Source organism: Anabas testudineus, chromosome 4 (assembly GCF_900324465.2).
Source record: "Anabas testudineus chromosome 4, fAnaTes1.2, whole genome shotgun sequence".
Classification (NCBI taxonomy): domain Eukaryota; kingdom Metazoa; phylum Chordata; class Actinopteri; order Anabantiformes; family Anabantidae; genus Anabas; species Anabas testudineus.
Window position 1 is genome coordinate 9127086 of NC_046613.1, and position 69588 is coordinate 9196673.

General features: G+C 41.9%; 3 protein-coding genes across 4 annotated transcripts; 2 read left to right on the forward strand and 1 right to left on the reverse strand.

Annotated features, from left to right (window-relative positions):
* Window positions 1-16635: 16635 nt before the first annotated feature.
* Window positions 16636-22242, reverse strand: atp5f1d (ATP synthase F1 subunit delta). The gene is made up of 5 exons (XM_026343081.1): window positions 22014-22242; window positions 21149-21302; window positions 19153-19241; window positions 16937-17066; window positions 16636-16768 (listed from the first exon to the last, which is right to left on the reverse strand). The coding sequence occupies exons 1-4, from the start codon at window positions 22128-22130 to the stop codon at window positions 16944-16946; spliced, it is 483 nt and encodes a 160-aa protein (XP_026198866.1). The 5' UTR covers window positions 22131-22242; the 3' UTR covers window positions 16636-16768; window positions 16937-16943.
* A 1865-nt stretch (window positions 22243-24107) lies between these two features.
* On the forward strand, window positions 24108-40448 carry cbarpb (CACN subunit beta associated regulatory protein b). Its single transcript, XM_026344271.1, has 10 exons — window positions 24108-24282; window positions 25173-25245; window positions 27166-27314; window positions 30320-30381; window positions 31323-31485; window positions 32708-32879; window positions 33244-33396; window positions 33800-34037; window positions 34850-35039; window positions 36129-40448. Exons 2-10 carry the CDS (start codon window positions 25198-25200, stop codon window positions 37657-37659), a joined length of 2706 nt encoding a protein of 901 aa, XP_026200056.1. The 5' UTR covers window positions 24108-24282; window positions 25173-25197; the 3' UTR covers window positions 37660-40448.
* An 18741-nt stretch (window positions 40449-59189) lies between these two features.
* fstl3 (follistatin-like 3 (secreted glycoprotein)) lies at window positions 59190-63788 on the forward strand. Of its 2 annotated transcripts, none has more exons than XM_026346442.1 (5): window positions 59190-59417; window positions 59867-60052; window positions 61771-61986; window positions 62080-62307; window positions 62387-62479. In XM_026346442.1, exons 1-5 carry the CDS (start codon window positions 59348-59350, stop codon window positions 62395-62397), a joined length of 711 nt encoding a protein of 236 aa, XP_026202227.1. In that variant the 5' UTR covers window positions 59190-59347; the 3' UTR covers window positions 62398-62479. The 2 variants fall into 2 exon arrangements, with proteins under 2 accessions (XP_026202227.1, XP_026202226.1); XM_026346441.1 differs by having other exon boundaries at window positions 59191-59417; window positions 62418-63788.
* The last annotated feature ends 5800 nt before the right edge of the window (window positions 63789-69588 follow it).

Consider the following 69588-nt stretch of genomic DNA (forward strand, 5'->3'; position numbering starts at 1 on the left):
CCGTGCACTGATTGCATCCATGTAGCTCAATAAAGTTCAGTCAAAGGACAAGTGAGATGTTGTGTAATGTGTCAAACGAAACAAAAAAAAAAAAAACAAAAAAAAAAAAGAAAGAACTGACTCTGCTCTAGAAAATGCTAACATGATCCACCCAAGAACTGTCCTTCCTCCCAGCCTCAGGACCAGCACAGACTGTCTGTCTGATTACATAGTCACACTCCTCCCTGCTGGGCAGGGGACGCTGTGCCTCACCAGCCTATTATCACACTCTGTCTGTGAACTGAATCATCCCCTGTTTGTGTGTTAGTGTGTTTGCGCGCGTGCACGTGTGATGTGTGTGTGTGTGTGTGTGTGTGTGCGGCTTTCGAAAGATAGAGAAGGCAGTGTGTGTTCAAAAGAAACATTCGTGTTATCTCTCAGAGCCTCTACGGGCAGACAAAGGTGCTTGTCTTTGGCTAGCCCCAACTGCTCCCTCTCTTTATCTGTCTCCATCTCCTTAGTTCTCTCTGGGAGCTGCTGACTCAGTGGAACAAAGTGAAAGGAGCTGGTTAAAGGCTCTCCCTCTACTTGAAACACAGCCCTTTGTTCGAGTCAAACGCTGCTCTTTTGAATTAGCTCGCTCCATAGTTTGTTTTGAAGCCTGTCACGCTGGCAGGAGCGCGTTACGGCGTCTGTGTGTACAGGACTTGAGTGCAGAGAGGTATTTTACTCTGGCTACTCGGGAATCAAGTTCTGCTTTGAGCTGCGAAGGCTCCTGGCCGGGCTCGTCAGCACGTCTGGCTGTCGACATAGCTCAGGTCGTGCAGAACACGCTGATCTTCTTTGCCCCGAATTAGACCTCGAGGTGACAATCTGATATGTTTAAGATCTATGTTTACAGTAATCATGATCTTCACACTGTCCTTTAATTGCCAGGTTTACACTCTTCCATAAAGTGGAGGACGTTTTCCTATTTTGTGTCCTCCTTTCAGTCCGTCATTTGTTTTAATCTCCAGAAGCTGGTACAGTGCGTCCCCTGATCCTAATGTGACAAAGCACAATGTGATTAGGTAAAAGAACTGTGTTAATGCACAAATTCATCATCACACACCCTAAAAGCCAAATGCTTTTCACCGTGTGCCGCACGGGGCAGTCGGATGCGCGTGGATAAGTCTGTGATGGAGGATGCAGGAGCAACCCCCATATGCAGCCGCGTACATGATAATGCATCACACATACTTCTGGGAAGAGTTTATTGACAAGAGAGGAAGGCCGTGTGGGCGGGTCGTAAACATTTCACATTGGATATCAGATCTGGTGGGACAGAGCAGCCTGTGTGCGACTGTGTGTGCGCGTGTGTGCGTGTGTGAACCCATCTATGAGTTTGCGTATCCGTGTCTATGTGCGAGCAACAATCCGCGACTTGTTGTGTGAGAGCTTGAGTGTGTGGGACATGTGGGGGCGTGTGTGTGTGTGTGGGTGAGCAGCATTCCTATCCATCAAAGTCACCATTGGGCCGCCCTCTGCCTCGGGAGAAAAATGAACCATGCCCGACATACTCAGCCTGCTGCTGCTGTTGTTCTCCTGCCACCATTTCCTCCTGATTCACCCTGAGTGACTGTGAGCGGGGAAGACACACCTCACTGGCCATCACCGCAACACACACACACACACACACACATACACACAACATCACCACCGGAAGCTGACACATAAAAATGCTGGCATACCTAGCATGCTTCTACAAATGGCGTGAAATAACATTTGCGACGCCGATCATACAGGGAGTGTCTCGCTCTCTGACAGATGCAAGGGCGGGGACTCGTACACACATACACATACCCCAAAAATACAGTAGACAAAGGAAAAGTGTGTGAGGTGCATGTTCAGTCAACATCCCAGGTGTCTGACGCCTGGCCGGCACTGAATAAAGCACACAACTATTAAGTGAAGATGGATTCAAGGAAACAAGAGCACATTGCTGGTAAAGGGAGGTACTAGATAAGAGGACACTAGTTCAGAAGTGGCAATATAGTCAATGTGACAGAGGGGAGGATATGGGAGTCAATACACAGAGTAATACAGTATGTGAGCTCAAAGAGAGTATTCAGAACTGACAGCTAAAGCTATTTTTGTAGCAAAACCTTGTGATGCTTGTTATCTGGAGTGAAACATCGAGTGTTCTGTATTGAAAGGATAAATAAGACATTATGAAACGGATAACCCTGTTAATAAAGGCAGACAGAAACACTCTACTGAAACTGGGATTTAATTGTGATTCATATTACAATACATTTACAAGACCTGGCTGTAAACGTGGTTGTTTTATAATAACTACGTTTACTGTGAACACCTTCTTATTTAACTCTATGTGTGCATTGGTGTTTCAAAGATAGTCCACAGAACCTCTTATACTACGAATTTGCACTGATCATACACACATTTTGGTGACACATCACCATGCATAATCTATATAGGATATAGAGAATCTGTATAGGACTCTGGTGATGAAATTCACATATCCATAGTTTCATGTACAAACATGCAAAAGGCTTTGCATAGTGAGCCGGGATTTCATTCATTGCAGCAATTAAAACAAAATGTGGTCTAGAGGATTATTGTAATATATCGTCTATGAATAAAAAATCGTGTTTGTATACTTTTTTTCAAACATAAATGAGTAGTTAGCTAGTTTGCTATCAACGTATCGCCCCTGCTTGAGGAAGCCTGGTCATACTAGTGGCAAACATGAAGCACGAAAAGAGTTTAAAGAGAGTTCAAAAAGTCCTGATGTCGAGTGTTGGGGAAGTCATCCGAGAGCAGAGGAGTGAGAATTTCAGCATGGACAGGACCTCTGATCCCACACCTGCAGACAGAGCCCCGTTTGAAGTGCTTGTTTGCTCACCCTCCGGGCTCACAGCACAGATGACTGATGATACATCTCAAGCTCTGCAGCTTGACACACTAAAATAGACTACGTGCCAGAGAAAGTGTCAGCGGCCTGGCTTGAGAAAGAGAGAGAAAATGTGCAAAATGTGCAGTGACAGGGGACAAGAAAAGAAAGTGTCACATTGGAGTATGATTAAGTCACACTCACAGCTTATAATAACTTCAGAACATCCAAGCCAGATACATTTCCACCAGACCCCCGGTGGCAGTATCACAGTTCATGGCATTTCTACGATTTTTGTCCTGGAAACTTTTTATTGAAACTCATATCTCAACATCAACAAGCACACATATTTTAAGGTGTATGTATTTCAGTTGCTGCAGTTGAGTGAGTGAGTGAGTGAGTCATAACTAAACTCGGTAACCTCTCTAGACTGAACAGTGCCCAATGGCATACTGGAGACAGTCCAAACACACTGTGTTCATTCACTACACATGGCACATCCATGATATGTACATTAACAAATAATGCAACAAATATGGAATTACGTAGTCAGCAAAAGCATGTTAAATAACCCAGAATATGTATTATAATTAATTATTTCAGATTGTCCAAAGTAGCACACTAGTAGTACACTTAGCAGTCATGGGGAATGGTTTTCAATCCACAGACTGCCTTGTCAGGAGTGTGTGTATGACATTTCTTGACTTCCTTATGTGCGTTACACCCTCAGTTGTCTTGTGCACATGAAGAGTAAATAGCCCTATTAGTGCTACTGCAACGCTCTTTATGGCAAGAAAGAAAAAAGAACTGAAAGTCAGTCAATCCAACCAACCTGTCCTTTGGTTAAGTTCATATTTAATCGCCAGGTCTGCACTTTTGTGTACTGTGTGCCTTTTCTGGTATCTTAAAACATGTTAGCCATTCTATCCTTAGCCAAGTGAAGAGTTTGTGTATGAATTGTATATGAAGTGTGTAAACAAATGTAATTTCTCTTACATTATAGTGAGGATATTAGTGTGTTTTGACTGTGATTATTTCAATTTGAACAGCTGTTGGTAACAACAGTAGTAGTTGTAGTGGTAGTTTTACAATAGTATAGCTGCATTATGTGACTGGATTGTTTTATTACAGTAATAATTCAATGGCTCATGCCATGTCACAATGACATTGCCATCTGGAATGAAGAAACTGAAACTTTTGTCCGTGGTAAACAAGAGTGGTGTGAAAATGTAAGTAAGCACTGCTTTGTTTGTATTCACAATCCCTGTTCTTCCGTTTGCCCTTATAGAGGGAATGGCTAATACAGTTTAGTATGGAGCGTTATTACAAAATGTATGTGCTGGCTGGCCATTTGTGGTAGTCTGCAAAGTGCCAATTTCTGGCCAAGACACAGGCAACGCAACAGCCAGTTGCCACTACATCATTGTTACCTATATACATTATATCTTTTTTTTTTTTTTTTTTTTTTTTTTTGCACAAAAATATGAACTAAGTGTAAAATCACTGCTCAAAAAATGGCTGTAGCTCCATATTTAATGTAAAGATCCAAGAGCACTGCCTTATCAATTCAATCTTAGCAAGAATGCAATTAGGTGTATTCCCCTGTGTGGAACTATACCTTAATACAATGCATTTATGTATCTCTAATTAAAACCACTGCCGTCCAGTAGCTTAGTAATGTAAATCACGCCACCATTGTGATTTAAGCCTCCGCATGGTTCCTGTGAGAATGCGAAGTACTACTGTGAGAATACGATGTACTGTTAGGGCTTAGCCTATCACGTTTGTAACAGGATAGTTCACACAGCGTTCCATATTCTGTCCGTGCACGGCAAAACCATTTGTCTTCTTCACAGCCTGCCTTCGTGACGCTGCACGACTCACAGACCACTACGGGTGCTACACTGTGCTCCCAAACTCCACATCCAGTCCTGTCCACCACTTACTGCACAGCCTAATCCAAATGGTGTAAATTTGACACCCCCACAAAGTGGACCTGATAATTGCTGCCTTTTACAGAGCCGGTCTGCTCGCACTAAAAGGCCCACAATAGGACTCTGCCTGGAACTGGGCTGAATGTGCTAAATAAGCTAATGAAATCCACCCACAGGACACAAGCCGGGCACGATAAGAACCTTTATAGCTGTGAAACTCGGCCAAGATGGGAGGGTGTTCGCGCTATCTGTTTGTTTATTTGTCTGTTTGACAGCCCACAGCGTAGTGCCAGAGGGACTAGTGGTCCGACAAAGGTTAGGTGTCAGCGTGGAGTGTATAAAATAGACCAGAGCAGAACATGTGTGTGTGTGTGTGTGTGAGAGAGAGAGAGAGAGAGAGAGAGACTGGAGAAAACTGGAGTAAGAGAGAGTGGAGTGGAGAGACACAGGGCAGGAAGTGTGGGTGGCTGGGTAGGTGGTTTTGGCAACGCAGAATGGACTTCTTGCGTATTACTTCTGGTAAAACAAAGATATGACTTTTGCAATGGTTCTACCCATTCAGTGAGTAGTATCAGTAGTAAACATTTCTGCACTTTGAGGCGTAGAGGAGACACCAAATCAGTTAAAGAGCAACATGTTATGATGTGCACCAGTACTCTTCTCCTTCTTCTGCTTCTTTTTTTTTTTTTTTTTAGATAGTGGATAATGTGTGTGTGTGTGTGTGTGTGTGTAGTAGTAGTAGTAGTACAGTACACAGTGATGAATACCAGATGCAGGCATTTCCTTTGTTGGTGCAAGCAAGTTCAGAACTTGCCAAATCACCCTGCTCTCCTCCCACACGGTTGAATACTTCCACACACACACACCCACACACCCACTCCAGAATGCTTGCCCACTAACCCTCCTCCGTCTTAGGCTTCGGGGTAGTGTTAGCTGTGGGCTAATTCAGTCTTGGCTGTTTTATATATCTCTCCTGTTGTGTTTCAGTTCCCCACCCCTGGTCCTTGCACTCACACTTTTAATTAATTCGTTTTTTTTTTCTCTCTTTACCATCAATACCCCCCCCCCCCCCCCCCCCCCCCCCCCCCACACACACACACACACACTTCTTTTCGCAAGAGAAGAACTCTTTGGTTCTTCTGTTTTTGCTTTTACTTTCTCCAGCTGTCTGCTTTGCAGCAGCGTATCTGCTCCCTACTGTAGGCCTGTGCTCTGCAGTGGTCATGCAGTAATCTAATCACTCACAGTGAAGGTCGTTACGGGTCACATGATCAGACTGGCAGGTCGAGCCGAGAGTTGATCCTGTATGTGACGTCAGCCCAGAGGAGTGCACATCAACATTCTCCCTATCATATTCTTAAAATAACTCTCTGACCCCACAGGCGACGTCATCCATTCCCTTCCCCCTCTTTCCCTCTCTTCCAATCATGCACTTTTTCGCCCCATGTCTCTTCCCCACTATGCCCCCTTTGCTCTCTTTTGTCCACCCCCGGCTTCTCTCTAAGTTTCCAGGCTTTGCCATGTCCACCCCCTGCCGTCTTCCTCTCTGCCATCTCTCTATTTGTATTTCATGATAACAGTAACAGTAATTCCATGTAAGAGAGTTCAGTGTACTTTATGCTGCTTGCTCTCTAGCACATGGCTATCTCACAGTGGAGGCCTGAAAATTAAAACAGGTTTCCTGACAGTCTCGAAAAATGATAGCAGTAACGTGCCAATGAATGCAGCCCTTCCTTGCCGCCACTATTGTAGCATTTGAAAAATTATTCAGGCATTATTGCTGATATAACACTGTCATTTCAGAGAAGAGATGTAATTGGATGCTGACAGTGTAGTTAAATATTTACTGTGTATGGGCGGAATTCCATGAAACAAATTGAGTCACACTGGGAAGGTTGTACTGACCCTCTGTATCTACTGTATACACTATAAATAATGATCAAAGGCAGGGCTTCAGTGTAACCCTGTCCACAAGCAAGGCAGCATTTGCTCTCTAAAATGTGAATTGAAAAGCAGGAAGTGATCCCAAAAACTGCCAAGCAAAAGCTGTTGAACCTTTGATTCAGACAAATAAATTCATGTTTCAGCAATTTTAAAAAAATGACGTTTGACATCATGAGTCTCGTGATTAGATACTGATGCCAATGTTTCCACTACTCCTTCTGGAAGGAATGCCCGCAGAACAGAGACATTCATAACTGACTGCCATTAACACAATAAACAAAGAATTAGGACTTATTACCTTATTAACACACATATTTCTAATACTAATTCAATATTTGTATATATAAAGACAGAGGCAGAGTGAGAATGTTGTATACATTCAGCTCCATACACTGCTATACTTAAGCATAGCCTCAAGGAGCCCTTAGCATGTCGGAAACTCCTGATAAACATAGTCATAGTATACATTGGAGTACAATAGAGTGGGAACAAAATCATTCAATATTAATAGCTCAATATGTAGGATTACTTAAACAAAGGTGCTTGATCATCATCACACCTTTATTTGCTTTAGTCACACTCCCCTATTTGTCCTTTGACACCACAGCATGTGAGGAACCAGAGGCTTTTAAAACCAGCCTTTCACATCTCACCAGTCTTTACTCAGTAGACTGCAGCTGTTTGTTGTAATCCCAATCCTGACTTTCCTGCTGGTCCTAACATTTATCAACATGCCCAGAGCACTTAAGTACTAAGCCAGATGATCTCTAACCTCACCTTCCTCGCTCCACCAGTCTTGTCTATGTTTAGCTATTAACTATTCTTTCTGTTTGATGTCACTTGATACAACCAGTCAGTCAAGTGTGAGTTCAGGGTTTATCGATCAGTTGTATCTAATTATACCAACAGGTGTTGACTGCTTGTTAAAGGAACAATATGTAATATATTTACTGTACTGAATAATAAAATGACCATTGTAAGTCATCAGAGATTAAAGAAACGTGCCAAGTTTAAATATTAGCTTTACAGGCACGTAATGCTTTGTGTTCATTTGTGTACATGCAGTGTCTCCTGACTGGCAACCTGCATGACTTTAATGTCTGGGGAGGAGGGGGGCAGCTCGGTCCAGTATTTTGAATTTGGCCTGCAGTAATCCTTTCAAATGCTCTGCACTGGTGCTACATGTTGCTCCTTTAAGGATGTGTTTATGGCGCATTCACCGGTGTTTGTTGCACAAGACTGTGGATGAAAACATTTATATAATCAGACACATTTCTCGGTGGGTTGGCGGCGAGGTGCCAGTTCAGTGACGGTCTAAAGGGTAATTTGACACTACGAATGAAGGCGGAGGCAGCAATGCAGTAGTGCTACTGTGTCATCATAAAAATAAATGTTTGGTCAAGCAATATCAGCAGATCAGCTTAAATCAGCCTGAATGCATTAACCTGTGTACAGTTCTGTAAAAATGTTCCACTTAGGCTAATTTTCCCACGTGTGTGTATTGGGTGTTGATCAAATATAATATAAAATAATCTACGTCTAATATGATAATGGTGATCGGTGTTATCGTGGACTTAATGGAAATGGCCTTTTATGATTCATTGTTTGTTAAGAGGTTATTCACATTCCCCAAGTGTTTGACTCCTTGCCACAGAGTACAAACACGTTCCGCTTCCCTCCAACTCGCTGACACTTTTAATGTTAATGTTCAGCGTTGTGTCAACTGCAATCAATATGATTCTTGACCTCTGAATTGTTGGCAGGCAGTAGACTAATAATTAACAAGATGGTTAAGCACACACACAAACATACGGTATATGGCGTGGCGCATTTTCAGGCATACGTGTGTTTCTGTGCCGCATGTTTATCTCTATCATTATAATCTGTAAATCTTTACATGGATTAAAGAAATAAGACCATGTTAACCCCATGGTCATGCTAAGCTACCGACTGGATACAGTGGATACAGCCCTATAGTTATGAGGGAGACGGGTACAAGAAAGAAAATGTGCATATTTCCCAAAACAAATATATGAAACTTTTCTTTTAACAAGTACCAAATGTGTCTCTCAAACTAATGAAATGACATTTTTGAGTATTTTTGCAAAATCTTTGATGTCACTGATTAAACATTGTGACTATACAAAGATAATATATGCACAGTATGCTGTATAACTGATTCTTCATCTGTCTGACCTTTTCAGAGCCATTCACAAAGTACTTTGGCTTTCTATTTGGAGTCATGGAACAACCCCACCTCCCATGTCTCCACTTGTGGAGTCAGTAGCTGCATTCAGAGAAAAGAGACACTCATGCAATAAGAGCAATTTGTTACACGGACTGCACGTTACGACACAGCCGTCAAAGAATTACGCAGGTTGTTGGCGAAATGTTGAGTTTCGTTCTTTAGCAGTGCAAATGACCCGCTGTGTAATGCTATACTGTGAACTTTTGATTTGTGGTCAGTGTCATCCGTTTTCTATCCTTGATGCCGTGGAAAGTCCACGGTGGATGAGGTAGAGGCATGAAGAGGGACAGGAATCCAGAAGTCAGGCAGGGGAAAGGAATCTACTGAGAGACAGATTTGTCCATGTTTGACAAATGCGATCATTGTGACACACGAGACAATACATTTTCTTAACAGGCGCATTGCAGGCTTAAGAATTGCTCTAAATTCTTTGTTTGTACTCATCATCACTCCATTGTACTCCATCATCACTGACCGTTATAGCTCTTTTGTTGGACCCTACCCCACCCCTTGGTGCTGTGGCAGACGTATGTTAAGGACGTTATTTCTGCCTGCTTTGGGTGCCCTAGGTGGAAACTGGATGGTTAAAATATTTTCCTAGTGTTTCAGAGGAGAGGCTTGTGACTACGATGAGTTGTCAGTCAGTCTGGGGACAGAAAACAAGCGTCACGCAGCGCAGAGGGATTATCTGGACTGCTGAAGGTTAAAGTGGAACACATTAACACCACTCCACGAATTCAAAGTTGCCAGTGGCATGGATTGTTTGAAAGGCGTTTCAAGGTGCTTCCTAAATTTCCCCTTTTTTTGTGACAAGGTATGAGCCTAGAGTTTACTGTGAGGAATGAAACCGAGTGGACATTTCAGTGGAAGCACATGAATCCATTAAAGAAAGGCGATTTCCTCAGTGTGCAAGTCATAGCATTCAGCCAGTTTTGCTAAGCAGAAAGTGGATAGAAAGGTTTACGCATCCCGTGAGTTCTTTGCAACCTAATTTGTATATGACTCAACAGAGCACCAACCTTTACATAATCCCACAAACGCGTTAACGTCGGGCAAGAATGAAGTCAACTGCCTTTCATCATAATGTCATCATGATGGGCACAACTATTCTCTCATTACATCGTTGAGACCGAGATTTCGAGAAATCCTGTGTCAGTTGGAAAGTTTCAAAACAGCACAGGTGGCAGAACAGATACCATGACATGAGGGTTTCAACACAGCTCAAGAGGAAGGAAAGGCAACCCGGAGGTGCTCCTGTGGTGCTATTTACACACTGCCTCAATTCCTCTTTTGGCATGTTGTGGATAAGCACAAACACACACACACACACACACACACAGGCAGGCACATAACAGGGCCCTGGACTGTGCTAACCATGCAATTTAAAGGGCAACAAATAACCGACTCCACTTTCATGATGACTGTGTGTGTGTGTTCACGTGTTCTCAAGTGTGAATGCATCCTCACGTGCCCAGGCACATCCAGTAGTTGTTTTGGAAACACGCAGTGAAGCAGTTTAGGCCAGCTAACGACACACTACAGGAAAATGTATGTGAAGGCATCCCAGGAGGCAAAAAACAAACAAACAAAAAAAAAAAAACACGCCCAAGGCCTGAGGGACAGATCACATGGACCTGACTGATCAGAACTGAGGAGAGGGGAAAGAGTGATCGCCAGGGCAGGAAAACTGCATCCATCCAAGAGATGACTAACACTGCAAAAGGACAGTGAAGCAATCCCACGTCATCCGCAGCGAGGGATCAACGTTGGGTCCCTTGTTTGGGAAGAGTCAAGTGTCTGGATTAGTGGTATTCATCTGCTGCTACTGTTAGCTGTGGCACAGCTGTCAACTCAGATCTCTGCAGGGGCATGACTAATGTGAACTGTTTCACAGGTGGCCGCTTCAGCCGTGTATTAATCTCCTACCTATTTTACAGGATTTGAATAGCCTGTCCGTGATTTTGAAATATGCCGCAGCGTGCATGCTTTTCCGCTCTGTGAAAACTGTCGCGTTCAAGTTTAGCTGTTTTAATGCTAATGTAACTTTAAATTTAAAATTAGCTCCACAGCTCACAGTTTTCCCTACAGCCGGAGTACGCTGTGATGTAGAGCAACAGATTTACGCAGCCAAGCATCATGTGCTATTGATTCATAGTTGCCTGATCTCACTAAACCAAATATAGGGCCCCTGTCTGTGCACAGAGTTAAAAAGACATTTTTCCTATCACGCCCCCTCTTCCTTCGGAAAAACTTCCCTTGTGACATCAGGCTTTATATCCACACACACACTGCCTCCATTTTTAGTTAGTTTCAGGAAGCATTACGTGTTACAATTGTCTCAATAAATCTATTAAATTCAATTTTCATGTACATGAGCGTCCAAGCTGTGTGTCTATCCTAGGTGCTATCTGGGATAGGAGCTGGGAGGTTGCTCGGTGAACTCCAGGTTCTTCACACACTGTGTGTGCATTTATAATTGTCTAAATGCTTTGCATTGCCATCTGTCTCAAACACGGAGCCGTTCTTAGTCGCTCCTCTTGAGATTTCTTCAGTTTTTTTCCTGTTGGGTTTGTTTGGGGAATTTCTCTTTGTACATTTGCTAAATGTTTTAGGCGATATAAATAAAATTGGATGTGACTTGACCTTAAGCTATAACACGCCTTTTAAAGTCCCTTTTTCTGTCTTCCCCATCTATGCAGACAATGTTAAACTTTGTTTGCACCCTCACACACACACACACACACACCCAGTCATGTTGCACTGTACACACAGATTGGGTCCCACCCTGCTGATGCACTCAACTGAGCCATGTAGCATGTGACACCTCTAGTTGGCATGACAAACAGCCACAATTCCTACTGTCAGCAGCTCAAGGGAAAAGACAGGGATATTTTACACACCTGTCCCAGCCTAAGTCGGCCTTACATCATCTTCTCTCACACACACATGCACAGCCTTCACCCACTTTACTGTTTGTTGACCTATTGCATCCTTTAGTTTTCGTCAGAGGTGGCAGAAATACTAGACTAAAACATACCCCTCTACTAAGTTGAACTAAGTACATGATCTTTTATTCATTTATATACAGTACTCCACTAGTAGAATGTAACATACAATGGAAATACTCCAGCAACATATAAGTACCTCTGAGTTGTACTCAAACGCAGTACTTGAGCATATGAACTTAGTTACTTACCGCCTCTGGTTTTGATTTATGCACATTGCTGTAGAAATGTGCATGAAACCACTCTAATCTGCTGAGTGGGACCTTGAATTGACAATAAAGAGTGGATATTTTCCTTTGGTAATGTGTAATTGAGATCAACCAAGCACTACAAAACTGGAAACAGAGCAGGGATATGGAATTACTCTAAGCATGATTAAGCAAATCTGCAACATGTTTTTCCTCGCTTATGGAAATGTGCCCCACCTGGGCTGCTTCTAGGAAGTGGAAGAGCAGCTTTGAAAACAACACAGGCCTTTTTTTTTTTTTTTTTTTTGTGTCTTTTTTAGTGTGGTGCCTAAATCGGCTTCAGGTTTTCATGGCTACATGTGTGTATATTTATTTAGAGTTGTTTTTGTCTTATTTTTGTGTAGATAGTGCAGGTGGTGGATATGCAGTGTCCTATTGTAGGTACCTATAGTGGTATCTTTTATACCTGCATGTCTTTAAATGGTCTGCTCATTTCTATAGGAAAATGCAGACACATAAAGATGGAAAAGCACTCTTCCCCCCTCTCCCACAAAAGCACTCAGTGTAGTGATTACCTGCCTTGCCACTCAGGGGCCATTTGCAGTTACCACAAAGCTGATTATCTCATCCCTACAGCAGGTTGTGTTTGCGGCTTTGCGATTTTCTCCCAAATGCCCACACTGCTATTTGTAGAAATGTTACCTAGCTGGCACAGGCTGAAATGTGTTTGTGTTTGTGTGTGGATGTTTGTGTCTGGGTGAGTGTTTGCGGCGGTTGCCTGGCTGTGCCTCTGTGTGTGTGTGTGTGTGTGTGTGTTTTTGGTGGGTGGGTGGGTGTTTGTGTGGAATGGAAGGCTGTTAAAATGGAGGGATGGATGACACAAACAGGGCAGAGTGGTGGGAGGCTGGTGTCAGGGCCCTACTCCTACTACCAGGCTGGATGCAGTATCTGACAGCTGACTGAGAGTCTGCAGGCCCCCTCTTTACACAGTCCCACCAAAAGGTCAGCACTTCAATCAGCTCCGCTCTCTGGATGCCTCTCTCACAGCTGCAGAGCCTCCACTCGCACCCTTCATGCACACTTAGCCGTGCTTGACCATATCTCACAGGTGAAAATGTAGTTCGGACGCACAAGGAAACTCTGTATCCCCACATCCTCAGTATATTAAAGCTCCACTGCAGATGATTATGCATGCTGGATGATACGTGTAATTTTGGTGCAATTCTAATTTTGGTATGTGGAAAATTGCCATCCCCAAAGTCATAGCTCGCTCATCGCTTCAAACATTTAAATTTTCCAGACCTTTAATTTCCTCTAAGTTCCTTCTCAGGTCTCTAATTTGCCTTCACACATCAGGCAACCTAATATCCTGTCGCCTACCAATGGAAAATATTTCCTCTGCAGATGATCAAAAATTGCAATTCAGATATTATTTAGCATGCAGCAAGACTGCGGGGGTGTCTATACAGCACAAGCAAAAGTAAATAAATGAATAACAGGACAAGCAAGTCAAACAGACCAAATGTTTCAGCTCATTGCAAGAACTCGTAATCCAACACGTGACCTTTATGCCTTTTATTTCAAAAGGCATGCATATCCTCATGTGTTTGCAGAGCCACGGCACAAGTTTAAAAATCAGATTCCACTCTTGTAATGTGTCATCTGTCACTCCCCCGTTCTGCGCCAGTTTGATTTTTTTTTTTCTCTTTTTTTTTTTTTTTCAAAATCGTGCTTGATAAATTAACAGGTCTTCCAGTGCTGTCAGCTGCATGAATTATCATTAACATGAGGAGTGAAATGTCAATGGGGGTGCATGTGAAGAGCGTCCCGTGATTTCATGAGGCTAATAAGAGCACTGATGTAAAAGAGATGAAGAGGGTTTCAGTATTCACTAAGAGACTCTCGTCTGCCGAGGTTACAGTCGCTCCATATCCAAATCCATACAGCTGGTGACTAAGCCTCTGTCAAGATGCCCTAAAGGCATACAGAAAAACACCACACTGTCCTACCCAGCGTGTGCGTGTGTGTGTGTCACACTAGGACCTCTGCCAGTATGTAAAGAAATCTTATGCCTCAGTTCTTTCCATAAGCTTTATGATTCATTTTACTTCCCACTACTTGACTGTGGGTTCAAACCCTGACAGCATGAGCACAAGCATAACTATCTCCATGACTTCATTTGAATTATATTCTATAATATGTTTGCCATGCACTGCCTATCTCTGGACAGCCATGTCTATTATAAATTGATCTAATTTGTATTCAAACAAATATTGTCTGGGTGGATATGTCTTGCTATGGCTGAAAAAGTTATACAATAGCTGAGCTAATGCTTCTTAAATGTGAGGATTAGCTGCTTTTCTGTTTAGATATTGTGGGTTTGAGAGTCATGGTCGGACAGTAATGGCTATTAGAAGACTTTGCTTTTGATTCCAAGAATCTGTAAGCGGCATGTTTTCACTGATTTTCTTATGACTGTGCAAATAATTGTGAAGAGAGTCTAAAGATTCCAGTAATTCTCAGGGCCAGGGTTAATTGCAGCCCTAGTTGTGGTTAACACTATAAATCGCACCATAAAAACCAAAGACAAAAGCTAAAACTAAGTCTGAACACGTGTAGCTGTCTCCGACTAAAGACCCTCAACGATGGCAGGCGCTCATGAAGCTGACATCTCCCAGAAGAATGCACGGGTTCACTATCAATTTAGAACTGACATCACCCCAAATATGATGATTCACACGGGCAGGTCTCCTTTGCTCCTGCTGCGGTGGACTCATAAATATAGCCCACTGAGTCCTCCCAAAGCTGCGAGATAGTACCACTCAAAAGATGACACGCTGGATTGTCATGGAGTGTATCATGTTATTCTCTTGTGTGTGCGCAGACGGCACAAGCTTTTAATTACAGTCCATGGTCATCCATAGGAGATGGAGACTTATTATCTGAAACTAAACTGTGTGTTTTAAGACACACACACACACACGAACGAAACATGCTACAGACCAAAAAGCCTAAATTATCAATTACATTATCTTCTATTTCTGCAATACAGGAACATCCTGTACTCTGGTTTAGCTACACGACTGCACACACACACACACAGACACACACACACTGACAGAACAGAGCATGCACGTTAAGCACGTGGTCCTTTCAGCGGGAGCGGTGTTCAAAGCATCCAGCAGAAGGGAAAATGGAATAGACCTCGGTTTCGACATATCCTTTATCATAAATCTGGATTAAAGAAGTGGTGGTTTTGACCGTTTCATCTCGTCTGCCTGTCTGAAGTGTTACTCACGTCGCCAGGCCCCGAGGCTGACAGATGAGAGAGAATGAGTGTGTATTGTTGAGTAGTGTGTGTAGCTTGGATGAGGTGGTTTTGATGAAAGAGGGCAGACTGGAAAAGAGAACAGAGAGCAGGATGTGTGAGATGTGTTAAGAAGCTTTTTTTTTTTCTTTTCATTAATAGGATTCTGACCTTAGACAGTCTGCAAGTCTGCACAGAACATGCTTAATCAGTGGAAAAACATATTTCGACACATATTACTCCGTGTGTTCACTGGTTATACAGGTGTTATCTGCTTTCTGTAATGAAAGAAATGTTCCTGTTTTATAGAGAGACCTTAACGCCCGTGATAGTGGCTCAAGAAACTTCAAAGTAGCAGTTTCACAATGCACATTAGCACAGTCACAGGAGCATTTCTGTGAAAACTCTGCTACTCCAACTTGTTAAACGGCCCTCGAGAATTTTGACATTCAAAACAAACTGGTTGCGGTTGCAAACTTGTTGAAAGCCTCAAGTCAGCACGTGAATAAGGTCAGCGCCTCCGGGGGCAGGTCTGAGCTCAAAACGCTTGGTTATGAAACTAGAGAAAGGCCCAATTTTCCACAGGATGGGCAGTGAAGGACTTTTCCTGGCTTTGTCACAGAAGCCTGAGGTCATCACTCATAACAAATAAGCACTGCCAACACATTTAAATCAAGGCACTGACTGAGGGTTCCAAAAAAACCCACAAGTGGGCCTGCACAAGTAAAAGTGACTAAGCCCTTACCAGATACAGGAGCTGTCACACAGCAGTATAATTGAAGAAAGAGGCTCCTTATTTTTGGGAAGTCTTCTAAAAGGAAATCAAAGCCAGCAAAGTTTATGTGACTAATATTAAAACAGTTACTTCCCTGAAACTGTGGTTTATCTGAACTCCTTTGGTGTTAAATACGACCATCTGCTGCCCCCATGTGGCACAAACACTCACCACCTTGCAAACTACTTTTCCACACACCATGTCTGGTTAGTGGGAAAACTGAAACGATTTTTGTGAGCTCTAGAGGAGTTTCTTTACTGTAGACAGCGAATCGTAAAATCTGTGAGAGTCAATTCGACTGCACTGGCTTTATGAATCCCGGCAGGACGAGGTCCAGATTTACAGAAACCACTGTGACCACGTAGTTCCAAATAAATTTATTTTTTATTTCATCCACTGTACAAAGTAAGCATGGAATCCTCTGGACACTGACGTGACTGAGCTGGAGACACAGATGGACCACTGATTTCCATCCAAGACAACAGAAAAGATTACCTAGAGCAGAGGAAAAGAGGAAAAAGGAAACGCAGAGACTCAATTTAATGACACCAAATGTGACAACATACTACCTGTCAACATTCTTGTCCTCAATCATAATAAAAGTTGTGCATCATTACTCTGGGATGGATTAACAGGACTGCTGCTAAAGGCGAGGTGCTGTACCATAGATCTACTCCAGAGCCTTGACGATAGCCTCGTTCGCCTCTATGCTGATCAGAACTTCTGCTCTTGCTGCTTCGTCAGATGTGCCGGCCAAGTCAGACTGGGCCTTCTCCAGGTTGGCCTTGGCAGCCTAAAAAAATAATCAAATGAGTAGCATGTGTGAACAATGAATAACAGCACTCAAGTGAATGACAGAGCCCAGAACTCATTTTTTACTGCAATGCAAGCATTTAAAAAAATCTATTTGTTTGACCTATAACTGTGTCTTTCTGAACACCAAAAGATCCTTTTAAAATGTAATATTAATCTCACTGTGCAAGCAGTAACTCAATCAAGAAGAAAACAGTACAGGAAAGTCTAACTAAGGGATGTAAAAGTCACAATAACAAAGCTGAACAAGAACCAGTCAAAAGTGGGGAGAAAGACGAGCAGAGAAATTCCGACTGCCTCTTTGCTGTGAAAGCTCCATTTGTCACAGTAGCGATTAGAAACAAGAAATGCCAAACATAGCTGGAAGTTAAAGGTCTCCCAGTAGGGATTTGACACATCTGCTATAACTCAACAGTGACTGACCTTTCCCTCCTTATTAACAGCGTGGACCCATGTGCATTGTTACCACAAGAGTGGAAGATGACGAGGGAAAAAAGATACAACTCATTTATTGCTAGGAAGTCAACTTGACACTGACACCGGCTCTGCCCAAGGTCAAAGGCAGACACCTCCACAGTGAGTGCATAAAAATGAAGGCTGGCATTAACAAGACTGACATTTAAACAAGGAGTCGACGTTGAAGTTCAACTGCACCACTGATCAGATGGATGATCATCAGCTGGGAGGAGCTCGCCAGCACAGCAGCGCAAAATGAGAGGGGAAGAAATCTAGTGTGGGTTCAAAGAACAAGCTCTGCTGTCATAGGCTGTGTCCCCGCTGGGAGACAAACCAGGGGCAACAGTCCATAATTACGCATGCCTCGACAAACTAGATATGGACACCCATCACACAAATCTCATTAAAACCGAACCGATCCATAAAGAATTGAGTAGCCCACTGTCCACTGACATTTTGAAGACACAATTTGTCAACACTGTGTTGTCCCATTTAGATGTTAAAGAGTGAAAGTACAAGAAGACAGCAGCGGTAAAAATAAGGCAGCATTAATAAGCCATGCCTTACTTTTCAGTTAGTGGCTTAAATCTTTAGTTAATTCCACCTTTTTGCCTTTTTCCTTACTCAATTCAGAGGACCTAAAGACAAAAGAGGCTGCATATGTAAAGATGAGACACCAGAACTGCAAAGAAAACTTCACATCACTGTAGTGTCAAAAATGTAAAGAACGCCTTTGAAAGAACATTACTAGCTCTATCATTTGAAATGGATCGATAAAGCCATAAACTTAAGAAACACACTGCAGCCATTAAACGAGATGTTAATCTCTGCTCACTCAGGTTTGACCCGTTCACAGTGGTCAAGTCAAAATCCAGAGATAGCTGCAGAACAAAAGAACCGTTCAAGACTAAACACTGACGGACGTCACAGGGTCCAAACATAACTGCTGCTTCTGATCTTGGAAAGCAAAATGTTACTCTGTAAGGGTATGTCGGCGTTTATTTTTAAATAAAGAACAAGACTATCAAGAACAACCAGCTTCTCAACATCATTTTAATGCAGAGGGCCAAACAACATCAACTGTTAGAGAAAAATACAACATTTAACCATTTACCAGTGGCTAGAGTGTTGTCATTAAAATATTGTTGTACATGTTACAGTATTCTTTTACAGTTTATGTTTCTCTTTTGATGAGTATTTTAAACTTTAAACCTGCTTGTGTTTTCTCCCTCGTATTTAAAAAATGCAAATGATAATTCTGAAGGGCATTTCTTGATACTACTAGCTTTCATTAGCATTCATTACAACACTGGCTTCGATACATTTCAGGCTACTGATAAAACTCAGTAATGCAGATGGGGTGAGTGATGTGAATAAAATTTATAGTATGTGGAATTTTGCACATTTTCAACTTATAAATTTAGCTTGATAGTGAATGTCGAGACACTAAACTGAGAAATTACTTGTTGCAACAGTGTCCATTGTCTCCAAGAACTGCTCAGTTAATAGCAAACTTGAGATAGGAGCAAGTTAAATGCATACAAACTGTAAAGCTATATTTCTGATGGCTGACAAATTGCTGAATCAAATGAGGTAGATATTTTACTCACTGCAACATCCAGCTGGTCCAAGGGAACAGCCTCCTCAGCTAGCAGCTGCACTGAAGAATCAGCATTGACTGTTACTGACCCACTGCTCACTGCAAAGACAGATACACAAACAGTATAACTTAACACGTCAACATAGCTAGGGAGATCGTCTTCAGTGTCTTTTAAATATAATCCCCAATGTGCACTATAGGATCCAAAAATCCTGCCTCACTCTCTGACAGGCTTCTAGGTTGCCTGAACTAGCTTCCACTTGTATCCCTCGACAGCTGAAACATGACATCTGGGTATTCGGTGTACATTTCAAACTTTCATCTACTGCAGAACTTGGAGTTCAGTATGCTATTAAAAATAAATAGTTTGTTTGAACTGCATGGAACATTTATTCAAACAGTCACTTGGAAAGCATTCACACCACTCTGCATTTTACACTGTTGTCAATTTAATTTGTAAATTGACTTTTCATAAAAGCTGTCTATGCTCAGTAACAATGAAAATGTGTTTTTAGAAATGTTCTGTACATTTACTAAAAGCAAAAAACTAAAATCTTTTTTTCCCCTTTGGCTCCAAGCTGCATTTAGGTGCATTATGTTTCCTTTACTCAAGGAGGACACAAAGAACCAAGCAGTCACTCTAAGAGAGCTTAGAAAATCCTCTTCAAAGGCTGGGGAACGTGACAGAAAGACAACCTCTATCAGAACTTGGTGGTAGAGTGGCTACTAAGACAGCACATTGAGTAAAACGTGTGTGAAAGCCTGTCTGGATTTTGAAAAATGGAATTTGAAGGGAATGAGAAAAATGATGGTCTGATGAGACATATATTGCCTCATCCTTTGGGCAGATTCCATGAACTATGTCTGCCAAACACCAGGCGCTGGTTCTGGCTAATATCATCCTGACAGTGAAGCATAGGGGTGAAAGCATCATGCTATGAGGGTGCTTGTCAGCCACAGGGACAGGGAGACTGGGCAAAATTGAAGGACAGATGAATGCAGACAAATAATGCAAAATCTGAAAAATCCCTGGTCCAGAATGCTTGATATGGTGGCATGGCAGTCTCTGCCAAAGTTGCCAAAGTTGCCAAAGTTAAACAACAGGGTACATAAGTGGAGAGACCTGAAGAACATGGACTAGAGTTGTAAAATAAGCGTAAAATAAGTGTGTTATTTGATTGCACAAGCTGTCAATATTAACTAAAAGCAATGTACAGAGTGTTAACCTTGTCAATCCAGCTGTATTCTAACATTCGTTTGGATGTCTTTATCAGCTAGCTTGTTCTATGTTTACTAATCACTTAATTACCGACTGACTGGTTCACTGATCACTGGGGCTGATCTTTGGCATCAATCAGCATCGGCCAATGTCTTCACTCATGCCAACGAATTAATAAAAAGTGTCTGCACACTCATTTGCTACCTACACCAGGAGCATTTCATGTGCCTATGCGCCTGTAAATTACAGTACATTATGATGCAAAATTATTTGGGTGCAAGTGACTCATAAGGATGAATTTTAATAGCAATGGAAGAAATCAGAGTGAGATTAGTGGACCTGAAAATATTGTTACAGTGCGTTTGCTCTCGGTGACTGAGGGAGGAGCTCAGCTCCTTCACACAGAGCTGACAGAGGGAGCCGGGATGAGGTGAAACTTTACTAGCTTATGACTGTACATCATTATACTTGACTTGTTACTGTATGGGCAGTAAAATCAATTAAAGAGTAAATAAAAAAGTTACTCAAAATACCTGTTCAATATGCATAATCTCAATATAACACCAATACCAATAGAAGCTTCTTGACAACCCCATTATATAAAATATCCTGCATATCAAATATATCCTCTCCTCTTCTCATTAGCCGATCTATTGTATAGCATGTGATCATTCTTCACAGCAGCAGCACTAGAGACTATTGAAATTCTGTTATAAATTGATTGAATATTAAGTTAAAGTTAAAATCATTAGTTCGCCTTGCTAGATTTTGTAAAGTGTAAACTTACCAAAGTATTTATCAGAGGAGCCGTCATCATTAAAGACTGTGACAATGCCAGGCCTGAGCACCTGTAGGGTGGGTACATGAGCCGGAAGGATACCGAATGCACCAGTAAGTGTGGGCACATCAACCTGTTTCACGCTGGCATCTTTGAAAAACACCTGGTGATAGGAGACAGGGGATGGAGTCAATGATCTATGAAAAACCCTGCATAATAATAATAATAATAATTCAAAAGAACAGAGAGAGTGACTAATCATATTTTGCAGTTACCAAACAGTAACTTGCACAATTTGGAATTCAATAGAGCTTAATTGATTACAAAATAGACCAGCTCTGCAGCACAAAATGAAGTAGAAGTGCAAGACTATTAAAACTCTAGACTCTTAAATCTGCAGGGCAGTAAAGTGGATGTGCTAATACCCATTAATGGGGTGAAATAAAATCCTTAAGATGAAGGTTGGAGAGCTGTGTACGTAATAGACACTAACTCGAGGAAGACTCAGCACAACGTTTATAAAACATATGTCTAAAAATGTACATTAAAAAGAGCAATGTGTCTTGAAGTATACCCTGTCCCACTGTTGGTCAAAGACACTGAATGACAGCTAGGTTGGCTAAAGTTAGCTAGCTAGCTAAGCTAACCCGTTCACTGACAGTGTAAGCTGTAACGCTATATCTGAACTGCATGCGTGAATTAACTACAATACTGTGAATAGCAATGAAAGCAAAATAGTACAAAACGGCTAAATGTATGCAGAGGCTGACTTCCCGGGATGCGGTGACGGTGCTTTTAAATGAAAAAATAGGTTAGCAGTATAGCTAGCAGGGCCCGAGAAGCCTCGTCAATAACGTTAACATTAGCTAGCTACCTGTGTCGGGGACGCGAAAGTGAAGGACATCTGCGGGGCGCCGGAGACTGCTTCGGCGTAGCAACGAGTTTGCCTCAGGACGGGGAGAGCACGTCGGAGAAATCTTGCTGCCATCATATTTGAAAATCGGGTTTTGTTCAAGCACAAGTGAATGACAGAGATCCCCGAGCCCTTGCGTGAAGCAGTCGGTGTGCGCTTGGTAGGACAAGGACGTTGGAAACCTACCCGTGGGGCTTTACGGTGGCGCAAAGCATGCAGGGAAATGAAGTCTTGAAGGGGAAAAAAAAAAACAGACGTCAACTTATAGTAAGGTTCAGGTTATTGTGGAGTACTTTTGAATTTTGGTGGTCATTTATCACATTTTGCAATATATTTAAACGAAGTGAAAATTAAAACTATTATGATTTTAAGGTACAGTGGATGTTATAGCGGAGTAGACGTCCCCACACTTAATTACTGTACAAACTACTGCGCATATGTCGCCAGCAGATGGAGCCTGAATCTTGTGTCAAATGCGTTATAGTCTTCAACAAATGGACCCACAACTCGGCTCTGGTACCAGGTTGTGGATTTGCTTGTTTTGTACGATACTTGCATGGCAAGTGTAGACATCCTACACACATACAGACTAAGACATTTCTGAGTTTTGTACTGCTACACCATTTTTCCATACGTGCAAGAAAAAAAACAAACAAAACAAAACAAAACAACTGAGCTGATCTAAACTGGTAACATAAAATAAATGTAGAAGCACCAAAGAGAGGCCTTGCAGTATGTATTTCTATATGTGTGTGTGTGTGTGTGTGTGTGAAGGGGGAGGCTCTTCCAGTTTACAGTCACCGAGGCTTCCCCGACACCTGCATTACGTGCAGCCGTGTAGCTACAGATGTGCACAGCTGTGCACAGCTGTGCACAGCTGTGCGCCGATCCTTTGGGAGAACACCCTTCAATCACTCACCTTTACCTCGCTCCTCGCGTCACGTGGTGCGCCTGTAACCGGGTGGTGGGCGTGGCCTGAACAGTGGGGTTTCATTCATAAATACGTTTGGCTTTAAAAATCCACATTGAGGAGTTCACGGGAGAGTTTCCGCGCTATCGGCTTTGCCCCTCCACCCCTGCACGGACCACGCTAGCCGAGTAGGTGAGTGCCTCCCTTTGGCTTCACGCCTGCTTGTACGGTCGATCCAGATCGTGGTCTACCTTTCTCTGGCGGCCTCTGAAACATCAAGACGGTATATTGACTAACCGCGCTGCTCGGACTAAAGCTGGGCTCGATCGGTGTCTCTAACTTTACCCTCCGTTCAATTTGACCACGTTATGCGACGCGACTTTCCTGCAGATGATTTTCTCAGCTAAACCTCCGGAGCCGATGCTCGTTATTGTCGATCCGATCAATTGTAGCACCAAGCAACACAGGACACGATGCTTTCTCCTGTGCAACCTTTTCTTATGATAAATATGGGTTATTAGAAGCTTCTTGATGAGCCATTACACGTATTTGATGGTTCAGGGGACGCGCTGTAGTAACTTAATTGTTGTTAAGGGCATCAGAAGAAATATGAAGAAGCCACATCGATACTCTGATCGATATTGCTTTGCTGGGACATCTATTCCTTCCCATCAGCTCAATCTGCTAATCAGCACAGCAATCGTCAGGCTGAAGTAGCAGAAGTGTTATGCTAAATATGTTATATACCTTCTTTTTTTTAAAATAAATATGTTATTATCCTATCCTGGTGTTGAACTGAGCAAAGCAAAGACACAAAGAAGTGTTAGGGAGTTGTAATATACATGTCATTTCTCCCACAGTGTGTTCAGTTTCATTCAAAGCAAACACTTTGGCAAAAGTCAAAACTGCAATTGTGTTTTAATTCAAGTTTATTATGTTCAGAAGTTAGATGTTTCACCTTTAATGAATCCCTTCTAAGAAAACAGCATGCCTTGAGATTATTACTACTGTAAGCAGCTGTATAGGAAATGTGTCTCTGATGTGCATTTGTTGAACGCAGGCACTTACGTAATGTAAAACTTAACCACACAAACAACTGAATATTTAACCAGCTATTCTGCTGTGTTCTGTCAGTCATGCTGCACTGCCGTCCTGTTGCTCCCAGGCCCCTGGGCCAGCCTTGACGGGGACTGCTGCTGCTGCTCGGGCTCAGTCAGCTGTGTGGACTGAGGATGCAGCAAGGGAGCTGAGGAGGAGACTCCAGAGCCACAGCCTGACACACACATCCAGAGCTGCTGCTGCACGCAGCCCTCCATCAGGGTAAGACTACTGGGCTGCTAGAAAGCAGGATGTGGGTTCAGTGCTGCGGAGGAAAGCTTTCTGGTCGCAGCCTGATGGGTTTCCCGTAACAGTTTTCATGCCTGGACGGTAGATGCAGGGAATGAGCTGGCAACAAATAAGCAATAGCTTACAGGTTGTGGCGCTGAAGTTGAGTGCTGCAGTGGCTGGCAGGAGAGCAAGGGGTGCTGAGTGCTGCTGGCATGCTGCTTCTCCCCTGCTGGGTGAGTAGATCTATACGGGGTGTATGTGTGTGTGTGTGCGGGGGTGTTTGGCGCAGCAGCAGTATTAATGGCTATGATCTGTAAAAGGGAACGTATGACAGCAGCAGTAGTGGAACTCAGCTGATGGAGCCAGTGTTTAGAAAAAGTGGTGTTTTCCTCTGTTCCCTGTGCTTGTGTGTGTGTGTGTGTGTGAGATAGATAGAGAGACTTCGGGCTGATGGGGAATTATGGGCAATGATTTACAGCCGAGATGTTAACATTTGCATCTTCTGTGGGATTTGACACATGCACACACACACACACACACACACACACACACACACACACACACACACACACACACACACAGGCAAGCCTTATGCTCTTTCTCACAGTGTTTTATGGTTGAGATACAAAAAGATGTTTCTGCTGTAAAGGCTACCTTCTATCACGCTGCACAGTGTGACAAACGTGTTCATTTGCTGTTAGTCGGGCATCAGTAGGTGTTAGTGCGTCCTCGTGTGTTCAGAGAAGTTATTTTGTGTGTGTACATGTACAGCACAGATCTGTTAGCACAGCTTAAAATGCTGACTGACGTGATTTGATCAACTGCTTCAGTATCAGTCATTTCCTCTGTGTGTTCGTGTGTGTGCATGTGTTGTCTCTCAGGGGGACTCTCTATTTGGCCTGGACCATGAGCAATGAGTCTACCGTCTGGAACATCCTACCAGAAAACTCCACCGTAAGTCTGCCTTTCACCACCGGCTTATTCTTAAACTTCCTATCTGTGTGTGTGTGTCTGTTGTATCCAGCTCGCCACCAGAACTATACTTTCCTTCATATTCTGCTCTGGCCGATTGACTGGCTAATAGAGAACATCCTGACCTGGACCTGAAATAATTAAATCTCTGATCTAATCTCAGCTTTAATTTCCCCTTGCAGAGAAATTACAGTGTGACATCAGAGTCTGGCACTCATTACCACTTGCTGTGCATTCTCCCACCTAGAACTCAGCATAATACACTGTAAGATTATAATTGTCAGACTTAAAGTCTGTTATCTTTACATAAGCTTCTCTACTCTCCTAACTCATGTTGCCAGCTATAGTGTTATTCAAACTATTTCAGTCCTTGTTCTGGAGCCTACGTGGGAGCAAAGAAACCTGCTTGGAAAATAGTATTCTACTATAAAAACTTGATTCTATTCATCCATTATCTGTTAGGGGTCACAGTGGGTGAAGCATGATTAATGAGCACAATTCAACACATTTTAAAATGAAAAAATGAAAGCATAGAAGGAACAGAAATAAAGGAAATGTTATATATTAAAATATATGCAATAAACCAAATATGTTGTTATGTTAGTGTTATAACATTGAAGAGTCCCGCAGTGTGTTTCAGCCTTTTGGAGTTCTGTAATTAATGCTAGTATATTGTATGCAGCTTAAGCCAGGGGTTAGCATGAGACTCGAAATCAATCCACTGTGCTCTGCCCATCCCTTCAGGTAGTCATCATTATGAAATTCTAATAAATGAGGATGCATCAAAACAGTAATCAAGCAGACTTAAATGAAATTCTCTGACTGGGCTCCAAAACCTTAATATCTGTGCACTGTTGGCAATGAGTCAAAGTCGCAGATATGAAAATAAAGACAGCTTTGAATCAGCGTTTTTATATTCCAGTATCAAGTCACTGATCTGAACTGATTCAACCATTTGATTAATTGATCCGAACATTGCTAACTAACGGGCTAGCGACAACTACTGAGCTTCTCTTTGCTCTAAAAGCCTGAACTAATAGTGATGCAGACATTCATGCATAACATTACATACAGTGTAATGTCAACATACATCCTGTTATGCAAAGCTGACAGCTGTGCTGTATATTTTTATGTGGTGGAATTTTTTTTTTAAAATCATTTACGAGGGGGAGATTTTAGGATACCAGGTGAATGCTTTTTTTTTATAAAACTCACCGAACATTATTGTTTAAAGTAAATAAACAAAGTTTTTACAGAGTCTTTATTGGTGCTCCACACGTGTTTAATTCGGTTTAATAACCCTGGCATTTATTGAATAATTGCGTTGCTGTATTTATAGATCCATTCATGCAGGCCAAAGAAACCAGTGGGACTAAATCAATCATTTAAGCTGTCTGGTGTTACTGAGAAGACAATACAGCTGCAAATCTAGTCAACTGTAGAAGCATTGTGCATTTCATGTTTAAAAGCCACTTATAGTGAATAAAGTATCTGTAATATAAAAGGACTGAGACTAGTATGATTATATGAATGATCTATTTATTATTACAAATCTTCTTACCTATAGTTCTGAAGTGAAATTAAATTCTGTGCTGGGTAAGAATAGAAGTAACGGGTGAAACTTTGATTTAAAGGGTGAAGGTGGGTGTTTTTGTTATTTTTCCATTTCTATCCGCCAGCTCAGAAAGGCACCCCATTACCCATACATGAGTGGTTTCAGTGCTTTGATGTACTTGTGGGAAGCTTTTACTTGTGCTCTCTCTAACTCTTAAACCAGTATGTGTAATGTGCATACTCAACACAGGAAGACACCTACCTCTCTTCTTGTTATCTACTTTACTTCACCTTAGCGCCTGTTCACTTCTTTTAAAATATATCTTTACCCTCTTCTTTGTAAAACAGGAGATCCCGTTTGAGGCAAAGGAGCAGAAGGATGGCCATGTTTTCCTCCTGGTGATCCTCTCCATCTTCCTAGTGGGAACACTGTTCTTCATCTCTGTCCTCCTCATTACCTGCCGCCGCTGCTGTCGAGGAGGGCAGTGCTGTTCAAGGTGGGACACAGAAATGGCGCGGTTTAAACTTTTCATGTGACACCCTCCCCCAGAGCAGCATATTAAGAGTTTAGTAATATAAACTGAAACTCATAACAGCACACTATAAGGAATCAAAAGTGAGTTAATATAAGCAGCAGCCGTGCAGTTTAATAACAAGAGCAATGTAATAAATGATAACGTATAAAGCCTGAGATGTTCAGTTTTGTGATTTTGTGCCACACGCGGGTTCTCTCAGCTGTCTTGTAATTTTGAGGCTACACTGGTGGTGTTGTTGAATGGGTTTTCATTATAATATACTGTATTATATTTCCTGTTTGGCAGTGGGCACATTATTTAACACCTCCAAAATCCCTTCACACAATAACACCACAATCTACCTCCATGAAAGGTCCAACAAACCTAAATAAACTCAACTCCTGCACAGTTTCAACATAAACTGAAGACAGTTTTCTTCCTAAAGGTAGTTTAGTTTGCTGGTTCAGGTGCACAGGTGACACATGAAAACACACATGCACACACCGACACACACACACACACAGGCATTACTCTTCCTGAGCTCACATGCAACTGGTACTTAGGCACAGTGCTGTACTTATACTGAGAGTGCATACTTACACAAGAGATAAGCTAACTACTTCCTGTGGAATCATCCAGTTTGCTGCACCCATTGGACCATAAGCCCATATTCATATGCCAGTTAACAGACAATGCAGTTCAGACCACAGTGAATTCGCTCATTAAACATGGCTGCTGTTGAGTGTCAGAACCCCCTGTGGGGCTGTTATGAAAACACCTTGGTGGAAACACATTCAATATTCATGCTCATTTATTTGTGATTCATCTGTGCTCATTCAGCTGAAACATGGCCTACCCTTGATATGCTTTGTCCCCTATACAGCAACAAGCATCATCCCATACACTTGAATATATGAGGCTAGATGCAGATAAACAGAGAGCACAGAGGCGTGAAAAGGCAAGGCTTGCCGAGGGAGAGCAAAAGAAGATTCGGACAGACTGGTACAAATGATGAGTGTAATGAGATTTCATAGAAGCCATCGGCAGTGATTAATCTTGCGTCTGAACCCAGCTCTGTGTGCACACAGCGAATACACACACGCACTAGCAAAGTCGCATACACAGTATGGGGAAGCAGTAGCCACAGACGAAATAAAAGACAAGGACCTCAGATCTGGATGGACAAAAAGAAATCCTTCGAGTCGCTCCACACCCACATAAACACACTCAGTTAAGCACAGAGATAAAAATCATAGCTCTGCACAAAGAATTCAGACGGAGCGAGATAACTAGGCTTTCTGTTTCTTTATTCTGCCTCATCAAGTAAATCCTGTGCATGTGATTTGAGAAGCATTGTGAAAGATGTTAAAACCAGTAGGATTACGGGAATGAAATATGAAAAAGAATATTCACACCCAAAACAATACGAGTACTGTGTGTCAAATGCTAAGGTCAGATCACACAGTATTAAAACTAATCCTTCAGAATAAATGTTATCTCATCTCTTTAAAGTATTAGACGTCATTGTCCCTGGCCTGCTCCATACAATGTAATAAATCTGTCAATTTTCTCTGGTTGTGTATTAGGTTATATGAAGTCTGCTTGCAGAAAACTTCTATTAGATCCTTGTAAAGACTGTGGCTCTACAGCTCAATATATTTTGACTGAAAACCAAATTTTTTTAAACTTTTAGAGTACTAACTCTTAAGGACTGCTGCTTAAGATGAATAAACATAGTAGCATTTGACACTGTTGATCGCAGTATTCTGTTAGGTATACTTCATTTCCTCATCCTTGGCAAATCGAAAATACTTGTTTTTTCTGTGACCATGCATAAACTCCATGCTTTGAGATACCACAAGGAATCATCCTGGGGCCAATTTTACTCTCACTTTATATTCTACCATTCTGCCCCATCATTTGCACACAAAGTAACACGAAAAAGTATGTGGAATATTGTAGTTTAATTGTCATAAAACATGGTGAGTATTTATAAATATAATGTGCCTAAAATAATAACACAAAAAATTCTGATCTTTCAATCTTTATGAAGAAAAACTATAAAAACCTCATAGTGGAAAAAGTATGTGAACTCTTGGAAATAATTACATGGGGGGTTTGGTTGACCCTCCTTGGCAGCAATAACCTCAGCCAGGTGCTTCCTGTAGTACTTGACTCCAATTAGCTTTTCTGAGGTCATTATTTAAAAGGTTTACAGGTTTTCTCACTAAGTACATGAAAGATTAGATTTCATTATAGAATCTTATAGAATGTTTAATTAGTTACATTCAAAAAAAAAAAACCTTATAATTGCCACCAACCATCAGCATGTACAAATACATTTCTCTCCTGCCTCTTTCTACAAAAACAAGGGTACTATTCAATTTCAATCTCACTTTTAAGCTGTTAATAAATTAGTCCAATCTTGTTTATTCATCCTAAAATACTGCAAATTAAAAAACAAATCGAATTATTGTATGTGCCTACATTTTCTAACCAGTAGATAGCTGATAAACTGATAAAAAGTTTGCTACCGAACTGATTTAGGAGTTTACCTTCACACGGAAAGCACTTCACCACGTGGCCCCATACTGAATCGGTAGTTCCATACTAACATGCATGCTATGGTCTTTATGGCTAAGGTCTTTATGGAGTAGAACGTATTGCCATCTGTCATATCAAGGTGCAAAACTAAAGAGGGCAGAGCCTCTGCTGTTAGAGGTTCCCTGGCCATGAAGGTTACCAAGTTACTGGCGATGGTTTAGGCCCCCATTGATTATACAGCTTGGCAAGCAGCCATCTAGACTAGTGAACTTTGAACTTTAAACCCTTGAATGTATTTGTCTTAAAATTCATACTGAACAGAGCCTAGTTGATCACAGTAGTCACCTCTTTCCCTGTCCACATCCAAATGGTCCATATATGAAAGACAGACTTCAGGGATAATTGTGTCACATCATTGATGTGAATGTTTCTGTGTGCCCCAGGGCCAGCGATGACCCTGAGAAAACCAACACCACCTACATGGAGGAGTCTCAGCCCACCCATGGTAAGAGACAAATGGACAAAGAGAAAAAGCTGGAACGGAGGGAGAAAGAGGGGAACAGATAAATAGAGTATCTGGGAAGGGGAAGAGCAATGGAGCCATTGAGGCTGGGAGATAGAGTGATAGCATTGATGGAAGCAGGGATATTTTTATCACATCAGCACAAATGTGTAATGTCTATTCCATTAAAATATTGTGATCTTTGCCTAATTAGTTTAAGTGGCCGTGCCATTCCTGGAACACATTTAGGTATTTTAGGATCAGTGAATGTACTCTAATGTCTCTATTTAAAATAATATATTAAAAAACAGCACCAGTTTGGCACAAAACTGCTTTTATAAGGCTTTTTGTTTTATGTTTTCCAGTCAGCAGTTGGCCATATTACCACATGAAGCCTCCACAAAGGTGTTAGAAGTTATTCAGTTAATCAGTGTAACTGTACTGCAGTATAGGAAATAAAACTTAGCTTTGCAACTTTAAAAGTAATTTTCCAGGTATTTTTGCCTTTATAAAAGCTGACATTTCAAAGATGAGAAGAAAATTAGTTGAAACATATGCAATAGTGGTTGCTGCCAGACTTAAATTAAGGTCAGGGGTCACTAAAGCCCCCAGGATTCATTGTCTGCAAACCATAAATCTGATAGAATGGAATATATCTGCTAGAAGTCAACGTATTTACACCTTAACCCAGTATAACTGAGAAAAGTTGACCTCCTAGTTTGGAGAGCAACAGCATATTTTGGTCTGGACCAAGATGGTGGACACACCAACAGATCTATAGAGCCATGGATCTAAAAAATCTGAACAGACTCTATTGAAATATATCACTACCAATAAACAACAAACTCTGAGTGCTCTTCTATCCTCTTTGCCATCACCATTCACTCTCCATTCATCCATTGATATACCCAATTGTCTGTGTTTTTTCCTTGTATCTCTGGTAGAAATCACTATCAGGGTGGATGAGTCAGACTGTCTGTCAATGGCCAGCTCCCATGACCAGGAGACAGAGCGCTTCCTCTCTACAGGCACCACAGGCCGTCGCGTCTCCTTCAATGAGGCTGCGCTCTTCGATCATGGCAAAAAAGCCCAGGAGAAGGGCCGCAGGTCAGAAAGCCAACGCATCTAGAGAAGTCCCAAAAAAATTCATATATATATATATATATATATATACTATCAAAAGTTTGGGATCACTGGCAAATTTCTTTGTATTCCAAAGAAAAAGACAATTTCATGCAATTCACAAACAATTATAACTATTTATCAAACTATTAAATAAAGATCAGATGATTTTTAAAGAATTATTTTTGCATATAAGCCTATTTTTAGCAATTGACAGTTATCTGCATTAATTTCCTGGTATGGCTGCTAATTCAAGTTAATCATTTTATAAGACTAATTGATTATGAGAAAACCCTTTTGCAATTGTGAGCTATGAACAGTTGTACTAATGGAGCAAACAAGGGACCATTGTATTTCTTAGGTTAGTTTAGAATCTGAACATCAGCAGTTGTTTGTTTACAGATTCCAACAGGTACCAGCAGCCAGAAAGAAAGAACTTTCATTAGAGACCGTAGTTTAAGACAAACACGCCTCACATGTCCTCAACTGGCAGTTGCACTAAATAGTACTCATCAAACACCAGTGTTAGCATCAACAGTGAGGAGGAAACTTAAGGATGCTGGACTTCATGCTAGAATTGCCAAGAAAAAGCCATATCTCAGACTGGCCAATAAAAACAAAAGACTGAGATGGGCAACAGAGCACAGATACTGGACAGTGAAAGACTAGAAGAATGGTGGTCTACCCATAAGTGTGAGGTTTGAAGTCTTCAGATCAAACAGAAGAAATTAAAAGATGCTTAAAACCTTTAGTCAAGCATGGTGGAGGCAGCGTGATGGTCTGGGGGTGCTTTTGAGGTGGTAAAACAGGACACACACACACACACACACACACACACACACACACACACACACACACACACACACACCAATTTCACTGTTGTCTGACACCAAAGAATGTGCGTACACTATTTGAACATCTCACTTCCCTGTTAGTTTAGGATTAAGAATTTATTCACAATGCATTGCAAATGTTTTAGTCACAATTTAGTCACAAACTCACAGTTTCTTACTATTTTAATGCCCAACATTTCTCCTAAAGCCGTGAGCCTAATATTTAAATTTTATTTCAATTTCTTACGAAGATGGGTTTGAAGTCAGATAATTCCCCTTGACTGTTTGTGTCTCTTGTGGAAGAATAAGCTTCATGATTGGTTTATCAAGCTTGTATGTAACTTGTATGTTCAACTTCCTGTTGCCCACCACAGGTACACACTGACCGAGGGAGACTTTCACCACCTAAAGAATGCCCGCCTCACACACCTCCACATCCCTCCACCTGCCCTCAAGATAGTCACCATCCACGAGTGCGACTCAGCCGAGAACACCATCACCGTGACGACACGTCCTGTTGCTAAGTCAGCACTTTCCATCTTCCAGGTGACAGCCCCCATTTGTCATGATGCATTATTAGTCTTGACTGGGGCAAAGTGTAACATCAATCAAAAATTGTGTAATAATAATAATAATAATAACAATAATAACAATAATAATAATAATAATAATAATAATAATAATAATAGTAATAAAAAGGTACAGTGATCGCCTGGTCTGTTCATTTCAGCAGGCCCTGCGCAGTGATTTCTCATTTGGGTGAAACTGTTCAATTGCTGGTCCGGGGCTGGCAGCTTGGGTGGGGAGTTGTACAATTGTCCTGGATCAATCAACAGGGCTTTATGGGGAGCATGCTCAACTAACAATTCAGAAGAGATAAAACTGTAATTCTGAATTTGCTTCTCTTCAGCCAATGTTGTGCCCCCTACCACAAACAGCCCTCACCAACCTGAGTATCAGTCCCAGCGGTGCCCTCCCAGGAGATGCTCTCAACTCTGTAGTGGACACCAGCTTCGCTGAGAACGCTGTACCTCTCAACACTAAAGAGCCAAGCCTCAGCTCCGTATGTTGGCTCCAGCTACTGTAAAGTATAAATATCTTACATCAGATAGTAATGTTGTGTCACAGTCAGGATAGATAGATCCATAGAAATTACATGTTACACAGTGACTGTCTTGCAGAAACACAGCTCATTAAAAAGAACTGTGCAAAATACAAATTTATAATAATTTAACTTGTTCAAATTCAATATTTATCAAGTGACACTTTTTCTTAAATCAGTCAATCACTGAATCATCCATACAGACTTTAGAGGGTCACAAAGCCTGAGGGAGGACAGACGAGAGTGATGGTTGATGGGGAAATAAGAAAGCTTGTTTGGAACTTCGCTGTCAGAGAGTATTATACAGAGACCACTAGTCTCAGGCAGGTTTCCCTTCTGACCACTTTTCTTTCTCTTTGCTTAGATAGAGATGATGGGAGTGGGGCCTCGGGGCAGAGACAGCAGTCTCGGTGATGGAGAAGGGGCTGTAGTGAGGAGCGGCACCCCTCCTGCTGGCAGCTGTGCAGGAAGCCAGGGGCCTGTGCTGCAGTTCTTCACCAAACTGCGGCGCCATGCTAGTCTGGAGGGGGCTAGTCCCTACTTCAAGATCAAGAAATGGAAGCTGGACAGCAGCCAGAGAGCCTCAAGTCTGGACAACAGAGGTAATGGAGCCTTGATGGTGTGGAGAGTATTTCTGTTACATTATTTTTAGAAACAATCTGTTCCAGTGCAGCGATTTGCATTAGTTGTTGGTCCTGTATAAGTCGTGCTGCTGGCAATTTCTTTTTTAAGCATCTTTTTTTCATATATTTATTTGTGTTTTAGTACTGGCAATACTTTCTTGTGATAAACAGATAGTGGTTAAGCAGGGGGCTCTACCAACCAACTGTGAGATGCCTCTTTGCTGCTAAGTTGGATATACTCACAGACACACACACACATTCAAGACAGATGGCTCAATGACGCAAGGTTTGGTCATTCCAAGCGAGTCTGAGCCCCTGAGTGAATCCTCCCTGCCGATCCCCTTCATCCCAAACACACACACACACATAGTCTTGTGTACATCACTTCAGGGGACATTACGTTGACTCACATTAATTTCCTGGAGCTAACATTAACCAACAACAACATCCCTAACGCTAACCCTGATCTTAACCTTAATACTATTCTAACATTAAACCAAAGTCAACACTCTAAAATTTAATGAATTTCTTATAGGGACCAGACCAAGGTCCCCACTACATGAGTAATATCTTGTACACACACACACACACACACACACATCGTGTCCCTTCATCCTCATTTGGTCTATTATACCAAGGGCCAAAACAAAGATCACAAAATCCCTTCTCAAACCTCAACAGTTGACGGAAGCTTTGTTGTGAATTAAGTGTCACTTCACTTCACTCCTGCCTGCTGTCACAAAACTTGTCACACAACGCGCTGCTCTTTCCTCGTGTTCGGTCTGTTCCAGGCTCTCCGAAGAGGAGACAGTTCCAGCGCCAGCGAGCCGCCAGCGAGAGCATGGACCAGGATGACAACGATGCTCACCACATAGACCTCATCCAGTACATCGCCCGTACCCAGGACATCACTTACTGTACCAGCCAGCCCACCGCACGCCTCCTCTCACCTCCTTCCACGCCACCCCCCTCCCTCGGCAGGTATCTTTAATTCCCTTGCCATTCATCCCGTTCACTGCTTTGCTGCTCATTTCTTCTGTAGCTAGAAAATGTATGATGGTGATGTACAATAAAGTTTCTTTCCTCTTCCTTTCCTAACGTGGGCAAAATACCACTACAGACAAACTGCTAAGTGGTTGTTTAACCATGTGAAATGAGCAGGGATACAGAACCAAATGACAAATGTCATTCACAAGTAAACTGATCTTTGAACAATATAGAAAATTATGTCTGAAAACTGTCTTTGTGTCTACTTTGACTTTAATTGGATTAAACTGCAACATGCAAGTAGAGTCTGTCTAACCACAGCCAGATGTGTATGAAATTAGATCCCGGTAAACAAGAGTTCTTTCGAAACCAGTTTCATCATTTGAAGTCAGATGTGGGGGATTCCCAGAGCTCTCATTTTTTGGAAGATGTAGTGAAGAATTGGGACACAGGTTTATATCTAACATATCAAACCATTCCATCCCTATCCTGGTGATTGCATGATGTCATTATGATAAAAGTGCAAAGGTCACAGTGATTTTTTTTTAATTTCTGTTATGAGATTACAGCAATGCAAATTGGTCAGAATATTACAGTATGCAAAATGGTATCATCTAATATAACTATTTATTGTCCTTCTCTGAATATGAAATTAAACCAAATGTAACGTTTCCTGTTCCTGTTTGTAGATGTTTGTTTTTGAAAACAAAAGCAATTTCCGGGAGCTAAGCTGATAATCCTGGTACTCATTCAGCTTGTTGCTTCTGGTATCTCTAAAGTTATGACTTGAGAGTTATGAGTTATATCTTGAGCTGTGTCTTAAATTTGCTATCCTTAGTTCGAGCAATGCACATCCCGTCATTACTCAGCTGAGTTTAAGGACATGCAACAGCAGCCATTGCCCATCATGAAAATCATTGTGTGCAGTGTGAACACAGCCATGTCTCAGAATGTAGACTGTGGTATTTAAGGAAATGCTCTGACACTGACACTTGTTTTGTATGTATGTGTCTTTCCCTCCTTTCTTCGCCCCTCATTTCTTTCATTTTATCTCATCTCTGCATCCCTGTGTGCACTCTACAGGTTAGAGGTAGAGGTGATGGTGGAGCCCAGCTGCAGCTACGTAGGACCAGGGGTAATTGGTCTATCCCCTGAAACACAAGATGAAGCACTGTCCCTGGCAAGAAGGGAGGGTGCTGACCCTTTGGATGCCCTAGATACCCAGGACCCCCAGTCACTTTACAGAGACATCTGGACCCTTCGTGCAACACTGGAACAATATGCCGCCTCTGATCAGAGCAGCAACAATGACAGGAACTCTGTTTGCAGTGATGCTGACAGTGTGTGCTCGCTGGGGGGACGCACAGAGACAGAAAGAGGAGGGCTCCCCAGCTACCCATCCCAGGATTTAGGAGATGAGGCAGAATGTGGAGAGGATGACAAGGATTTTTTGACATATGTGGACGAGAGGTCAGGGGTAAAGGAGGGGAGAAAGAGGAAACAAGAGAGCACAGAATCAGAGCGGGGGGGCAGTGATGGAGAAACAGGGACTCGTAAATTGCTGCAGATGGACAGTGGTTATGCCTCAATAGAGGCTCCATCTCGAGGTCTAGAAGACCTGCGACTGTTTGGAAGCAGCAGCATCAGTGGTAGCCCTAAGGACATAACAGCCCACGAAAAAAGACACCACTTTACCAGTGCAGGGCGAACTGGAACTATCGGTGAGAGCTTTGAGACTCATCTCTTCGAGGAGGAGCCAGAAGATGAGTTGCTGCTGGGTGCTAGTGGAGAAGTTCCCATACAAGAAGGTGCTGGTTCATTGAGCTGGTTCCCATATGGTCAGATGCTAACACCTCGAGAGGCTGCACAGCCTTCACCTCAACCACCAACCCTGCACCGACGGGACTACAGCATAGATGAGAAGACAGACGCGCTCTTCCATGAGTTTCTCCGCCATGACCCTCAGTTTGACCAGCAGGAGTCACCCCTAAGAAAGCATAGGTCTCGAATTCACCTCCGTAAACAGTGGCAGCGCCACAAGCAGTGGAGTGACCCTGGTGTTAGACACTTCCAGTCGTCCTTTGAGAGACAGCGCACCCCGCTGAGGAGGGGTGACAGTGTAAACTACCCGCTGGACACAAGCTACCACAGCACACTGCCCCGCATCGTCAGCGCTCCTGATGAAGAGACCAGTGACGGGACCAGCAGCGCTCCTGACACTCCAAAGGTAGAAGCTACAACTACTGAGGACAGGGACAAGGTCAAGGAGCACGACATTACTGTCACAGACACTAAGAACTGCACATCCTCTTCTCCGCCCCCTCTTCATACCTCTGTCTCAGAGAAATATGGAGGTCCGGTCAAGCACCCTGACACTCAGGAGAACAGCAAACAGTCCGGACTCCCTCCTGAACCCCCAGACGAACGCTCACCTCCTCAGCTGTCCGATTCCTCTGGCTATGGCCCACAGACCATCACAGCAGAGCTCACCGACAAACTAACTGCGAACCTAGATGAGCGGCTTTACATGGGTCTTTGTCGGAGCAAGGACACAGCCGCCGACTGTGTGACGGTGACGGCCACACACGCTTCTCCAGACCACAGCCCAGTGTAGCAGGGGCTCCACTCCTCCGCATCAACCTCAAGCCTGCTGATACACACCTTTCTTTCTGTTTGATTTGTCTTGCCTCTGTTAAAATGTCTCTCTGTGTACAGCTTGAATGCTGTGACCCAGGCCCATGACAAAACAATGGAAACGATGCTTTCTAAGCAGTCCATAATGAAACATGTTATGTCAGATATATGTAATTGTACATACAGTTGACACCCCCCTGGAAATGCATCCTGTCTCTCTTTATGAACAAAGACAGCATTTAAAATAACATATGAACAGAGCTAACATATCAAAAATAATAGTTCTAGTTTGTCCGTTGATTTCTTTCTGTGTCTGCAGCATATTTAGACTCATGTCATTCCTGTCTCTGCTCTCCAGTAAAAATAAGTGAAGCTGAGGACAGGTATGGTCTCCGTACCTGTTGATCCACTGTGAAACCAGGTGCTATTAGACAAATAGAAAGCTACAGATGTGGATACAAGTTACCTGCCAGTCCTGTGACCATATGTTACTGGAAAATACATTTTTTTAAATCACTATCCACGAGATAAAACGTTAATTAATAAACCTTCAACCTTCAAAATATGTGTGACTGAGTCAGTGGGTCCTAAGCCCATAGGGTCACCAAATGACTGAAGTATCAACAATAAAAAAAGAAAAATATTACATATTACATTTATTTTTATTGAGCTCGAGCGGCGAGTGATGAATCTGTGTCACCACTGTCAACATTTAGTCAACACGTTATGTTGACTATGAAAGAAAGTATAACATTTTTCATATCGAAATATAATCGAATATTTCAATAGAAGATTAATATTTGCGTTGACTTGAACTGCTATGTCAATCTCATTTACTGTATGTTGGTTGCCAGGCTAGTTATTATAGAAATAGTTTTATTTTGAAGGCTGACAGGCCAACAGCCAACGGCATTCTGCAGTGATGACTCTACCAGTCACAGATATGACAATAATCTATGACTCAATAAGCTATGACTCTTTAGGCATCACTGACACAACATTTGTTTTAACTGTGAACAAACTGCGCACAGTTTTACAACCATAGGGTGGGCAGCTGTATCACAACTAGAAGGACGGCTGCCCTCACAGTCATTTGCTGTTTATTGAATTTATAAGAGAGGCATGCTTTCTCGTGCATGAGGCCATGAGGCTCACAGAACAGGCTTTATTTGTCCGTATCTTACATTCTTGTTTTTTTTTTTTTCCTTTCTTTTCTTCTTCTTTTCCTGAGAAAGTTGACAGTGCAGTAGATGCCTCCCTTAGGGGCTGAGCCGAGGACTTCACTTCCTGCCAGCTTTTAAAACCAGACTGAACAAAGACCTTGTTTATAGTTAAGTCCAATTTATTTTTCACTTCTTTGTGTGATTTAAACCAACCACTACTGCCATTCAAACCTAACCACAGCATATTATATCCTGTGGGCAAACAATGCCAGTCCTGGACATGATTAAGTTAAAAAACAAATCTGATTTTTCTCTCAAATCTTCTGTCTTTACATTCTTTTACATTCGCACTCAGCAGCCACTGCAGCAGGTTGAATGTAACCCAGTTTCGCTCGTGAAGTCATATTCTCAGAGGGGCTCTCAGGCTTTCTGTCGCTCCCACGTGCAGAGAGTGGAACCACTTCAGAAGATGATGTTGAATATTAATCATAACAAGAGGAGGGAAGTCCTCTTTTCATCCTGTCTTCTTTTCTGTTACCATGGAGTAAATTGAAAGGAGTGAATAGAAAATCAGGGGAAAATACATTATCTTCCTTCCTTTGTTTGTGTGAGATGAAGATGCTCCTTTCCAGTGTGCTAAGATTAGATCTTTCTCTGCTGCGTGACTGACTCTCGCGGCTAAGTGGACTCTGAGGCAGAAGCTGTCTCATTAGGAGAACAATCACTGGGATTAAAGGAGGGGAACTCAGTTTTTTTTTTTTTTTTTCAACTTAGCCCCCTCACACACATACACACACACTGACATGATGTCACCGTAAAGAAAACAAAATGTGCTCTTGCATAATTTTGTTCTTTTTATGACTATGATGTGCTAATCAGCAGGAAAAGAAATCCAGTATTAGTAATCCCCCTCTCAGTCCTGATGGAAGTGATGCTCCCTGTATGACGGTAATTACTCAGCAAATTCTGACAGCTCTGGGCAAAGAGGAAGACAGCTGCATTTCCCACATATCAAAGCCAAAATATCTCTGACTGACCGCAACAATTCACAGAAAAAAACCATAGAGGTCAACTTTGCTGAGTACACAAACACAGTGTTACAGGGGTCTGACTAAATCGACATCCTTTAGGTTTAGATAGACACAGGGGCAATGGGGGCAAGGTGGTAAATGGTCTTTGTATACTAACCAGTAGCCTGTCCCATGCATTGACGCTTAGCCGTGTGTAGGTGTGCATGAGAGTTTAACATTTTAGTACAAAACCAGTCATGTTTGGTCAGATTTGCAGTACAAAACAGATGGGTCCATAGTTAACGCTCATTTGTTGAAAGCAAAAGTTGAATCAATGGTATGACTAGATATTTTGCTAGGATGCTGTGAGCAATGAGATTTTGTGAGATTTCTCTCTTTGGAAGTAGAAGTATTTCTGTATTTCTTGCTTGTTAGTAAAATGTGTAATTTCTCAAAGATAAAAAAAAAAACAACAACAACAACAAGCTTTCTTAAAAACTTTACTTTTGTTGATCCAAATCTATTTAGCCATAAGGGACCAAATTATTTAAAGAAGTGTTGTTTTAGGGATGTTTTCCAATCTGTGAATAAATGAATGAAGCTAAAGACATTTCTAACTTGCCTTTTTTTTTTTTTGTTTTTGTGAGAATGGTTGTTAATCATGGCGTGGGAACGGATCGTGGATAAGGTTCCCTGTCATGAAATCTCATTTCTTTTTTTTTGCTTAGGCTTATATTGATTTCCTGCCTCTCCTTATTACCTCCTCCAAACTAGAGAAGAGCCAGGCTGTGATCTACAAAGGGAAAAAGCTCAAATCTTCGCCCTGCCCTTCGCACCTTGACGTAACCTACTTACAAACCTTAGCTGGCCTACAACTTAAACCGGAGGACCAAAAACCTTAAAAAAGAGTGAGCACTGAAACATTTTGAAATATAGTTGATCAAACATTAATTGATCACTGCTCTAGAAAGTAGATATTTAAATAGGTTCATTTATCATTGGGCCATGCTCAGTCACAGGGGAAGCCGGAGTGAAAAGACATGACTAACAGCGCACATTTACAACTAGTCTCCTTTGAAACTATTATTAGATTTGATTGTTCATATAGAAAATGACAACAAGATTGAAAATTTTCTCAAAAATTCAAGTAACACCAATCCTCATGATCCCAATGATGAGATGATTAGATGAGGTTATCATGACCGAGTATAAAAGAAGCATCTATCAAGTGTTCAGCCTCTGCAAGTAAAAAGGGTTGTGGCTCATCACTTTGTGCCAAACTTTATGAGAGAATTATCAATGAGTTCACAAATAATATTATAAGACGAGGTTGCAAAGAATTTAGTTCTTTTACCATCTACAATACATAGTATTGTCAAATGATTTAAGGTCAGCTGTGTTCTGTGGTCAGACAGGTCCATGCATCAACATGATCCTATATCCTACACCAGGATTTTAGAGAGACATACAATAAGCTGGCATCAAGGCATCATATTTTGCTAGTGGAAGCCAGTGGATATTTAAGCAGGACATTGTCGGGCCTTATTTTGTACATGCAACAGTCAAATGTCACCTGTCTCCTATGGAAAAGTATGGTGCGTTGGTGTATGGTGTATGGTGGTTGCTATTGTATGGAAAAGTATGGTGGTTGCTATTGTCTGAAAAGATTCAGACAATAGCAACCACAGACAGATGAGTAGCTGAAGTTTTGTAAAAATGGCATATAGTCCGTTTTCAAAACTGCAACAATTAGTATCCTTAATTCCCAAACTATTAAAAAGTGCAACACAGTTGTAACCTGTGTAAGATAAATAAAGGTTGTAGTGAATTATCAAATCACAGAACTTACTTTTTATTGTTTTTCTTTTATTAATCAGTTAAAGTTACTGCACTAAGGCAAACTTTATAAAGACTTCACTCTAGACTACCTCAAACATACACTAACTAAAGCAGCTGTCAACAGGAAAGACACGAGAAGAATTAAAATTCTGAATTTTAGTCAGCGAGATGTAACACCTAACAAAAGGTGCAATGACTAATCCAAGTGCTACAGGAGGCACAGCTGTGTATAAATGCGTGGGTCTGGGCTCCATGTACAGTAAAAGACTCCTTTGTATCAATCTAAAAGACACTCTCCATTGTGCTTAGATGGATGGGAAGTAATGGAAACAGACTGAGTCACATTAATGCAATGCTTGTTTCTTCCTGTACAGGAACAGGCTTGTCACAGCAGAACACACAGATCACCTTACCGAGGTCTGTTATAGGTCCAACCCACCAATCAAAACAGTATATCAAAGTCAAGGTGAAGCGTACTGCAGAGTGTTGATGGATGAGATGAAGAAGATTGCAGGGAGGAGAGAAGGAACTGCTGCTGCTGACGCAAGGAAAGAAAGTTGTGTTAGAGCTACTCTACATGTGAGTGTATTTATCAAACGTGATATTGTAGTTTGCTAAAAAAAAAAAAAAAAAAAAAGGTGCTAATTACAATGGCAAATCGTAATTAAAAATCCATGAAGTTGAAAACACTCACCATGGCAAAACAATTATCCTGAAACCAAATCATATCAACAAACACTGAGACAGATGGAGCTGGAGTTGAGTGTTACCTCGCCTCAAGAATTAGCATTATATGGAATTTATTCACGCTAAAGAATAAAGTTTTCCTCACAGCAAATGCATTGTCCTGTAAGAAATAGCTGTCATTGTGATTTAATACACATCACTTTGCACTTTATGTTGACAGACTGCAGGGTGAACAATGCAGTCCAGAACGGGCTGCGTTCTTCGCCGTTGCGGTTGTGAGGCTTTGGGGGATCTGACATTAAGGTTTTCTGAAAGAGGGAGACTGTGGTGCTTTCAGACTGCCTCTCCACTGCGTTTCACTTGTTTGCATCATCCTCTGCCTAACCTCCATCACTCTATATTCCTCTGGCAGCCAATCACTGCGCTAGACACCTCAGCAGTCAGCCAGTTAAGGGGAAAGTGGAGCGGGGGTTTCCTTTCAGTATGTGAAATACGTCACTGTCTGCGCAGTGTGGCAAACCCAGCGAAACAGCCTCTGAGGCTGCTCTTATATACAGAGGTGAACAAAAAAACCTCTGTGCTTTCTTGGAGACATTAGATGAAATCAAGCACAACATTGCATTTTACAAACAAAACGTAGCATTTAGCAGTGCTCATGATAAAGCAACATCATTCAGCAGCACCACAAGCTGCAGCTCAGCTTCAAACAGTTAAAGCAATCACTCCAATTAAATCAGTTTCAACAAAAAACTGAGTATCATCACACTGATGATGGAAGAACTGCTGTTAGACTGTCTTACATCTACATAAGTGCACCTAATACACCTCCCAGTATATGATATACTTTGTGAAAAGTACTTTTTGACCATTTGGTTATACAAAATGATTCAACTACAACCTAACTCCCTTCGATATCTGTAATAAATCAAATGACCAGCTGGGGAACACACCCTTACTTAACAGTATGTTGGGGCTTTCGCTCCATCTATTTAGACCCACAGCGTGTACACGAAGTACCTGAGAGCCACAAAAAGCACCCTCATGTTTCAGTTTGATGCAGTTACTCCTCCAACACTAACTTATTCAGGCTACTCCATTCACAACTGTTACTCATACTGTCTAGAACAACAAATAGAGGTGGTAATGGTGTTCCCTGTTTTGTGCCCTTGCTTCACACATCCACCCACTCATTGCACATTCAAGGTCTACCTTACACACATGAATGAACACATATTTTGCCTCCGCAATCACCCCCCCCCCCCCCCCCCCCATCCCCCCAGCTCTCCTCCACCTCCCCTCCTGTTCTGCCTCCAACGCAAGACGACTGTGAGGGAGATGCTCAGTATTCAGGGATGTTTCTGAGAGGAAAACCCCATCCTCTCCTCCCTCCCTGTTGCACCCCTTCCCCACCACCACCACCACCGCTGCCACCACCTGTTCCCCCTCCACCCACGCATTCCCCTCCTTCCTCGTCTCTCTCCATCCACCAGATTGCCTTTAAACAGAGCAGCTCGAGGCGCCGTTTGAATGTGCGAGAGATGCTGATGACTCACCAGGTTCCTCTTTGCTCACGATTTGACGGCTATTCTGTTTCTCACTTATTATATGCGGATAAATAAATGTGATGCCAAAAGCTGATAAGTGTGAAATATTGTTCTCTGAGCAGACCTTAGCCGTGTGTTAGAGGCTAAAACGGGCTTTACCACTACAGTGTTATTTCGGGAATTACACAAGGAAATAAGAGACGAGATAAGTTTTTGTATTTGTCTGCTTATGATGTGCAAAATACAAACAAAAGGGAAGTGTATTTCATTTAAAGAAAAACACAAATAACACAATTTTTTCAATATTAGCATAGTGGCATCGTGTCTGTCTGCAGGAAACTGAACAGATAAGATTATTTTTAAGATAGTAAGTTGGTAGTTGATAGCTTGTGCTGTTAAATGTGTTAGTGAGAAAAGCAACAACAAAAGAAAAAAGTGAACGAGAGCGGGAATGCGCTCCTCTTGTAACAAGAATACAAGAAGATTGAGATGCAGAGAGGGCTGGCTGACATGAACTGGCTGGTAGTATTCAAAACAAAAGACTCACTGAAGAAAGTAAGTGAAAAGCAGCAGGAGAAAACCCTAGAAATGTGATTATGCAGCAACTCCTTCCCACACAGCCTGCCTACGCATCCGCTCTCCACCTCCTCCTCATCCTCCTCCTTCTCTTCTTCCACTCCTCGTTCAGGATTCTGCTCCATCCGTCCATCCATCCATCCCTCTCTCCCTCCCTTCCCTTTCTGAGCTGCGTCATCCAACTCTTCATTGTGTGTGTGCGCCCCCACCCTCCTCCCACCTCTCTGGGGATGGAGGAGAACTCTCCTCTGCTTAGCTTTGTTATAACAAGGCAGACCAAAGCTTTTGGGCTATTTGTTACAGTGGCGATGCTTCATGATCGGTTGAAGGACTAGAACACACCCACACGTTTGCAGACATTATTCCACACACAGCCGAGTTATCATTTATTTATCAGCCAGCCTGTATAACCTATAGTCATGTGTTACATTAAAGCCAGGCTTCTAGGTACTCAAGACTTTCATTTTCATCTGAGCCAGTTCATGATATATTTATTAACTAATATACAACCTGTATTTGTTAGACAGACGACTGGTGTCTTGTTGGAGGATTCCGCGTACATACATACATACTCCTGAGCACCAGGCCAGCCTTTAGTCAACAACACCCTGGGAGGAAACGCGGGTCAGCATTGTGTTAAATTAAACCAAGGTGACTCACTGGATTCCAAAAAATCAACCCTAATGTCACCACTACAACGGACGTGAGTGGAGTGTCGTGACTCAAATTAGCCTCCGTATCAAAATATCAATACTTGCTCAGGACACACAGGGCTTTAGCAGCTGAAGGAGAAAGGTAAAAATGTTGCCGAAGGTGTTGTAGAGCCTGATGGTTGTAAGGATGAATGGCTTCCTGTCTCTTTTGTCCACTGCAGCTACTTCTCTGGTCCATCAGGATGTTGTGTCAGGGATGGTTGGTGTATTGTAGAATGGTCGTCTACACTATCAACATGTCTACTAGACCTCATCCCGACTAGAATGCTCAAAGATGTTTTACCTTTGATTAGCACATGCATATCAGATCAGATCAATCTATCTTTGCTAAGAGGCTACGTACCACAGGCTTTAAAGGTTGCTGTAGTCAAACCTCTACTCAAAAAGCCTACTTTGGACAATGTTGGCCTCAAGTCATACTTTTAAACCTTCCCCTGTAAAGTGCCTTGAGATGACTTCTGTTGTGATTTATTTAAATTGAATTGAAGGATTTTCTGTGTATTTCTCCACCACAGCCTCTTGTAAGGCTGTCATTCCAGTCACTGTGCAGGCCTTTGAACCAGATTGTCCAGCTGCCTTACAACTTTCTGTTAAATGCAGCATAAAACAGGACACTTTTAACTGTAGTTTGGTAAAACATTTGTAGCTTCTTCCTGCAGATGTCTAATAACTTCAGTCACTGAAGGATTTTATTAGTACTCCTTCCTTTCCATTCCTGATACATGCAAACATTGCAGTGTCATCACAAAACTTCTGAATGTGGCAACACTCAGAATTGTACTTGAAGTCTGCTGTGTACAGTGCACAGGAATGGAGCCAAAACAGTCCCATGTGGAGCCCCATTTCTGCTTAGGACTTTACCAGAGATGCAGTTTCCCAGCCTGACAAACTGGCCTTTAGGTCAGGTACTCAGTGGTCCAAAAAACATATGAGGGGTCAACCATCCCTTTCAGTTTTTCTCTAAGGACAATTGGCTTAATGGTATTGAATGCATTTGAAAATTTTAAAAACATAATCCTCACATAACTTATAGGTTCTAAGAAATTGGTCAACTGGAAAACACTTTTTTTCCTTACAATGCATTATGTCATGTAAATACATCACATTTTCGTGAATGCACTATGACAGGAAAGTCAGGGCATTTCTTCAAAACTGACATCCATCCACATGGGGAATCATAACACATAGGGTGTCATAATCCATAACATTGCTTGAATTCCTATTAATAAATTGCCCTCTGCCCCTTCATTCAGGTTCACTTCTCAGCGCTTGTCTTGTATTTGGGTCAAAATAGTGAAAACATTACACAGGGATGAACTGTTTTTTGTGGTAAAAGGTCAAAGGTTGAGGTCCCATTCTCATCAGTGCTGGAACTCTTTTCATTACATCTGGCACAAACACCCACTTGGACTCACGGATGCATTTATTAATCTGTGTAAGTGTCTGCAGTAAATTAAAGAGTTCCTGGCAAAGGTTTACGCTTTTTATTGTCACAGTTAAAGACTATGTGCAAGCAGCTACCTGCAGCCTCAAGAAGATAAACCTGACAGTCCAGTTCTATTAAATTAACATAAAGTTAATTAACATAAAGTTAATTTACATCTTAAAAAACGGATTTAGCCTTCGAAATACAACAGAAACTTCCATCTCGTCATTTTTTATTTAATTTAGGGTAACTAGAGTCAGTAACTCTTAAAAACACAAACCTTGACCTAATTACATTCCTGGCAACTGGAGAGCAGGGAGCATCTGTTGAACACATCAATTCCTCTTTTTCGCTTTTCCATGTGAGCTGCGTGAAAATTAAGTGACAAAGAGGTGTTTGATGATTCATTTCTCAAACAGGGGCAGACTGCTAATATTATGAGATGCAGCTGTAAACTTCCTCCTACTTCCTATTATAGTAAAACAGGAAACAACTTCCCAAAATGGCAATCAAAAGAAAAAGGAAAGAAAAAAAAAAAACCAAAAAAAACAAAAATCAGCTTTCTGTAAATTATGCTCGTTTAATCAGGACGAACAAGTGTACTTGAAAGACAGTGAGTGTTACGTACCCCCTTCCTCTTTTCACCTCCCTCATCTCCTCACACACCACCCTCCTCTTTCACAGTGTGCTTCTCAGCTGCGGGTTTACTGATTAGCCTGATGCATAAATAAGTAATCAAAGCGAGAGCAGCGACATTCCGCTCGACCTTATTATCAGCCTGCTCAATCGCTCACACACACATATCACACACACACACTCATGCACACACTCATGCACACTACCTTTTTTTAGGTTGCCTTTCCTCCCTCATTATGTTGTATTTTAGAAAAACCAGGTATGACTGAGATACAGCGTGTGTGTGTGTGTGTGTGTGTGTGTGTGTGTGTGGAGGCCGTGAAGGTAGAGGGACAGTACGATGGAAAAAGGGAAGAGAGGGAAACAGTCAGTGCGGGTGTGACTAAACTGACTGCAGCAGAATGACTCACCCTGTTGCTATGGCAACCGGAAGACACGCTCGGCTACTAACGAGGGAGAAAATGTACATTTCTGGAAACCACGGAGGGAAAAAGGGGTTATGGAGGCCATCGTATCGGCACACACAACGTGCATATATCAAAAATGGACGAGGTATCAACTAAAATAAAGACAAATTGCTCAGCTGTAATCACACACACACACACACACTGTCTCTCTCTGTCTCTCAGCAATGCAGTGTGCAACCCAGCAGCTCCTTCTCCTCCACTGTAGTGGACTGATGTGCGTGGGTGTTGAGCCTGAATGCCCTTGGTAAGTAATAGCCATGTAGGATCAAGTCTGGTCTACTACCACAGAGCGAAGACACTTTTTAAATTCATCACAAACCAAGTAAATCCATTTGATGGTTCAGATTATGAAGATAATCCTCCTGTTATATGCACCTACTGAAGGTCTTCCTATTATGTATTTCTATTGATTTACAGTTAAGTACAACTGGTAGAACTGCACATGAACAATGATGAGATGAAAAAGAGCATGTTCTCTTTGTCAGAGAAATAGTCAAGATAATGAGTATTGTACCAAAGCTGGGCTAGTTATTCGGGTTGGTTGTTAATAAGAGTATAATATTAATAATGCTTTTGCGGCAACAGTAATACTGTATATTTGAAAATTAAAAATGACACATCCTCTCCTCTGCTGTCTTAAAAATACAATAATACATCACTCTTCTGCCTTTTGGACCACCCTGCCCCCAAATAATTTGTGTAATGTCCTATTTTATGCTATATGTGTGATAATGTCTGTCTTCAATTTAAATTGAAAGAAGTCCATCTCATTTCCCACCGCACACAAACAAGTCTCCAAGTCTGTTACATTCTACCTACAATTAATTGGCGATACAAAATGAATCAGACCATTCTTCTCTGGGTCTCCTGCTGTTCTGGAGCTGGGAGAGACACAAAACAAGGATGCAAGGGAGGAGAAGAGTGATGGTCCTCATGTTTAATTTAATTGGGCCCTGTGTGGACACTGTTCCAGCTCCACTACGGAAAAATAAATGTTCCAATTCAAAGACTAACATAATAAAACAACATGGACTAATAAATAAACAGATATAATTTCCCCTGCGACCCCAGAGACAGGTCAGTCTTCAAGAGAAGTAGATTGTATACTGCAGACAAACACGTAATAACCAAAAATAAACCCACCAAGTAAGAGTGACAAGAAAGCGAAAGTTGAAAGTACAACTTAAGTCATAACAAACCAAAAAATAAGGGACTACTGAAGATAGGTAACACCTAATCTTAGGCAGCTCAAATGAATGTGACATCATGCGTTTTGATTCTGCCTCCAGTCATGATTGATCAGTGCGATGTGTCTGCACGTGAATGTATGTGCTTAAACGTGCGCTTGTGTGCACTGGATTGCTCGAGGACTGACACCGGCAACATGCTGCAATTAGCCAAATACAAGACAATGACATATTGAGTGCTGCTAGCACCTTCTGTTAGTCAGCCTGCGAATCCCTCTTCAGGCTCTAACTGCTACAGCATGATCCTGAACAACATCGTCATGCACTATGTGAAGTTAAACTAGGTCAAACATAGAAAATAAAACTAGGTTCGACATTACTGAGTGAACGCGTGCATATTGTATTGCTTCATAGGTCTTTCATTTAATGTAATGTAGTCATTTCCGAACAGACGTTTTCCACACAGCAGCAGTAATTGGAGACTGTTTAGGTAAAGTGAAGACATTTTAAATGTATTGCTAACGTGAACAGAGAAAGATTTGAAATGTATGTTTGCATACAAATCGACACACAGTTGTGTCCCATTCAGACAGCAATATAGTGTCTGCCATGCTCAGTAACTTTAATCCAGTGTCAAGTGTATATGAATGTAACACCACCTCCCCTGTAAGTGGGAATTTTCAGCAAACCTGTTGCAAACTGTGTCTGTGAAGTGCCTTTTTTTCAATGATTTCCAAGGAGCCGTGAGTTCATTTGCATTGGACGTTGCAGATAATGCAAATAACTCACGCTCAGTGATAATAATAAAGTGTGATTTTCATGTATCATCTCTATATATAGTTAAATTCTAACTCCTGCAAGATGGAGCACAATTTGTGAGTCAAATTTATCTCAAACAAAATATTTGCCTTCCTTTTTGATTCTCCCACAACTCATTGGGGAGGCTTTTAGTTTAATTTAGTTTTGCCCTGTTGAATGTCCATGTCTGAAAATTAATGCTGAAAATAAGATAATATAATAATAATAAGATTCGAATTGCAATTGATTATTAAAACTGCAGCAAAAACATTTAGTAATATGCTGGCAAAAAGCAACTGTCACCAGTCACAAAGTAATGGTAGATCATTTAAATTGGCATTCTCAATATTCAGTCATGCAACTGTACATATTTATATTATTGTATTTAGTTTGACTAATTTTGCCTAGTAAGCTGAAAATTATTATTATTATGGCTATTCAACCTATTGATGAAACCTATTTAATGTTAAAACATCTCATCATATACTGACCCTGCCATGATGTGTCACATGGGGAGAACAGACATTTTCCTAAAGGAGCTGGGATCAGAATAACGGCTGCTCAGAGGAGAGTAAAGTACAGACGGGCAGAGGAAGTGACGGGAAGTACAAGATTCAAGTCGATGAGCAGAGGAGTCGGGGGGGGGTTGAAAAGAGATCAAGGAGGTGTATTTGCAGTGTGTGTGACGGCTGAGTGAAAGATAAATGAGGGAGCTGCATACAGGCGGAGAGATGCACACTTGGAGCGAGACTTAATTTGCTGTATTTATCCCTGAAAGATGTTTGGCACAAACAGCAGGTCTAGACAGCATTCAGCAGAAATAAGGTCATGTTACGTAACAGTCGCACTTCATGTTATGTTAATAGTGAATTCATTTCCTTGCAGATTGCTCCCATATATTCTCTCAGTGTTGCACATGTTTAAAATATTCGAACTGATGTGGAACAAAGTAGAACGAAAGAGTTCGATAACTGGTTTATTTTAAGCTTTTTGTACAGATAACTGTTTTTGAACAGACGTCTACTCCCGTTAACCAAACTTTACTTCTTCTTCTGTTTTTTTTTTTTTTGCAATCAACAGCTCTGCAGCATGTACAAAGACAATATGTCAACTCGCTCCCACTCAGCTAGTTAGCAGACAAGAAAGAAGCTCACAGACACACAAACATGTACAAATGTGTGCTTTGTACAGGCCCCCTGTGCCAAAAAAGAAGAAGAAGAAAAGCAGAGGGATCACAAATACTTAAACCTCATTATAGAGTGGGCTGTTTCTCTTTCACACAATTCAGTCAGTCAACTTATGACACACACACACACTTCTTCCTAACAGGATTCTCTATGAATATTAACTTTGTTAAATATCTGATGCATTTTACAGGATCATTAACTGTCAACATGTTTTAATTAGAATTTGAACATGAATTTCTGACTGAATTGACTGTGAATCATAGCTGTGATGTGTTTAGAAGCCACTCCAATGTGCTAAATAAAGCTGAAATAAGATAAAAGTAAAAAAATAATAATAATACAAGGATCATATAAGAAAAACAACTTGGCTTTCAACATGGTTCAAATGAAAAATAAAAAATGCTACATGTGTCCTCAGCAGGTGGCTTTCACCTGTTAAAGGTTCATATTATCCGGGAAGCAGGAATGGCCCACATGTTTACTCCGTCGGAAATATTGAATAGAGAGTCCCACTACACGTACCACAGTATCCTCTGTGTGAGTGCAGTGAGTAATGTTTGGAGATGGAGGGATGAAGACCTTTTGTTTTGTAACAGCTCAGAGAGCATGAGTGATGCCAGCTGAGCCACGGGGCCACGAGGTAGGTAGCTGTGAGTGACGGAGTGTGTGTGTGTGTGTGTGTGTGTGTGTGTGTGTGTGTGTGTGTGTGTGTGTGTGTGTGTGTGGAGTGGAGAACGTTTTTATAACCTAACTGCGTGAAATGGTTTGTGTGTACACGTGGGCGCAAAGTGTGGAAGGTGTGAGTGTAGTGAGGAGTGTGTGATGTGTAGGAGGTGCATATGTGTGCTTCCATGCAGAGACGCACAGTGCACGCTGGGAAATATTGTCTTCTGTGTGCCTTCGTCACGTGAGCGGTCCCATGTTTGCCTGCCTCGTTATCCTCTCCGCTTGATCTGTCCTCACGATAATCAGCCCCTTATTTCCAGAAATGACTTTTTTCTTTCTCGTTCCAGCGAATAAGAGCTCTCCTACCCACTCCCAATGTCCGACGTTAAACAGCTCATCTTACTCCACCACCTCCACCACTGCAGTTATATATACTGTATAAAAGAAATAAATAAAACACACTAAAAGGGGCAATCATCTGTGACTTCCGACTTCAGGAGTGAACTGAAATTGTGCTTTTATCGCCCTGATTTTCAGACTTATGTCATGCTGTACGGAGAGCTCTAAGGGGGGAGAGGTGTTTTATTTTTTAAAATTGTGTTTATACAAATTGCCATTTCACACAGTGCTCTGTGTAACCGTGTTCTCCACCATTCAACCATTCCTGGCTCATTCTATGTTCATTGTGTTTTCATATGCAGCATTTAGTTCTTTTTTTTTATCAGCACCTTACCTCTTTCTGATTGAGTACAGACTTTTTACTCTTACTTATTCCTTCATATCTTACAATAGTATTAATACTAATTGGAACTTTGGAGACACAGACTATAAACAGCATTTTTAATTAGGACGTCTTAAATCTGAATATGAAGCAGCTCCAATGTGGCACTGATGGCGCCACTAAGGAACATTGCCGTATGGTAAAGTCACACCTGTAGGTCAGTATTAAGGCTCTTACCTTTATTTACCTTTAGAGTGCTTTGAGAGTGCTGTCAGCTGAGCTACACTCTTTCTGGTAGCAATAGCCAACCCTGCAGGGCTCTGTGGCCCAGTGAACATTCACTTTAAGAGGTGAGGAGCCTTTGGCTGCCGGTCATTAATACTGCATAAACTCCAGCATGGTGCCTCTACTCATTGTAAGTCAGCCGTAATGTTCATATTTACACTGAGCAGGGTAATTAATTCTAAAGACCCATCTGCCCTTTTGCTTGTTTAAATATTTAAACAGCAGTCAGTCTTTTTTCAGTTACCATTTATTCCCATCCGTGGTTGTCTCTTTTCACTGGCACTGTACAGAAACAGCTACAATATGTGGCAGAGAGATTGATTTAAGCCTCTGGAATAATTCATTGCTGTTGATGACCAGAAAGAGGCGGGCATAGGAAGCTCATAAATCAGCTTGTCAACAATAAAAGCTCCTATAAACATTGAAAATAGCAATGTAAAATATAGTTGCCAGTGACAATAACCATCAGAAATATCAGTCTACGCATACTTGACACATGAAGGGGTCTGTTTCAGTGAATCAGGCACATGGCGCTGCGGCTTTCACACGGCGCTCGGTCGTGAAAGACGGAATCAAAACCTTTCCTCCTTTGATTTCATGTATCTGTTTCTGACAGCTTTCAACTTTAACAGTGGCAACAGATACACTTCAGTCATTTGTCGCCATGGTAACTGCAGCCAGCACGAGCATCAGCTCTTGTGCAGTCGAGAGCCTTTGAAGGCTAGTTCACCGAGAAACAGCCTCGCAGAAGTTGGAGGTTGGACAGTGTGGAGAGGAAATTTCTGGATATCTTCTTCTAGTGTGCATCTAATTCAGCTTTAATTCATAGTAGCAGGAGGAATTTTTTGTACCCAAGGTCATTTTTTAAACCCCCATTAGGTGTTAATGTTGTGGCTGATGGTTGTAAATCTATGTACCTTCTGTTTTTTGTGATTTAGCACAGTCGGTTTTTTGTTGCATAGTGATTTTCATATTCAAATCTGACAGACCTTATGATTAGCTGGCAGGTTTGTGACTAAGTGCTTATTTACTTTAATTTGAACGGCATCTGTCTAGAAACAAAAACAGTTAAAGGAAATGGTGTATTTTTTTTTTTATATCGTTTCAGTAGTACTGCACAGACTCATTTCATGCTTTTTATCTCTGAGTCATGGGATCTTGCACAGTCTGCTCCATTTTGCAGGGTGTGAGCTCTGCATGAGGTTTCACCAAGTCAGGTCTGATAGCTGTTCGCTCTCCACTGCCACTGAAACCACTCCAACAAAACAGGCAAGACTAACACATAATGGCTCAACACAAATACACATGACATTCTACAATAGATAGAGACAATGCAGACGACAAAAGAAAACCCACACACCATTTCATCTAGGATGTAATCTGCCCCTCATTTTCTGCACCTCCCCTCGGGCCTTTAGGTGAGTTGAATTGCTGTTTTAGAGGCAACCAGGAGAATGACGATGCTGTGTATTACCAACCTCTCTGTTGGGTCATATTCAAGGATCCTGGAACAATGGAAAGTAGATACTGTGGTTTTTTTTGTGTGTGTGTGTGTCACACAAGGACAAACAACAAACATGTTCTGTGCTCTTCCTGGAAACTGAAATTGTATAATAATAGCAGCATATTCTGTAAAGAATAGCATCATCTTATATATCTGCTACTGTCATCCAACTGTTATTATGTTTATTAAACCTGCTGCATAGTCAGAGGGGAAATGTATTTTAAAATGTGCAAACACTCAAGAACAGAAGTGAGAATAAGGTTTTCAGACAGGCAGAGACTTGTCTCACGACATATTCAAAACTGGAATTGATGTGAATGTGGTCATTGAATTCCTCGTACCCCCTAAAATCTGATTAATTTATTTTTTTTGCTTACTTATGTGCAGATGGTAAAATATGTGAAACTGCAGCACAAGTTATTTATGCTGCTGTATCACATCTGAAACGTGTTTATGCATTAACAGATGTACTGTGTGCACGTTTGATCAAACAGAACACTGTACGTTAAGAAGGTGAAAGAGACCGCTAACCTCACCTCTCCTCTTGATGCTGTACTCTGCTTTCCCAATGTTCTCCAAGGGCTTGTCAATGTAACTGAATCACGACAGTGCAAAACAGCGGTTGTGATAATTCTTTAAAAATAAGAATCATAGCAATCATAGTATATTTTGTGGACTGATTCCTTCATTATCTTTTAGACTACATTAATCACGAAACTGTTAAACAAAATGCAGTCTCATATGTTTAATTTAAATCATGTCTTGTGAAGAGTGAGGGAAGTTTTCTTTGGACTGCGGGTGGACTTTGTACTGTTGTTGAGCAAATATCTTGTCCCTGAGTCAATGCTGGGAACAAACCAGAATTATTTGTGATCCCTGTTTTTCTTTTCTAATACACACACCCAATCTCTCTCTTTCTCTCTGTTGTGCATCAACATGGTTTTTCTGACTTTTTGCTTTGCCACATTATATAATTTTGCAGTGTCTGCTACTCATGCAGGAAGCAGCTACAGTAAGTAGTGGTTGGCTGCCTACAACAAGTGAGTCATATCTATTTGAATACCAATTAGTGATCCAGAAAGTGGCAGCTTCAAATGAGCTCTGACAAACACTGTTTGTAGAAGTGAGAGCGAGTGGCAACATAAGGCGAGCCGCAGTGTAAAGACAGCAGAGGGTCGCTCGCACATCACACTTGATTACGAGGCGGAGTATAGAAACCAATATGGCTGTGGTATGGCTGTGATTAGGACACAGATGGGATTCGCAAGTATGAGGCATTAATTGACATTAAAATAAAAAACAGTTAAATGTTGCTCTAAAGTAAAGTAATAAATTGAAAATGAAATTGGTTGGGATCAGAGAATATGTGTGGTTTGGAATAAAATAAAGAAATACACTAACAGTTCAAACCAAAGAGCAGATCTGTGTCTTTCGTTTCAAGGTCCTATGCTTTGTTTCCCTTCCCTCCACCTCCTGTCAATATGTACTGCTAAAGTAAGTGACATCTGCAAAATCCAGCTCAGATACTCTGAGCTCTGTCATTACTGTCCTTATACTGTGCAAGTATTAGTAATAGTTTACCAACTTGCAGAAACATCTGACATTAACAGCCACGACTCAGAATCTTTTATTGACCTTGTATAATGAAAATACATTGGCAATTATTGATATGCCGCAATAAAGTAAATAAGCAACGAGGGGCTCTATGCAACGTTTTCTCAATAAAAAAGATCTGGCATTTTCCATATCTCTCACATCACCTCATAACAAAGTTAAGAAAATTCTCAGCTAACATGCTGCAAATAGCAAAACTAGTGACGGTCGCAATATCAGTTCCAGCCACGAGCCATAAAATGGCTAATAAGATACTTTCATCATCCTATACAACCATAATTTGACACAGATTATCTTTGCTGTCCGATGTTGTGGACGAATGAGTGTTAATAAACTGACTAAATGGTGGTATTAATTAACATGACTCGAGCATGTATAACTCCAGAGAGACTCTATATCGTCACGATTTTCAACGGCAAACTCCGGCTAATAATACGTCTCTCTGTAAAGTGTGGCACCAGTGTCATGAAAGCCTGTTTCAAGTAGAATAAAAAACTCTTGAGAGCTTTTACAAGTCTTTTTGAATGCAGCAGCATGAGGTGTGTACAGAGGAGATGAACACCGGGGGGGGTTACTCCAGCCAACTGGGGAAGAGAAGAGATTCGGAGCAGCACAGAAATGACAGCCGCTCTTTGAACCGAGGGAGACCCTTAGTCACGACCAGCCTCCGTGTCCCTCTCTGGTTGAAAAGTGAGAGGGAAAAGAGACAGAGCTCAAGAGAATGGAAAGGGGCAGAGGAGGACTGCTGGGAGAAAGGGAAGGAGAAAGGTGAAGAGGGAGGGAGTGCTTTTTGTATGAGCAGGGCGTGCACTGACATTAACCTTCCCCATTAATGAATCACTGGAGGGACTTTACACGGGCATCTCTAAAAACAGGACGGAAGCAGGCAAAGAGAGGGTGAGGTGGAAGAGGAGAAGTAGGAGGAAAGTTGTGCAGACAGGGACAGAGGAGGCGATTCTATTCCGGCCTCGTCACTTTTCCTGCCCTCATTGCCGGTTCAATCAGTAACACACATTAGGAGTAAATTGAGTGGATAGATGATGCAGCTGCTTTCAGCCAGTCTGGGCCAAAGAGAACAATCACAATTACCACCGCTGTGCCCTGTTTAGCTGCGTGACGTGCACGCCAACTTTGTGGCTTAAGACAGAGGAGTGGGTAGACAGAAGTGGGGTGCTGGTCTTTCTCTCCAGCTGATGTGACATCTACGGCGGTGCAGAATGAAAAGATGCTCACGCTCAGCGAGAGGACAGCCGAGAGGGCACGATCTCCCTTCAGTTCCAGGGTTTAAACTCTCATGTTTTAACCAATTCAACTCCTAATAGTTGCTGACGCTCAAATGTCATCTGTCTTTCCTCAGGATGGACAGTGTGACGGACATCATGAAATGTAGGACTGCTCTGATGACCTTTTTATTGTTGTGTGTGGTGACTTGAGGGAGCTGCACAGACTCCGGTGGCCCTCATCTGGTCATTATTGTTAACTGCAGTGAAACAAACATAGAAAGGTGGAAAAGATCGCTGCAGCTTGAACATAGCAGCTTATAATAAACAAATATAAGGGTTAAAACTGTAATGCCAACGACAGTAATAATGGCAAAAACTGTCCCAGGTCCCAGGTTTGCCCATGTTAGCTAGCAGTGACTACTTTCTTAGTTAGGTTAGGTAAACCAACACCTCCCCTGGTTTTCGACTGATGCTTGTCTTTTGTTCTACCTTTACCACAGAGCATGCACATTTGTGAGTCTAGCTTCTAACTGAAACATTTCACGACCCTAATCAAACCCAGCAGCCTGCTGTGTGTATTTGCAGACTTCCTCCACTAGATGTCAGTGTGGTTTTTCTCTTTACCTTACAGCCATGTGTACAGTACAATACAAGAGCCTGGGCTCCACACCTGCCCTGTCAGACATCCACTCGCTCTATATCCGTTTTAGGCGCAGTCCACCCTGCCCCACAGCCCCCGGCCACATGAAAGAGACCGATATTTCAGTAAGATCGGACACACTAACCTGCAACCCAGATAAAGATCACACATTAGCGGCTGCTCCAGAGTCCCCACCATACTGTATTCATTTATATGGCTCAGCACACGATGATCCAAACCATATGAGGAACTGAGTGGATCTGCAGAGACCCAGTGAAGAGGCAGGCCACCCACCGCCATCGCTCACGGATCTCTGTTCGCTTTTTCCTCCACTCCTAAGTTAGACAGCATTCCTTCACTGCCCTGGGGATCTCTGTTGAAAAAAGGCAGCTTCATTCGCGAAGACTCAGATACTACAGCATGTGCTACCTTCAGTGCCCCCCCCCACCCAAATGTAAAAATAATTGTGACAGACAAACGAGCAGACTCATTACTGTGGCGTAGGCCGTACCTCTCAAAGTCAGGGGGTGAACGAGTGCAGCAGGAGAGAAGATCCGTGCACATGTTGTAATAAAGCATGATGATAATGCAGATTAGCCTCTAGGCACCTCTAGTGAGTTGTTTCTGAAAACTGAATGGTGTTAAGCAAACATGTCTGACCCTCTGGTTGACAGATACTGTATCCACAGCGTTTCAGTGTTTTCTGTCTAGCTTGCTGTGGCTGTCTGTGTTTGATCATAGACTAAAAATGACGGGGGTTGACATAAATGCTCTTGATAAGCTCAAACATAGTCTTGTTTATTGAACTTCATATATTGCTCAAGGGCAGGCCACCTGCACTCCCACTTCTCCCCTCATCTGTTAATGTTATTCTAACCACAGCTGTAGAGTGAAATATCAGCATTCACTGACAAGCAGACAGGCAACAAAATGAGATATGATGTTGGAGAGGGGAAAGTATTTACTCCAAGTACTGTAGTTGTGAATATTTTTAGGCTCGTTGATGTAGCACAATATGACCACAGATCTTTTTCGAATAGCCTTAAAAGGGAAACACTTGAGGTGGTCCTTTGCCTTGCTTAGCATTTACATCACAAAAATGCACAATGTACTGGTCACACTGCCGTAACGAACGCCATCAAACATCTGAAGTGTGAGAACTTTAAATATAGCCGTGCAGTTAAACGTCCAACACTCGTCAGACCACAAGAACTGCTACTTAAGAACGCGTTCAGAGATTATTATGCAATAAAGTGTTTTCCCAAATACTTGTACAGCTAAGTTGAACAAAAAAAAATCAGTCAGTGAGCTTGATAAAGAAACAGGACTGACCGTGATAAAAAGCATGATTCAAATGTTAATATTGGATAAAACACGTCTCAAAACATCTCTAGGTGTTTTCTAGGACTTAATTAGCCCTTAATTAGTCTAATATGGTGTGAAAATGTTTTGTGAGGTCATATAAGTGCCCAGCGTCTGTCACTGGAGGGCTTGGATCATTTCCCGACTCTGGAAATTGAGTCAGACTCAAACTGTGTCCTGCCCCGGCTTATTACTGGCTGAGAGGATCGCCCATCCCAGCAGCATAATTCCATCTGGGCTAAATATTTATACAGAGGGGGAACGACATCACTTATCCACAACACATTCATTCACATGAGGGAGAGCTACCTCCAGAGCTGAGTTAGAGTTGTCCTCTCCGCTGGCCAGAGGAACGTCGCTCCTTCTTCTTCTTCTTCTTGCTGACTTTTACTTTAGACTCTAGACTAACCAGAGTTCACCATGAGCTGTCTGATTTTTATTTTGGGGGGGATTCTCACTTTATGTCAGATTGGGAGAAATCCGGCCAGTGGTGAGTGGAGTTTTTTTTTTTTTTGTATTTTAAATAGTGTGATCACGTTGATGTCATGTTTTAAAATAATAATTGTCTTGCAGTTGTCTTAATTAAATCCTGTTTTCCTCTTCACCTCAGTCTTTTGAAAACTGTGACTGTATCCCTCTGTTTGTCTGTTTTTTCAAATGTTACAGTCCTCGTATATATAGTTATTTAAATTTACAGTTAATACAGGTGAAAATGTTTTCACAGAAAGCATGTTATTTGAATGAAAAACAAAACAACATACTACGATTTTCTAAATCTTTATTTTATTATTTATTTATTTAATTTTGTTGCTTAGCCTGAACAGAAGATGTTTAGCTAACAATAATTCAGAATACATTTTCTATTCCTTTGCCACACAAACTCATCTCTTTTTCAAATAACTTCACGTGTTATATGTATTTTTACTCCACTATCTCCAGCTGGGATGTGCTGGCTGCAGCAGAGCCAAGACCAACGATGTGACATGGTGCTGATGAGAGGGGTGACCAGGGAGGAATGTTGTGCTGGGGGCCGCCTGGACACAGCATGGTCCAACACCAGTCTGCCCATGAATGAGGTCAGCCTGCTGGGCTTCCTGGGAATTGTCTCCTGTAAACCATGCAAAGGTAAACAAACAAAACCTTTAAAATACTAATTAGCTGATTCTAAGTACCTGATGTTATGTTGCTGTTGCTGATGTGCTGCTTTGATTTATCTTCGCAGGACATAGTGTTAGTCATTGCATCTACCCCAAAAGTATTAAAGTACTGATCCAGCCACATTGCAAATAAACATAAAACTATTTGATTAGACTTTTAATCACTGCGTAGACATAATTTACAGAAGTAAACAGAAGGTCATAAGATCATAATTGATAAATTGGCTATTCCGTTGTACAAAATAAATGTTGTGTCTCCTGGAGAGTCAGTGAAAGTTAATTTGAACCACGTCATTTGTGCATCAAGATATTTACACAATGAGTTCAGCTTTCTAACAAATTGCAGACGTGGATCGAGGAGCGGCATTCCACATAACTCCACCCAGCTGTGCTGAGAAGCTTTTTCCCCTCAAATGTCTGCAAGGTTCATTCAGGTTCACTGATAAATTCCATTTTCATAAGTCCTTCACTTTGTGATCCCAGGCCAAAAATGTAGATTTCTCCTTGTTGATATATTCCTGTAAAGGGCTAGCTACTAGGGTTTTTTAGGAAATGCCTCAGCCCTGTGTTTTCTGGCCATGATTATGAGAAAGAGAGGTGTGAGTTCTATTGGGATAAACTTGAAATAAGCTCAGAGCGCAGCCAAAGGTAGCTGACAGCTTTATAAAAATGACTCTCGCATAATGACGTACAGCTGTATTCCAAAAGAAAATGAATGTCGGTAAAATCAGAACGTCCATCCTGTTTCATTTTTTTCTTAACTTTTTCCGAAGCTGGTTAGAAAAAGGAGTACAGTTTGCTTCCATGAACATAATAAGAAAATACATTCCTGAAAGCTGGAATAAATGTCCGCCACATGTCCAGATGTCTGGGACTCATAATGAGCAACACTATCTTGATCATTTTTGGAATTCTGTGGGAGGAAAATTTCTATAACGTAAAGGTTTGTCAGATCATAGAAAGACACCAGCCTCATCATAAGACGTCGTCATTTGTTTTCAGATGTCCCTTATTGCTACACACAGGAACGTGAAATCAAAATGTAGACACAAATAGACAGAATGACACCAGGTTATCAGCCTGGAGAGTCTGAGTAAAAACACACCTCTAGAATAAGTCAGGATATTGAATTGCTGAAAGTTTAGAGAGCCGTCTGGAGTCCGAGCTGATCAGGCATCATCTCCAAAGACTGGGAAAGGTCCTGGGAAGAGACATGTATTCATTGTCTATTGTTTATTCTGCACTGTGTAGGATTACAGTTCCTCCTGAGCTCTGACATTACGGGGCGTCAGAAGAGCCCGGGGCTTCCTCTGTTTCTCAGCCTGTTAACTTCTCTGACAGCTATTTGAACTTGGTCTACCTCAGAGCCCCCCTGTCCCTCTGCAGGAGCTTATCCCAATCTGTGTGCAGCCGTACACATAGATCTGTTATGAAAACATGGCAGCCTCGCATTCCACCAGGCGAGACACCCATGTGTGTAATGGTCAATAAAGAAATGTGATTATTGTAAATATTGTGCAAGGTGAAAATTGTGTTATGGTCTGGGAAAACCCCAAATTTCAAACTTGTTTTGTATGAAAATGCCCGCAGATCACCTGATGTCTGCAGACTTGTTAATACAGTAACATTACACTGACACTGTGCAGCGCTCACACACATATGAAACTGCTCACTGTGTTTTTGTAGAGACTTGCGAAGGAGTGAAATGCGGTTCCGGGAAAGTTTGCAAGATGAAGATGGGCAGGCCCCAGTGTGTGTGCTCTCCAGACTGTTCTCACATTTCCCGGAAGCAGGCCATGTGCGGCAGCGATGGGAAGACGTATAAGGATGAGTGTGCTCTGTTGATGGCTCGCTGCATGGGACACCCAGACCTGGAGATCATGTACCAGGGAGAGTGCAAAAGTAAGGAAGATTTGCAATGTGTGTGTAGTGTGTGTGAGATCTTCTTTTCCATCTCCTGCTGTAATACTAATGATTCTCATGTGTGTGGCACAGAGTCGTGCTTCAACGTGGTGTGTCCAGGGACTCACACCTGTGTGACTGACCAGACCAACAGTGCCCACTGTGTCATGTGCCGTACCACACCTTGCCCAATACCCATGCCCTCTGAGCAGCCCATCTGTGGCAATGACAACATCACCTACCCTAGTGCCTGCCATCTCCGTCGCGCCACCTGCTTCTTGGGCCGCTCCATAGGAGTCCGCCACTACGGCCACTGCAACAGTAAGCCTGCAAAAACTCTGCCGCCATCATTGTTCGCCCATCTTTACTTGAAGTAATGCGATTAACACTAATGATAAAGGTGCGTTTTAACTCCTTGTCTGTCGCTGCAGATCCCCCTCGGAAACCTTTGGATTTGGATGGCAGTGAGGAAAACGCTGTCTAGGCGATTTCCTGGCACAGTCCTCTACGACAGATGAGTTGGTCGATAAACATTGTCAAGTGTCGCATCACTAGCTTCCTATGGTTACCACTTTTTCGACAATCACCCCCCCACCACCATCACCCTCCACCCCAGTACCACCACCCCCTGGTTCATTTAATACGGACGCTTCAGTTGGAAGACACTCTTTAGTGTAACTGCCTCAAAAAGAGTTAGTTTGGGAGGTAGAGGCAGATCAGCGCATGTGTCTCGAGATAGAAATATCTCATGAGCTCTTTGGGAGACGTGTGCATATTGTAAATAGAATACCACTGCTATTTATTGGAGAAGGTATCAAACTCTATTTATGTTTTTATCCTAGCAACAAATCAATCCATATATCCTTGGGAAAGCCGATGCAAGAAATTGTATTTATTGTATTTTGTTTATTGTGTATGTACAATAGCGGTCACTGGCAATGGCGTCTTACAACCTTTTACGGTTTCTTCATTCCCCACAAACAGTTTTCCCCTCATAAGCTGATGGGAAAGCAACACTAATTTGCTTGGAAAGTTGATACCATTTTACAGCCTCACAATGTGGTTTCAATCCACCACGAACAAGAACAGGGCAGCTGCAGCAGTTCTGCATGTACCCTAGCTTTTGGGAGGTGAGGATGAGTTTCAGCCTAAACAAACCTGTATAGTCTTGCTCCCTCTCTCCCCCCCTACACATGTTTACTCTGGATGCTGATTTAAACCCTCATGTCACCCGCTGAACGCTAAAATGAACAGTTTGGTTGTGTTCGTAGGAGTCTCAGAAGACTGTTGGTACAACCCCAAGCCCTCTACAATACCTCCTCTGTTGAACGCTTGGCTTTGTTTTGTAAATGCATTTTTGTAGGTCGTGCTAGTTCATTCCGATGCTGTTTTGCTGCTTTGACTTGGGATTTTTTTTTTTTTTATCATCATCTGACTGAAAAGAAAATTAAATTTGTCTGGGAATGGAAAGCAATTCTGGCCAATTGAACATAGCTGATTATACTGCCATGAGAGATGAGTCAGTCTGTTCAGTGTTGACACTGGTAAACCTGGTAGACATCGATCAAAATGGTCAAGTGGTCTGAGGTAAATGTTAACTTCAAAAGAAATGTCTGGATAATGTCTGGATGAATACTAATTACAGTGTATGATAGAAAAATGTAATGACACTCTTGTAAATAACAATCTCACGTGTATCTACCTGTGTACCTACTGTGAAATTTGAATGATAAATGCATCAACATATTTTTGTATTTTTGTACTTTCACTTCAAAACAACATAAAGTTTAATATTTGCCCAACGTGTCCTCTTTCATTTCAACTAATAAGAAGTCACAAGTATGATTTTTGACCTGATTTTCCTCTACATTGAAACACATTGAGCACAACACTCAGCTGTGACTGTGTCTTAATCATAGTTACCTACAGCCAAACGAGAACACACTTGCACCCTTTAAGAGAACTGGACAGTGTTGCTCTCATTCTGGGGTTTAAGGAGGTGGGTCAGGCTGAAGCAGCCAGACAGGCACTCAGTTTATGCGTGCAGTGGTTAGCCTTCCTCTCCCCCGTGCGTGCAGTGGCTGAGTCGCCTCTCTGACAGGCCTCTTGAGGCCTCATGTGAGAGGCGGCAGAGAATCAAATCCAGGCTGGGCAGCTTTTCTCTCCTGTCTCCTCAAGGATATTCCCCTGCTCTAGATTAGGTGGGAGGGGTCGGGGGAATGGAGGGCAAAGGAGCTGTGGAATGAACATTTCGAAGTACTGAGGCCTGGGCACTGACTCACTTTCCTGTGTACTTCCTGTGTTTTTCACTCTTTCTCTCTCTCCCTTCTCTGATTCCTCCGCTTTGCCATCCAGCAGCATCTGGTTCAGCTTTAGGGAGATGTTTATATTCATGTCCAACTACGCTTTTATTACACTGAGAATGGAATTAGATCTTTTGTTAGTTCGAACAGGGTAAATAACAATGCCACTGAGAGGCTGTTGCTGTGCCCACACATAAAACACATTTTCTGTATGCTTTGTGTGAAATAATGTATGATTAAATGATACAAATATATATATTTTAAGAAACAAAGGTATTGGTCAGGTTTTGTCATCAGGCATGCAGACATGACCTCAGTGTGGCCCATTTGACTTGGCCAGAGGAAAACGTCTCTCTTGCCAGTTTGGTTTTCGTCATGAAAATGTCTAAACCTTAACTGCCCCTATGTATATCCCTCATTATAGGAGAGGTACGTTAGACTGATTATTACCACACCTTTACGAGTGCAGGGAATCTGTAAATTCTTCTGTGACCCACACAATAAACTCATCCAACCACTGTTTCTCGCCATAGTTTGAAAAGTGGCAACTCCACAGGAATTCGCTGTGTACACCCACTAAAATGAAACATTTGCCACACTTTTTGGGTACATGTGATGAAATGGCAGTGTTCTTCCAGTAAAATACGCAAGTGAAAAAGAAGTTGAAGCAGCAGTTTTTGTACATGTAACCGAGCAAAGCATCCCAACGCACACTCACATGTTGACCATTTGCTTTTGTCATTATGACTGAGGAATACCTTCACGCAGTACAACCTGTGTATGATTATCCACACTGCTCTCTGACTGATGTCGGATATGATGCGCCTCTGTCCCGCCAGTGGTGGTAATGACATGACCACAGAGTAAACCTATGAGCCATTTCAAAGCTATTCTAATTACACTCAGTATGAGACCACAGGAATTCACTGCCCACTTTACTCCACATTTCATCCTTTTTTATACATGTTATGGTTCGTGGTGCGGCCAATAAGGTGTCAGCCTCACGTCCACTGGAACACGACTTTATGTGAGTGTTTGTCAGTATGTTTGTGTGGGTTGCGTGGGTGTGATTATGGCTTCACCTCCGCGGATAGGTCTCACCTGTTATAAGCATGGGATCAGTCACACACATTACATCACAGCCTCTGGCTGAGTTGTTTATATCCCTACAAACACACAGTGCTATAATGTGACGCCCACACTGACATTTCAGGGATGCGTAATCATCCTGCTCAGAGATGTCAAGCTTCTTTCTCAACGACATCCACATGGTATCATTTCCGCCACATTGCCATACTACTTCCAGTAAGTTAACAGCCAACATTTAGATCTGAAATGATGTTGTGATGAAACCAGGAGCTGTGGAGTGTTTCGGAGACCACCCACTCTCTGGATCGCGCCACTGGATTGTAAACAGCTCTGTACCACAGCTGAAACTAATAGATATCAGATCCATCACTCCATCAGAATATATCTACCTCAGTCTTTAGTTCCCAGTCTTGCTTGGTTACACAGTCAGCCCTTTAATTTTCCACATGTGCATGATATTTAACGCCTGACAATTGATGAATATACTAAAACCTACTGACATTTTATGGGTTTATTCTTGGAAAAATGTTTTATGCTGTTTGTGATCACTTATCTGAGGTAATGTATATTTTATGGAGGAATAACACACTGCCACTCAACTAAATCATTATAGATTATATACAGTTTATAGCTTTTAAACCTGATGAAGTGATGAAGGGTGTTAAAGAGAAAACAACTGTTTGGGTGGTGTTCAAAAGAATCTGTTATTACAAGGCTGTACCTGATAAAAGGCAAAACTAGCGATTACTTTGCTCGAAGAAAGTTTTCAGCCGGGGTCTGTGCCGTCTAATTCAGCCTTCTTCATTCTTCTTTGTGCAACAATTGAAAATCCGGGCAGGTTTACTCACAATGAGCAGTGTTTATCTGTGATTTGGGGCAGGATTGGATCATCAACAACAAATCAGCAAAGTTCGGAAATTGTGCAAATGCTAATTGTCCCCAATTATTCTTGGTGAATTGTTTCACTTCCTCATCATGACCTCTGGGACAAATTCTCTTCTGGCTCTGTGTGTGGTCTTGGTCTCATATACTGACGAGGAACTTGTAGTGAAAATACGACACAATGCATTGTACCTATTTGTAATATATGTTTAAAAAATATTATCTGTGATGGATTTTCCTTGTTACGGTATTTACCATTTACATACATATATGATCTGAAACTCAGAAACCAGGTATTTGGGAACACATGTTGCTGAACCAAGCATACAAGATTGTTGCCTGCCAGCTTTGGCACCAACAAGGTTATTGAATTAACGTTGGCTGAAGTTTATGTTGAAATATCACACCACATATCTGGAAAAGAAAGTCAATGAAGTGTGATAATTGGGTTACACTAGGCCCCAAACTTGACTCAAATTGAGTTTGGTCGTGTAATTTGAGGCTTGGAAGATTACCAGGCCTCACATCGGCCTTTCAGGTGGCTCTCACAAGTCAGAAATAACTTTTATGAGACTTGGCCCAGATACCTGCCTGTTTATCACGGAAAGTTCGTAAGTTATCATGGAAAGTTGGTTGAGCAATATTTTGCTATGCCATGCAACTTTAGCAAAGATGAGAGTGGGAACGTTACCGTGGCTTAGGCTTCATTCAAGTCTGCCTGCTCATTATCAACAGCTACAGTAACCACCAGGTTACAGCTAATTAAATAATCTGTTAGGAGATCCTCTGGTTACTGAAGTGGGACAGTGCACCACAAATGAACTCAGGCCCATATGGTATCTATCGCCTCAGACTACAGAGCTGCACATCCTGTAAACATTCTGATGGTCAGTTTTAGATTAGAGGAGTAACTGCAGCCATGCTCGGCCTTGGTGGTTCTAGTGTTGTTCTGTGTGGACTGGGGACGCTATGAAACTTATGGTACAACTGCATGAGTAAATATATTAACATGTAGACACTCACACATACTGTATATATACTGAACGCGTGCAAAATGTCCCAGCAGCACACCCTGGAAACTGTACACTCTGCAGAAATATACACAATCGCTACTCTCATACATGAAGTCATATGCAAATAAAAAACACATGCCAACTTGTACTGCACACTTAGACAGACTTTTATTCGAAGGCATGCACTTAGCAATTGTGTTCCTACTGCATAGGATTGTGGGTAGTGTCTAGAGCAGCTAACTAAACATCTTTACAGTCTTGTTTGTTGTGTGTAGTGTTTTCATCAGCTTGATAGTGGACCACAGGGTTGCATCTGGGGACCATGAAAATCAGCATAAAAAGTCTCTTGTAGTTAGTCAAGATATTTCAAGCTTGAACAAAGTCAGACTTTAACTCAATTCAGCCAATACCAACATGTTACCGCAATCTAGTGAAACAGCGGGCAGTTAAAACAGGTCATGTCAGACTCTGAGCCGCTGAAACATCTGCAGTGAGGGAACACAAACACTCCACTACAGCAAAGACAGTCTAACCTAGGCTAATTGTGCACATATGTTCCTCTAGCAGCATCTATATTTTGTTAGCTGCCCAGTGATGTAATCCAAAACACTTATGTACCAATGTAGTACTGAGGGATTTTGCTATGGGACACTAGCAGAGCAGAACAACACTGCACACATCAGAAGGGATGCCTGCTGTGACTAAGACATAACTAGTATACAGTATGTACAGTGCTCGTTCACGGATGTGCACTGCCTGTGTGTCTGATGCACAGGTCTTGTGACATATGGCCTCAAACAGAGCGTGTCTGGAGGGAGACAGAGTCTTCGATGGGTGGGACTGAAAACAAGTGACGCATGACTAAGAGGCCCAGGAAGTTCCAACAGGCGGCTGTTATTACTGTGTGTCTATGTGTGTGTTTATGTGTGTATGTGTGAGTGTGATTTGGAGGCCCAGAGGGACTGTGTGGGGCAATCCCGGCTGGAGTGTCTGGAAAAACTCTATGGAGTGACAAAAGCAGCAGTGTCCCTTGCAGCATATCTGTCTGCTGCCTTGGCTACAACACTTTATAACCTCTTAGAGCGTAATAGAAATTAAACCGTAAAAAGCGGGCTGAGAAAGCAGCAATTATTCTACTGTGTAAGTGACTGTGTGCATGTGCACATGTATGCATGTGCAGTCTGAAAGCTGCTTAATTACGGTAGCAGCACAAAATAAAATGAGTTACTTCCACCCCTTGCTGTGTTTTACAACACGTGTTCAGTTTTTTAATCCATATCACAGCGAGAGCTCAGACCAGTGGAGAATTTGTTCTCAGTACTTTACCTGGGTGAATAAATGAAGTAAATATAGAAATGCACTTGTCTAATATATCTATGCACATGCTTACTAGCAGTGCTTCGAACTTTTGACTCGATTTTTTGGTGACAATACTTCAAATACAGAATCATAGTGATCTAAAATTACAGGATGTGCAAGGTCACTCGGTATAGCAAAGACGTTTGCTGGTGCTCACATGACCTGTCTCTGACCCACAGTCACTCACTCCCCAGATTGCATTGCTACAATGAGCAGTGGACTGCGATGGCGGTGACGCACCGGGTGCAGAAAGACAATAGCTTACCTCAGCCAGGCAGACATAGCAAACCTCAGTGCTATCAGACTCTCTCTAATCTCAGCCCATGGGACAGCCGTGTCTTTCCTGCTCCCACATGGCTTGATCAGACACAACACCGGCCTAGAGAGGACATCAGAACCTAACTAGGTTACATTGTGAGCTTTGCTGTGCAGAAACATCCAGCCTTATTAGAATAGTTGTTTTTTTTTACTGATGGTAATGATGAACACTGGTGAACATGTAACAAAAACAAATTTCCTGCTTAATACTGATACAGTATCACCATACCCATATGTTTTTATTAAAATCACCTGAGCAGATTACATCCTGGGATACACTCCGAAAAATCGTGAAATTGGACATTTGTAAATAAAAATCAGGCCAGACAGCTTGAGAGATGTGATTGGCTGACAGGCAGTCAGATGAGAACTCCTCATGCTTAACATGATGTGCCAAGCCAAAGAGATAGTCCAGACTTGTGTGATAAGTTTATAGCTGTCAATCGGCAGTCATGGTAATCACATTAGGGATACCTGTGAAAGAAATATTGATGAAAATGTAGTTTACAACGCTAAAAATAAAAACAGACCAGAAAAATATAAACAAAATCAATCATGTCTCCCTCCAAATCTTATGTAAGTATTCTCTGAGCCCTTCAGTTGTTGTTGGCGCCAGACAGCCGCCAACGCCAGCTTGG

What these genes read in the sequence shown, in the direction of transcription:
- atp5f1d (XM_026343081.1), bottom strand. Translation starts at nt 22,130, where the DNA reads ATGATGGCAGCAAGATTTCTCCGACGTGCTCTCCCCGTCCTGAGGCAA. An exon ending in CTTTCGCGTCCCCGACACAG is followed by an intron (nt 21,303 to 22,013) that starts GTAGCTAGCTAA and finishes TCCTATCACCAG; the next exon opens with GTGTTTTTCAAAGATGCCAG. An exon ending in TGGACCAGCTGGATGTTGCA is followed by an intron (nt 17,067 to 19,152) that starts GTGAGTAAAATA and finishes TTATTTTTTTAG; the next exon opens with GCTGCCAAGGCCAACCTGGA.
- cbarpb (XM_026344271.1), top strand. Translation starts at nt 25,198, where the DNA reads ATGAGCAATGAGTCTACCGTCTGGAACATCCTACCAGAAAACTCCACC. An exon ending in AAGAGCCAAGCCTCAGCTCC is followed by an intron (nt 33,397 to 33,799) that starts GTATGTTGGCTC and finishes CTCTTTGCTTAG; the next exon opens with ATAGAGATGATGGGAGTGGG. An exon ending in CTCAAGTCTGGACAACAGAG is followed by an intron (nt 34,038 to 34,849) that starts GTAATGGAGCCT and finishes GGTCTGTTCCAG; the next exon opens with GCTCTCCGAAGAGGAGACAG.
- fstl3 (XM_026346441.1), top strand. Translation starts at nt 59,348, where the DNA reads ATGAGCTGTCTGATTTTTATTTTGGGGGGGATTCTCACTTTATGTCAG. An exon ending in GTACCAGGGAGAGTGCAAAA is followed by an intron (nt 61,987 to 62,079) that starts GTAAGGAAGATT and finishes TGTGTGGCACAG; the next exon opens with AGTCGTGCTTCAACGTGGTG. An exon ending in CCACTACGGCCACTGCAACA is followed by an intron (nt 62,308 to 62,417) that starts GTAAGCCTGCAA and finishes CTGTCGCTGCAG; the next exon opens with ATCCCCCTCGGAAACCTTTG.